Source organism: Hypanus sabinus, chromosome 4 (genome assembly GCF_030144855.1).
Source record: "Hypanus sabinus isolate sHypSab1 chromosome 4, sHypSab1.hap1, whole genome shotgun sequence".
NCBI lineage: Eukaryota > Metazoa > Chordata > Chondrichthyes > Myliobatiformes > Dasyatidae > Hypanus > Hypanus sabinus.
Window position 1 is genome coordinate 79,876,351 of NC_082709.1, and position 72,089 is coordinate 79,948,439.

The following is a 72,089-nucleotide window of genomic DNA, read 5'->3' on the forward strand; positions in this document are numbered from 1 at the left end:
ACTGTCTACCTACCGTCTACTGTCTAAGTGCATTTCCTCTGTGAATGTAGCACTTCATTCTGCTTTCTGTTATAGTTTTACCCTGAACTACCTCCCTGTACTGATATGATGAAATGGTGTTCTACTGTCACATGTAATGAAGTCAAGTAAAGTTTTTCATTATATTTCAGTACTTGTGACAATAATAAACCAATTTACCAATTTACATGGCACAAATGATTGTCATGCAAATAGGCCCTTTGGCATACCAAGTCTATTCTGACCATCAATCACTAAAACTAAAATATTCATTATCATTAGGGACCTTTGCCATCCAGGGTATGTATATCCTCTTCTCATTGCTACCCATCAGGGAGGAAATACAGGAGCCTGAAGATACACACTCAATGTTGTCAGGACCAACTTCTTCCCTTCTGACATCCCATCTCTAAATAGTCCAAGAACCCTATTTCAAAGTTCAAAATAAATTTATTAGTAAAATACTTATATGTCAGCATATGCTACCCTGAGTTTCATTTTCTTGCAGACATTCACATTAGAACAAAGAAACACAATAGAATTAATTAAACCAACACAAACACAAAACCTGACAACCAACTAATGAGCAAAAGAGAACAAACTATGCAAATATATAAGTGATAGTAAACCACGTTAATTAGAATATTATTAATAATAATAACCCGTGAACACCACCTCTGTTTCTATTTTTGTTCTCTTTTATTTTATATATATAATAGAAGACAACCACAACCTTGTCATAGGGTTTGGAGGCTTGCGCGCCTCAGTGACCCTGACAGCTATGCTGGCTGGAGATAGGGCTTTATGTTTTGGCTCTTGGTAGGGTCACCCTAATGCCAAACAGGTCAAAGGGTAGAGGCCAGACTAAGAGTGGTCCACCAGTCCTCCAGGTTCAGGGGTTCAGCTTGGGGCTAATGACCCTGACTGGTAAAACAAAATTGTTATGGAAACAGCACTGAAAATTCCTTCTGCATCTGAGTCCAATAGTATATACAATAAAAAGGAGAAACAAGATTAAAGCATATGTATGGGGGTGGGAGGTGGTGGAGGGGATGTACCCCTGAAAATACAACCATGACATCCAGGATATAGGTAATTCTCACCTATATGTTCTTTGGCTCATCCTGAGCAACGTGGATGTAGTTAAACCAGCCAGGGATTATAGAAGAACACGCTTGTTTAAAGCTATGTAATTACTACCAAAGACACTAGTAAGTTTCTAGAGATGGAGACTGGAACGTACTCTAACCGGTTACATCACTTCCTGGCATGGAGCAGCTGCTGCACAGGATCAGAAAAAGCAGCAGAGGGTTGCCAACTCAGCCAGCTCCAACACTCCCTTCTATTGGAAAGGGCTTCCAAAGGTGATGCCTCAAGAAGCTGGCATCTCTCATGAAGAACCCTGGCCAACCAGGACATGGTCTCTTCTCATTTATAAACCTGATACTGTTCCAAGATGTAATAAAAAGTACCACTGATAATATAACATAAAATAATACAAGAAAGTACACAGGAAGTGCTAAGTAAAATGCAACAATACTGTATACTTCACACTGTTACAGTGCAAGGTAACCAGAGGAAATTCACTTGCCTCATCATGCAGTGTTCCCACAACCTATGGGCTCACTTTCAGGGCTCTTCATCTCGTGTTCTCCATATTTATTGCGTGTTTATTTATTATTATTATTATTTTTCCTTTTTGTATTTGCACAGTTTGTTGTCTTTTGCACACTGGTCATCCACCCTGTTGATGAGGTCTTTCATTGATTCTATTCTGGTTATTGGATTCATTGAGTATGCCCGCAAGAAATGGATTTCAGATTTGTGTATGGTGACATTATGTGCTTAGGTAATAAATTTACTTTGAACTTTGAACGTTGTTATAGCCACTACACTTCAATGGTCGTACTCAGCGTTATTGATTACCACTGACGCTGATCGGAATTGGAAACCCCCTCTCTCCTGTACGGGTAATCAATTCTGCCCACAGTTGCTTTGCCCATAAACACCCCATAAAAATTGAGAAATTACTCACATACTGACACATTGATGCAAATGTTATCCTCTCGATGGCACCATCTGTGCCCAAGTAAACCCTTGCATATCTCTTGTTTTGCTGATTTCATTCTTCACTATTATCAGATTTCATGGAGAGAAGATTTCTGAGATTATCCGAATTTAAAAACTCCCAGTGCTAGTGAACACTAATCTATTGCTCTCAACATTCTGTACCCACTCCTTCCACAGAAATTCAGAGCAGAAAGGAAACAAGATAATTGTTCCATTTTTTTAAAAAAAAACACCAGAAGCACTGAGCAGGTCTGGTAGCAAATAGTTTGGAGTTGCAGGAGAGTCTCATTGAAGCCTACCAAATACTGAAAGGCCTAGATGAAGTGGATGTGGAGAGGCTGTTCCTTATAGTGAAGGAGTCTACAACCAGAGGGCACAGACTCAGAATAGAAAGGCGTCCTTTTAGAACAGAGATGAGGAGGACTTCTTTTAGCTAGTGGGTGGCAGATCTATGGAATTCATTGCCACAGATAGCGATGCATACCAAGTCATCGGGTATATTTAAAGCCAGGGTTGATAGGTTCTCAATTGTAGTAAGGGTGTCACAGGTTGTGGGGAGAAGGCTGAATCATAGGACTGAGAGGGAAAATATTGGAGAGGATTCTTAGAGACAGTATTTGGAAAAACATAACCTGATTAGGGATAGTCAGCATGGCCTGTGAGGAGCAGGTCAAACCTCACAAGCATTGAAATTTTTTTGAGGATGTGACAAAGCACTTTGATGAAGGTAGAGCAGTGGCTGTGGTACGTATGAATTTTACTAAGGCATTTGACAAGGTTCCCCATAGTAGGTTCATTCAGAAAGTCAGGGAAACTCGCCTGCATTGATTCAAAATTAGCTTGTCCATGCGAGGCAGAGGGTGATTGTAGATGGAATGTATTCTGCCGGGTGGTTGGTGACCAGTGGTGTTCCACAAGGATCTGTTCTGAGACTCCTGCTGTTTGAGACTTTTATAAACAACTTGAGTGAGGAAGTGGAAGGGTGGAGATGAAGAGTGTAGAAGATTGTAGGTTACAACAGGACACTGACAGGATGCAGAGCTGGGCTGAGAAGTGGCAGATGCAGTTCAACCAGAGAAGTGTGAAGTGATTCACTTTGGGAAGGTCAAACTGAAGGTAGAATACAACATTAACAACGTGATTCTTTCTCCCTGGAGGAACAAAGAGACATTGGGATCTACATTTATTTATCCTTCAAAGGTTAAGAAGGCTTATGGTGCATTGGCCTTCTTTAGTTGGGGGTGGGGGAGTCGTTGAGTTCAAGAGCCGCGAGGTAATGTTGTTGCTCATTAAGCTCTGATTAGACCACACTTGGAGTATCATGTTCCGTTCCTATCGCCTCATTATGGGAAGGATGTGGAAGCTTTAGAGAGGAGATCTACCAGGATGCTGTCTGGATTGGAGAACATCTCTTAGCAGGACAGGTTGAGCAAGCCAGGGTTTTCCTGATTCTGGTTCTGAGTCTCCCACAAAAATTGGCTGGCTTCTCTGAATACTCAGACATTGTCATAAGTTTTCTCATCTAATCCCATTTTCCATTCAACAACAACCACAACCCCATCAAATTGTTATAACTTATAACTTGTTTTTAACTGACATGTGGCTGTTGTGTTTTACTACTTATTGTTATGTTTATTATTTAGTGTTGCATTTGTTATGTTATGATTACACTGCTCCTGGGAAACGCTGTCTCATTCTGCCTGCAGAGCTGATGTACGGTTAGAATGACAATAAAGTTTTTGAATCTTGAATCTTGAAAAAAAATTTTACAGCATAGTACCCCCCCGCCCCACCATAAGCCCTGGGTCAAATGAAGCATGTGACTGACCTCCCATGAGGAGATCCTGCCAGTGTTTTCCTTCAACCTCATGAACATCAGTCACGGGATAGACTTTGCATCCTTGTAGATTAGACTTAATTGGTGGCACAGACATGAGGGGCTGACAGGCCTGGTGTATGGCGTGCCACTCTGTGGCTCTTTAAAACAATTAGAGTCGAAGAGGTGGAGGGCAAGAGATGTTCTGAATTCTTGGAACAACTTGGGTTCCCATCCACATTCACCATCCTGGATCAGTACCGAAGATCAAGAAGTCTGCAAATCTCTGTGAGTCCACTGGGGTAGTCAAAGGCTCAATGCCTGGGGATTACAAGTCCACTGGAGGATAGAGGCTGAAGAGGGCAGCCTGTCCTGGGGTTAGAAGACAACGCATGTGCTTGGGTGGGTGGGAGCGTAGGGGGATGAATGGGGCTAGCTTTGCTGTTGTTGTTTTGTTGCTTGTCCAGCATGGTGAGCATGCTATGTTGGCACTTGCAGGCTGCCCCCAGCACATATTTAGATTGTGATGGTTGTTACCGAAAATGACACAGTTCGTTAGTTTCAAAATAAATAAAGCTGAATCTGAATCTTAAATCTGGAATCATAGACACAGGAAAGTAAGTTGGTGTGTATTTCTGAGTGTGGATGAGCTCAAATGTGGAGCCTTGAGCTGTAGTATACACTCAGTGGCCACTTTATTAGGTACACCTGTGCACCTGCTGATTAATACAAATATCTAATCAGCCAATCACGTGGCAGCGACTAACTCAATGCAGAATAACATGCCAAAAATGGTCAAAGGGTGCAGATGTTGTTCAGACCAAGCATCAGAGTGGGGAAGAAATATGACTTATGTGACTTTGACTGTGGAATGAGTTTGGTGCCAGACAGGGTGGATTGAGTATCTTAGAAACTGCAGATCTCCTAGGGATTTCATGCACCATAGTTTCCAGAGGATGGTGCGAGAAACAAAATGCCATCAAAATGCCATATACCCAGCCGGTATATAAGGTGTTGTTCCTCCAATCTGACCAGCTGGGTAGCCTCCAACCTGATGGCATGAACATCGACTTCTCTAACTTCCGTTAATGCCCTTCCTCCCCTTCTTACCCCATCCCTGACATATTTAGTCGTTTGTTTTGTTTGTTTGCCCATCACTCTGCCTGTTCTCCATCTCCCTCTGGTGCTCCCCTCCCCCTTTCTTTCTCCTGAGGCCTCCCGTCCCATGATCCTCTCCCTTCTCCAGCTCTGTATCCCTTTTGCCAATCACCTTTCCAGCTCTTAGCTTCATCCCACCCCCTCCGGTCTTCTCCTATCATTTTGTATTTCCCCACTCCCACTTTCAAATCTCTTACTATCTTTCCTTTCAGTTAGTCCTGACGAAGGGTCTCGGCCTGAAACGTCGACAGTGCTTCTCTTTATAGATGCTGCCTGGCCTGCTGTGTTCCACCGGCATTTTGTGTGTGTTGAAGGTATTGACTATTCTGGATTAGGCGTTTTGTAATAAACCGTATTTGATTAGAGAGCTTAAGATAAAGGAAATTTAGGAAGTGTTACGCACCCCGTAACTGGGTCATTTACCAGCAAAGATAGTGAGGTCCGTTGAAGTCTGATGGTACTATTTTTAACAGTATTTATTGATAAAAATACACAAAAATAATATCAATGCAAACATACAGATAATATACGTCGTCAATACTCAATCTAAAAGCGCGGGTAATAGTAATAATCAATAAGAAATAGCTCTATCGTTGTCTAGGGGATAATGTATTGTCTGAAGGAAATATAAAAGTCACTTTAGTTCATTCAAGCTGCAGCTTTTGGTTGGAGAGAGAGACGGATGTTTAGAACTTGCCCGGTTTTCGTTTTATGATGTCGATCCTTCGAAATGGCGTCGGTGGCGATCTCTTCCTTAGCTAAGCCGCCTTCTGTGGTAGGGCCTCAATCCCGGGGCAACGGGAAAGGACACACGTGGGCCCTCCAGCGGCTATCGCTATTCACCGCTGTCACGGGACTTCTAGCGTTTCTCCTGGTGCGTGTCAAGGGCTGTTCCCCAGACCCTCTTTTATCCTGACTCACAGGGTCTCAGATGTCACTCAGAGTGGAATGATGCCATCCCCCAACCAGCCCACGTTGCCTGAGGGCTTCCATGAAGTACAGCACTCAATACACAATTCCGTCTCCAAGAGACAATGACCTGTTCTGTGGCTTTGTATCGCTGGGGCCAGGACATTCCAAATGTCTCTCTCTCATTTCCTGGGTCTCCTGACCTGAATTAATAGAGATCTTGCGATTCTCAAAAAGGAGGTGGGCGGGGCACAGGTGTAACAGAAGCATCATCCTAATATGATAGAATTCACCCTGCGGTTTGAAAGGGAGAAGCCAAAGGCTTATGTTTCAGTAATACTGTGGAGGAAAGGAATTACAGAGATATGAGAGAGGAGCTGGCCTAATTTGATTGAAAGGGGACACTAGCAGGGATGAGGACAGAGCAACAATGGCTGAAATATCTGGGAGCAATTTAGAAGGCGCAGGGTAGATACATACAGGATAAGAAGTACTCCAAAGGGAGGCTGAGGCTACCATGGCTGACAAGAGAAGTCAAAGACAGCATAAAACAAAAGAGTAAAGCAAAATTAATGGGAATTTATAACGATTGGGAAGCTTTTAAAAACCAACAGAAGACAACTAAAAAGCCATAAGGAAGGAAAAGATTAAATATGAAGGTAAGCTAGCTAATAATATCAAAGAGGATACCAAAGGTTGTTCACATATATAAGGAGTAAAAGAGAGGCGAGTGTAGGCATTGGATCACTGGAAAATCACTCCCCACTTATCCCCCTCCTGGCACTTATCCTTGTAAGCCGAACTAGTGCCACATTGGTCCCTACGTCTCCTCTCTCATTATCATTCAGGCCCCAAAATGATCCTCCCAGATGAGGCAACACTTCACCTGTGAGTTTGTTGAGGTCATCTACTATATCCGCTGTTCCCAGTGTAGCCTCCTGTATATCAGTGAGACCAGACATAGATTAAGAGACCATTTCACCGAGCACCTATGTTCCATCCACCAGAAAAAGCAAGATCTCCCAGTGGCCACCGTTTCAATTGCACCTCGCGTTCCCTTCTCAGTCCATGGCCTCCTCTACATTCGCGATGGGCCACACTGAGGAGCAACACCTTATATTCATTCTGGGTAGCAACCAACCTGATGGCATGAATACTGATTTCTCAAACTTCTGGTAATTCCCCAATCCTGTTTCCTACAATCATGTTATCCCCTTACCTGCCCGTCAGCACCCTCTGGTACTCCTTCCCTTCCTTTTCTTCCACGGTTTTCAACCCTCTCCTATCAGATTCCCCCTTCTCTGGGCCTTTATAGAACATAGAACATAGAACATAGAATAGTACAGCACAGTACAGGTCCTTCAGCCCACAATGTTGTGCCGTTCCTTAAACCCTGACTCCCATCTAACCCCCCCCACTTTAAATTCCTCCATATACCTGTCTAGTAGTCTCTTAAACTTCACTAGTGTATCTGCCTCCACCACTGACTCAGGCAGTGCATTCCACGCACCAACCACTCTCTGAGTGAAAAACCTTCCTCTAATATCCCCCTTGAGCTTCCCTCCCCTTACCTTAAAGCCATGTCCTCTTGTACTGAGCAGTGGTGCCCTGGGGAAGAGGCGCTGGCTATCCACTCTGGCTATTCCTCTTAATATCTTGTACACCTCTGTCATGTCTCCTCTCATCCTCCTTCTTTCCAAAGAGTAAAGCCCTAGCCCCCTTAATCTCTGATCATAATGCACAGTCTCTAAACCAGGCAGTGTCCTGGTAAATCTCCTCTGTACCCTTTCCAATGCTTCCACATCCTTCCTATAGTGAGGCGACCAGAACTGGACACAATACTCCAAGTGTGGCCTAACCAGAGTTTTATAGAGCTGCATCATTACCCCGCGACTCTTAAACTCTATCCCTCGACTTATGAAAGCTAACACCCCATAAGCTTTCTTAATTACCCTATCTACCTGTGAGGCAACTTTCAGGGATCTGTGGACATGTACTCCCAGATCACTCTGCTCCTCCACACTGCCAAGAATCCTGTCATTTACTTTGTACTCTGCCTTGGAGTTTGTCCTATGTTACGGATTCACCAACAATAAATATATGAGTGAGGCAGGGGTTTTTATAACAAATAACACGTTTATTAAACACTGAAAACAAACCCCCCAAAAGTAAACAAACCACTTACGTAACCGGAAATCAGCTGCTGTGCGGCAGCTTAAACAGTTCTTAAAGCAATGAAGCTTAAGCAGTTCTTAAAGCAACGTTGCAAAAACAGTTCTTCAAGTGATGTTGCAAAAGTTCAAAATGCTTACAGTCCATTTAAGGGAGAGACTTTTTAAGACGATTTAAATCCTCTTTCACGTCATCTTGCTGCGATTCCCAGTTGAACTATACTTTTCCAATGAAGAATTTACGAAGATGAAATGTAATGGCTTAAAGGCACTGACCTTTCCTTTACAAAGCTGTACTCAATCCTTTCTGCTATTCATAGGGATTAACACAAGCACAGTCAACGAATTCCTTCCGAATGAGGATCAAACAAGGTCGAACCTGTTTCACCGTCGAAATCAACTTTCCTCGATCTTTTAACTCCCGAACTCCGATCTTCACTCTCCACTGATTCTCAACTAGTAGTATTATAAAGGAACTGCTGGCAATGACCTTTTAAACTTTAGGCATTAAATAAAGCTCCATCTTTCAACCACACTGCATCATAATATTAAATCACGCAGTGGCATGAAGTCAACATAGCAAATCCAGCCACGAACTGCCCCTCCTCACAGGGAGGGGTCCTCCTTTTATACTCTGTAAAAAAAAACCTGTCACATGACCTCTACTGGCGGGAAAGTGACGTCACTCCACCATCACAAAACCATTACCTCAAGTCCAGTATAGCTTCAACACCTGTCATGTGACAAGGGTACCACTGTCACGTGTCACGGGTACATAACACCTTTCAAAGTGTATCACCTCACATTTCTCCGGGTTGAACTCCACCTGCCACTTCTCAGCCCACTATCTCTTCCACTTATCTCTTTCACGAATCAACTTCCCAGCTCTTTACTTCACCCATCCCCACTCCCAGTTTCACCTATCACCTACCACCTTGTACTTCTTCCTCCCCTCCACCACCTTTTTACTTTGACCTCATCTTTTTTACCATTCCTGCTGAAGGGTCTTAGCCCGAGATGTCAACTGTTTACCCTTTTCCACAGATGCTGCCTTGCCTGCTGAGTTCCTCCAGCATTTATGTGTGTTGCTTAGATTTCCAACATCTGCAGATTTTCTCATGTCTGGAGAGGTGGTAATGGGGGACAAGAAAATGGTGGATGAACTGAATAGGTATTTTGCACCAGTCTTCACTGTGGAAGACGCTAGTGGTATGACAGAATTTCAAGAGTGTCAGGGACAGAAGTCAATGCAATTACTATTGCAAGGGAGAAGGTGCTTTGGATGTTGAAAGCTCTGAAAGTATAGAAGCCACCTGGACCAGATGGACCACATCCAATGGTTCTGAAAGAGGCCACTGAAGAGATTGTGCAGGCATTAGTAATGATCTTTCAAGAATCACTAGATTCTGGTCATCTGGAAAATTGCAAATGTCACTCCACTCTTCAAGAAGAGAGAAAGGCAGAAGAAAGAAAACTATCAGCCAGTTAGTCTGACTGCAGTGGTTGGGAAGATGTTGGAGTCAATTGTTAAGGATGAGGTTTTCAGACACTTGGAGGCACATGGCAAAATAGGCCAAAGTCAGCATGGTTTCCTTAAGGGAAAATCTTGCCTGACTTATCTGTTGGAATTCTTTAAGGAAATAACAAACAGGATTGACAAAGAAGAATTGGTGTATGTTGTGTACTTGAATTTTCAGAAAGCCTTTGTCAAGGTGCCATAAATGAGACTGCTTAGTAAGATAAGAGGCCATGGTATTAAAGGAATAATGCTAGCATGGATGGAGCTTTTGCTGATTGGCAGGAGGCAAAGAGTGGGAATAAAGGGAGCCTTTTGTAATTAGCTGATGGTGATGGTGTTCCATGAGGATCGGTGTTGGGACCGCTTCCCTTTTCATTTTATGTCAACGTCTCACATGATAGAATTGATGCAGTTGTGGCCAGGTGTGCAGACAATATGAAGATAGGTGAAGAGGCAGATAGTGTTGATGAAGCAGGGAGGCTGCAGAAGGACATAGACAGATTGGGAGAATGGGCAAAGAGTGGCAGATGGAAAACAGTGCTGGGAAGTGAATGGGCATACACTTTGGTAGAAGGGATAGAAGTGTAGGCTATTTTCTAAATGAGCAGAAAATTCAAAACTCAGAGGTGCAAAGGGACTTGGGAATTCCTTGCGAAGGATTTCCTAAAGGTTAACACACAGGGTGAGTCAGTGGTGAGGAAGGCAAATGTAATATTAGCATTCATTTTGAGAAGACTAAAATATAAAAACAAGGATATAATGCTGAGTCTTTATAAGGCACTGGTGAGGCTTCATCTGAGTATTGTGAGCAGTTTAGGGTGGGCCTCTCATCTAAGAAAGGATGTGCTGATATTAGAGAGGCTTCAAAGGAAGTTCACAAAAATTATTCAAAGAATGAAAGGTTTATCATATGAGAAGCATTTTAAGACTCTAATGTCTGTACTCGTTGGATTTTAGAAGAATGAGGGGGGATCTCATTGAGTTCATGTGGCCAGCCTGCTTGATGCTGATAGGAGGACGTTTTCAACGTTCTATGATTAATGTGATTATTAGTGTGCACTGTGGGTTATATTTGTCTCCTTCAGATTTCTGTGCTTTCTTTCTTGTTGCTGATTGGTGGGTGGGTGGGTAACATTGTCTGCGAGGGAGGGGTTAAGGGTTTGGGGTCTGATGCTGTTGTTAGTGTTTTTCTGTGGGGGCAATCTGTTAGTTTTTGTGTGGGGGAGAGGTTGGGGGGGGGGGTTGGGGTTTGACGTTCCAGCTGCTGATTTCCATGTTCATGATCTAATAGTATTTTTGCGTGAAGGAGGAGCTGAGGGGTTTGGGGTATGTGAGTTTTGTTTCTTTTTCTTTTTCGTTTTTGTGCAGAGGAGTGGGGTTGATGTATTTTCTTTCAACAGCACCCATGGTTTTCCAGTATTTCAGGGAGCAGGCAGGGGAATAGGATTGAGAAGGAGATGGACCAGCCATAATCAAATGGCAGAGCAGACTCAATGTGCCAAATGGCCTAATTCTGCCTCTATGTCTTATGGTCTTATTCAAAGTTCCAAATAACCTGCCCCTCCTACATAGTCCTACATGTGCCTAGCTAGGAGTCTAACAGTTTCTCGGATGGCCTGAGTGTGTCTGCCTCCACCACAACTCCTGGCAGACTGTTCCATGCACCCACCACTCTCTATGTGGAAAACTTACCTCTGACATTCCAATCAGCCTAAAATTATGCCCTATCCTATTAGCCATTTGCCCACTGGGAAAAAGCCTCTGGCTATCCACTTGATCTGTGTTGTTTGTATGATGTGTGTCGTTCTTATTGACAATCAAGGTGTCGTCCATTCAGGAGTATGGCTGCACAAATGTGCTGGAAGTACTCAGTGGGAAGAGAAAAAGAGTTAATGTCCCAGGGGGCCTAATGTCCAACGGAAGCCTGAAGCCCTGGTCTGAGAGGGAGGAAAGGGGCTAGTTTTGCTATTTTCGTCTTGTTTGTTCTGAACTTGTTTGCTGCAGCTTGTGTTCTGACGAACATCGTGGGCATGCAGTGTTGGTGCCAGAATGTGGGCTGACACCCAGCACACCTTCAGGTTGTGTTGGTTGTATGTTTCCATGTACATTAAAATCTGAGATGGGAGATGTTAACTCTGTCACTGTCCCCATACCCACTGCCTGAGCTGCTGAGTGTTTCCAGCATTTTCTGGTTTTATTTTAGATTTCCAGGGTCTGCAGTCTTCTGACTTTCACTTCTGTGTATCTGCTTTCCTTCGAACTAAACGATACACAGCCCAGGGTGTAACTGTGGGATCACCCTCTGCTCTGCCCTGGATAATCCGATTTTGTGCTGTAAGGAAGACAGATGGAATACGCAGGAGAGGTGAGGCCGGGCATGAATCAAAGCTGTTTTATTGCACAGTCAGTGTACGTACAGAGTAGTTGTCAAAGCAAATTCCATTACCTACTCACACAAATTACACAATTTGCACAATTCTATTCATATCTCCAAACCAAAAGCAGAAATATAAACTACGCAGTCTTTGCTTTCTTGGTCAAATATACTTACTATTGGCATAAATGCACTTGCAGGAAATATCTTTCAGTGAGATATGTCCCCCTGTAGTTTTAGAATGGGATAATGGATGGGAGATGTTTAACTATTTGGCCATTTAGAATGTGGATCAGTTCCTGGGTCCAGATGGAATATATTCCTGGCTGTTAAAACGGCAAGGCAGAAAATGTATTTATTTTTAAATGTAGAGATACAGCACAGTATCAGCCACTTCCTGCCCAATGACCCTGCAGCACCTACTTGCACCCATGTGATCCATTAACCTACCAACTAACTAAAGCCAGCCCACAAGTGTAACCATAGCATGCACACAACTTACTAACCCTAACTTATGCATCTTTGGAATGTAGGAGGAAACGGGAGCACCCAGAGGAAACCCACACAGTCACGGGAAGAACGTACAAACTCCTTACAGGCAGTGCCGGGAATTGAACCCAGGTCACTGCTTCACTACTCTGCTGCTCCAGTGCAGTGGCACTAACTACAGTTGGGTACAGGAGTGCTTCCAGTAGAGGGAATGACTGCAAAAGATGTACCATTCTTTGGAAACGGAGAAAGGGGTAAACTAAGGACACCGAGTTTAACTTCCATTGTGGGAAAATTGGTGGAATTAACTCCATGAGAAAATATCCTCTTTGACTGAGAAGGACAGCATTAATCAGGAACAGTTGATGGTGAGGAGGAATGATTTTGGGTGCAAGAGATAATGATGGTCTAGTTACTTGAGCACTGAAATGGTGATCCAGAGGAGTGGAATTCTTTTAGCTAGTGGCTGGTGAATCTGTGGAATTCATTGCCACAGATGGCTGTGGTGGCCAAATCATTGGGTATATTTAAAGCGAAGATTGATAGATTAGTAAGGGCATCAGAGATTTGGGGTTAAGGCAGGAGATTGGAAATGCAAGGGACAATAAGTCAGCCATGATCGAATGATGGAGTAGACACGATAGGCCGAATAGCCTAATTTTGCTGTTATGTTTAAGGTCTGATGGCCTAATGGTTTGCATATGGACACCGTGAATGGAAGGACATTGAGTGAAACCACAGCACTTTTGAGAGAATGTCCACAGAAGCTTGAAGACAGGTCCATAAGGGGTTAAAAAGGAACAGCTGATGGTTTCCTTTCTGAACAGAGACTTGGAGCATTCAAATACGGAGGTTACGATGGAACAGGACACAACAGCGTTGAGACCACAGCGTGAAAAATGCCTATATTGCTGTCCACCAAATTAGAGGACTGGTGTAACTATACTGGAGGGGGTGCAGAGTTGATTTATGGGGTCAGAAACACTTTCAGATATTTTCACTTGTATATCAAAACATCCAGAGAAATGTGTTGTTTGTGTAAAGAACCAAGACAACCTAGGCAGCAAAAATGTACAAGGATGTTCAACCTTAGGAAAGGCCGAATAGGTTAGGACTTCATTCTTTAGAGTGTAGGAGAATGAAGGGAGATCTGATAGGGGCTGGGAGTTGCCACACATTCCAGTGCCCACAATGTTCAGCAGAAGGAGAGCAAGAGATCCAAGCAGAAAGCCAAGCCCTCCCTCCCATTCACACACAGGCAGACTGCCCACCTCAGGACCAGCTGGCTTCCAGCCTCCAGAGGACTCGCAGAATCCTAGGCATTGGCCTTCTAACTTCCCCTGTGGACTTGCAGACTCACAAACCCACGGCCATTGGGCCTCTAGACCTCTGATTGACCTTCAGACTTCGAACTTTTATATTAACCCTTGGACTCACCAATTACAGGACCCCAAACTCCAGGCCTCGAACCACAGATTCACAGATGACGGGACACAGAACTCTAGACTTGCAATCTTGACAACCTAGTGGGTCCCCCCCCCCACCATGCCTCCCAGCCCATAAGGATCACTTGGCTCACTGACCTGGGGTGGGAGCCATTATCGAAAATGGTCCTTGTCTAACATGCTTGCTGACCCAACATCTATCTGCATATGTCCTTCATTCACTTTGCTGCTGGTCTTTGAACGTGAAGCACAGACATCTAACTACCCCACATCCCTGTTCCTAACTCCCAACCTGACTCCAGCTTTCCTCTTTGTCCCCGAAACCATCCATAAGAATGGGGTGGCATGGGGATGTAGTGGTTCTCACAGCTCTCTACAGTACCACTGACCAGGGTTCAATTTCCATCGCTGACTGCAAGGAGTTTGTATGTTTTCCCCATGGCCACTGATGCTCCGGTCCCACAGTTCAAAGTGGTACCAGTTGGTAGGTTAATTGATCATTGTGAATTGCTCTGTGATTAGGCTATGGTTACTGGACAGCACAGTTTGAGGGGCCGAAGGGCCTATTCCATGCTGTCCCTCAATCAAATTTTTAAAAACTTATGAAAACAAGTAGGTCTGAGCTACGACCTGAATGGAGACAGTCTTTTCCAGGGTTGGAAATTTGTTGTTGTGGGGATGAGTTGAACAAGTTGTGGATGTTTTGCATAAAACAGAAGAGGAAGTGGGAATATTAACTAAGGTGTGTAAAAATATCTAGTACATAGACCATACCTGCACATCACAGGCTCTTTGGCTCATAATGTTGAGCCAAATTTTTAAACTACTCCAATATCAATCTACCCCTTCCCTCCTATGTAGCCCTCGATTTTTTTACCATCCATGTGCCTATTTAAGAGTCTCTTAAATGCCCCTAATCTATCTGCCTCTCCCACCCCCCCATGGCAGTGCCCACCAGTCTCTGTGTGAACGACATACCTCTGACATCTCCCTATGCTGCCCTCCAATCACTTTAAAATTATGCCCCCATGGTATTAGCCATTTCTTTCCTGGGAAAAAGTCTCTGGCTGTCCACTCAATTCATGCCTCTTACTATCTTGTACACCTCTATTTTATTTATTGATCTATTTAGACATATAGTGTGAAACAGGCCCTTCTGGCCGTTCAAGTTGTGCTGCCCAGCAATCCATTGACTTCACCCTAGCCGAATCACCGGACAATTTACAATGACAAATTAACCAGTACACCTCTGCTATGCGGGAGGAAACCGGAGCACCTGGAGGAAACACACATACACGTGGGAAGGAACATACAAGCTTGCTTACAGAAGATGCCAGAACTGAACTCTGAACTCTGACGTCCCAAGCTGTAATACGCTGGCTTCTACGCTACTGTGGTGCCCCTATCAAGTCATCTCTCATCATCCTTCTCTCCAGGAAAGGGTGCAGAGATCTACAGGGATGGTGAATCTTAGATACACAGAAGAGGAAGAGGCTAGGTATTTATTCTTTGGATTATGGAAGAATGAAGTGCGACCTTTTAGAAATGTTTAAAATTATGGTAAGTGGATGGCAACAGTCTTCCCCCCCCCCACCCCCCAAACTATGAGGAACAAATTTAGGATGAGAGGAGAAAAATTTAAAAGAGACCTGATGCTCAACTTTTTCACCCAGAGAGTGGTGAGCGTGCGGAACGAGTTGTCAGAAGAAGTGGCTGAGGCAGGTACAATAGTGTAATTGAAGAAGAACGTGGATAGGTACTGGAGGGGTGGAGCTTAGAGGAAAAACACAGGAAACTGGGAGTGGCTGGGTGGGCACCATGGCCAGGATGGGACGAAAGGCCTGTATCCCTACTGCATTGCCCTGTGACTCTATGCTAAACGCATTCTATTGTTTCTGATTATTGTGGTTGGATAGACTCCACATCCCTCAATCTTCAGCTAAAAGGCCCTTTTTTTGAAGCTGGTCTTAGAACGATTTTCATTGGTGAACAGTACATTTCCAATGTACTGAATGCTTGGACTGTACAACATGGAAGGAGTTCAGAACGATTCACTGTGGGAGTAACGGATTTTAATTTCACAATTCAGGTCAATGACTTTTTGTCGGTTTCCCTCTCCACAGATCCTACCTGGCCTCTCAAGAGTTCCAAGCAAGTTCTGGTTTTACTTCAGCTGCCGGGCATTTGCAGTTATGGTTGTTTGCATTTGCTCAAAAGTATGTTTCTCCATTATAATGAAGTTATCTGTAAGAAACTAGAAGTGACTTTCCACTGATGATTTTAACCAATTTTTTTTAACAGTTGGAACAGTCCTTTATCACGTTTCCAATTTCACACTGAAAGATGGCAGAATCTTACACACAGCATCTTTCTTTTTCAATCTTTTTTTAGTTTCCAATAAACAATATTAATACTAATACATAGAGATCAGGAGTACATTAATAATGGTTAACAAGTAGAAACACATATTCCAAGTAACAAATTGGGTCTAACCTGCCAATCTCTTAGTAACTAACCATGAAAAAGAAAATTATAATTATAAAAAAAAGAAAAAGAGGAAAAAAAAACAAACTAGAACAAACTAACCTAAAAAAAAACAAAGATTGGGCTGCCATAATTCATCAGTTAAAATTGTATTTTGTCATTTAACTCCACTCCTCTATCCAGAAAGAAAAAATTGCTGAATAAAGGATTCAGAAAAGGTCAACTTACATATATGAAAATATTGAATAAAAGACTTCCAAGTTTCTTCAAATCTAATCGAGGGGTCTATAGTACTGCTCCTAATCTTTTCTAAATTTAAACATGCAATCATTTGGGAAAACCATTGAAATGTGGTAGCTGGATTGGAATCTTTCCATTTAAATAAAATCGATCTTCTGGCTATTAATTACACACTGCATCTAAATGACGGTTGAAGTTGTTCCAGAGACTGATGGCCGGACAGATCTCTGAAAATGAGATTCCTCAGTGCGCTTCATGAGTCCTTTATCAGCCAGGAGTCTGAGCAGGTTCGCCCGGAATTTCACCCCAATGAAGGCGTATAGTATTGGGTTCACGCAGCTGTGCAGAAACCCCAAACTCTGGGTGGCAAACAGAGCTCGGTCGATGTGGTTGCGCCCAGCACAAGAGGCCATGATGAACCTCATCCTCACCAGAGTGTCGATAAACACAGTGATATTGTGGGGCACCCAACAGATGAGGAAAGCAAGCACCACGGCGATAATGACCTTCAAGGCTTTCTCTTTCTGGAATCCCTTCGTTTGACACAGTCTCTGGATGGTGACGCTGTAGCAGAAGACTATGACACCCAGTGGGATGAGAAACCCAATGATATGGTGACAGATTTTGGTGGCTAGTTTCCATTTCTCATCATATTCACCATCATGATCCTCATTACAGATGTATTTGTTGGAGCTGGCCCTTACTTGGCCCTTGTAGAGGATGGGTAAAGACAGGAGAATGGACAGCACCCACACAGCAGCACAGACCAGTTTGATCAGGAATGGCTGCTTCTGTCTGTGGGAGCGGGCAGAGTGGACGATGGCAAAGTAACGGTTAACACTGATGCAGGCCAGCAACAGGATGCCACTGTAAAAGTTCACCTCCTGGATCATGCTGACAACCTTACACATGGCATCGCCAAACACCCACCCAGAAATGGCATCCACTGCCCAGAAGGGCAGAGAGACGGCAAAGAGCAGGTCAGCCGTGGCCAGATGGAGCAGGTAGATGTCTGTGGACAATATAGAGCGCCGATTGTGAAGAATGACAATCATCACCACCAGGTTCCCTGTCACGGCAAGGAAACACACCAGGATGCAGATAAGAGCAATTGGCAGGGCTGGATATATCTCTGGTTCACAAACAAGTGTGACAGGATTAACTATAAATGGAGTTTCAGAAGCAGTGGGAACGCTTGTATACCCTTCCCAAATAGAGGAAGTTGTGCTAGCAGAAGACATTCTCTGAAACAAAAAGAAAGTATTCAATTAAGATTAAGGCGTTTTCCTAAACAGTACTACTATTACTACTGATAGTAATAATAATCAAATGACAAACATCATTCACCAAAATCTTGCTTTAAAATACAAACTCATCAAAGTAACCATACCTTACCATAAATGAAAGGATAATCCAGTTTTAGAGTCAGAATACCACAAATTATTTTACAACTGATCCATTATTACAGATAGGACAATCCATAATAACCGTCTGGGTATAATATTACAGAATAAACTACCAAGAACCACATATTTAATAGATGTAGCTAACACCAAGCACACATAAATACAGAAATCAATAACTGAAAAATGCCAGAAATATGCTGAATTAAGAGGAAATTTAAAGACTTTTGAACATGAACAGGGTATACTTTGTCCCAATAGTAATATCAACTGCTGGTATCACCCCAAAGGTGATACCACAATAGCATTAAAAAATTAGGGCTACACACCAATATCTATTAAATCTTCAGAAAGCCTCTAGAATATTCTGAAAGTTCCTAGCAATTGACAAATGAATGGTACTTGACTATGCTTGTGCCTCAGGTTTCACCAGCTTGAGCTGAGAATAAATGTTTTTATAATAATGATAATAAACTGACCCCACTAAAGCAGTGTAGAGAAGAAAAGCATGCATGAAATTATCATTCAAAGTAAACACATTGATAATTATCAAGTCATGGAAAATTGAGACTGACATGACAACATACAGGGCAAACTTCAACAGCTTAAAGCATAAAATTCAAAGTAAATTTATTATCAATGTACAGATATGTCACTATATACAACCCTGAGATTCATTTTCTTGCAGGCATACTCGATAAATCCGTGATAATCATAATAGAATCAATGAAAGAGCGCACCAACTTGGGTGCTTAGCCAGCGTGCAAAAGACACTAACTGCAAATACAAAAAGAAACATAATAATTAATAAATACGCAATAAATATTAAGAACATGTAATGAAGAGTCATTGAAAGTGAATCCATCAGTTGGGGAACATTTCAATGATAGGGCAAGTGAAGAGGAGTGAAGTTATCCCCTTTGGTTCGAGATCCTCATGGTTAAGGGGTAATTGATATTCCTGTATCTGGTAGTGTGAGTCCTGAGGCTCCTGTACCTTCTTTTTGATGGCAGCAGCAGAGAGCATGTCCTGGGTGGCGAGGACCCCTGATGATGGATGCTGCTTTCCTGTGACAAAGTTTCATGTAGATGTACCCAATGGTGGAGAGGGCTTTAGTCATGATGGGCCGGGCCACGTCCACTACATTTTGTAGGATTTTTTGTCCAAGGGCATTTGTGTTTCTATACTATTCCAAGAGGCAACCAGTCAATATACTCTCCACTACACATGTAGAGAAGTTTGTCAAAGTTTTAGATGTCATATTGAATCTTCACAAACTCCTAAAGAAGTACAGGCACTGCCGTGCTTTCTACATGATTGCCCTTAGGTGCTGGCCCAGGACAGGTCCTCCAAAATAATACATCGAGGAATATAAAGTTGCTGACCCTCTCCACCTCCATCCTCCAATGAAAACTGGCTCATGGACCTCTGCTTTCCTCCTCCTGAAGCTGATAATTAGCTTCTTAGTCTTACTGACATTGAGTAAGAGGGTGTTGTTATGGAGCCACAATATCCTTTCATGCAAGAAAATGCACAACAATTAGCAGATTCATGTAGAGTGATAATAAAAGACAACTTAATCTCTACAGGGATGTTAAACTAAACAAAACACAAAGTAGCACAAGAGCTTGAAAGAAACTAACCTATAGACCACGACAATGCTATAGAAGAAAATAATGAAAATGCCAACTCCGAAGCACTGTTGAAAATAGATTTACTTCAACATCTGCTCCACAACCTGAGTAACAACACAGATGTAGAGCCTACACAGAATTGTGATTATCAAGCTGAGCTTACAGACAAAGTTATCCCAACATTTATCCCAACAGACGACATGGGCACTGACCCAACAAAAAGACCCTACATATCAAAAGAAAACACATAATCAAAATTTCCAAAAATTCTTAATACCCTCAACAATATTATATTACCACAATATTTAGGAAAACTTGAAACATTTGAAGAACTACACACAATAACATACTGGGCATCATTAACAATGTAGTACAATGGCTCCAAAATAGAGGCACTCATTAATAGAAACCCAAAACTGAGCATTGAAATGAGAACAGTGAAATAGCAGAAGAGACTAAGACACAAAATTGAAAACTTAATAGCAGAAATAGACTGCCTAATGGAGTATAAGATGGATAACATGAATAAAAAAGTTAAGAGAAATGTTATGGAAACGCAAAGGAAAAGTAAGGTCCACACAAGATACAATTGATCTAATAGAAGCATTGTAGAATCTATAGATACACTAAAACAAAAGCCTGGTGCTTGTAAAGCCAAACAAAATAGATACATGAACTGTGCAGATGAAGAAATCAGAATTATCAGTTCATGAACAATTAAAAATGTTTATACAGAGCATTAAAACTAAATTTGATGCATCAAAATGTCACCAACCCTAACACAGAATTACCAACAAACACAAGATGATGAACTTTTGGCCTAATATCTTTTCAAATATCTCAGAGGATTTTTGACAGAAGTTAAAACATAGCTCTTACCTAAAGGAGAAATCACAAATGATCCATCAAAATATCATCCTATTATTTGTTTACAAGCTATATATAAAATAGTAAAACATTGTGCCTCTCACAACTAACCGCCACTTACTTACGTAAGCACAATGTACCTATAGAAGAGCAGAAAGATGCCATAAGTGTATGAAAGGATGTAAAGAATGACTAATGATAGATTCCATAATTCTAAATCAAGCCCAGAGGAAAAAGCAGAAATCTTTCATGTTATATTGACTACCAAAATATATTTGTTTCTGCCCCACGATCATGGCTAGTAGAAGTTCTTAATATATATATGGACTATATACAATACATGTAAAATTCTTACAACTTCTGGTGAAGCATTAGCATACTATAATCACCCTGTTAGTTAACAAACAAAAATGAGCAACCACCGTTATCAAAATAAACAGAGGCATTTTCCAAGGCAACTCTCTAAGCCTACTATTTTTTTGTCTAGCTTTAAACCCACAGTCTAATTTACTGAATTGAGCAAAAATTGGGTATCAAATCAGAAACAATGAAATGAGCTATACCTTAACACACCTTTTATACATGGACAATTTGAAATTATACCCTCTTTCATCAGTAAAGCTAAAGTAATTAATTCAAGTAGTAAAACTATTCCCTAGAGATATAAACATGAACTTTGGACCAGATAAATCCAGAACATTAAACATAAAGAAAAGTGCAATAGAGCTTATAGAAAACAATCCAGAGCAGCAGGAGACAATACAATTGATGGATGAATTTGAAACAGTCTCTGAGATATCAACAAGCAAAGAAAATAGACCATAGTACGATAAAGAGAAAACTTTTGACATAACTTACTTCAAGTCTTAAGAAAATCTGCCAAAATGAGCCCGGTATTAAAAATATAACCAAGGCAATAAGCATTTTCACTATACGTATATTAACAGGCAAACATGAGGAAATCTGCAGATTCTGCAAATTCAAGCAACACACAGAAAATGCTGGTGGAACACAGCAGGCCAGGTAGCATCTATAAGGAGAAGCACTGTCGACGTTTCGGGCCGAAATTTCCAGCATCTGCAGATTTCCTTTTAAATTCACTACTGTGAAGCCTCTGCCAGTGATGCCTACACTGAAGAAGTTTAAATCTTCTCTTCGATGGGAGTTCAGTGAAACCCTTTCTCGCTGCTCCCCATCTATAATTTCTTCGTGGTCCTAACGAAGGGTCTCGGGCCTGAAACGTCGATAGTGCTTCTCCCTATAGATGCTGCCTGGCCTGCTGCATTCCACCAGCATTTTGTGTGTGTTAACATATTCTTTTGACATAATATCTTGGTCCAAAACTGATCTAGTACAAAGAAAAATAAGAACTGAAATGACAAATTTTAGAAGGCACTAGGCACACTTGAATGCACTTAGATTAACACTACCTAGGACAGGAGGAGGAAGAGGAATAATAGAACCAGCGTGGATAAATCCTCTCAACACCACTCTGAATCAATTCTATGACCTACAGACTCATTTTCAAGTAATTTTACAACACAGTATTATTTATTATTTGCACAATTTGTCTTCGCTTTTCACATTGGTCGTTTGTTTAGAGAATTTTTTTCATAAATTCCACTGTATTTTTCTGTAGATGCCTGCATGAAAATGAATATCAGCGTAATATATTGCAATGTATATATATATATATATATATATATATATATATATATACTTTGGTAGTAAGTTTATTTTGAATATAAAGAATAGATATTCTACAGATGCTGGATATCCAGAGTAAAACATACAAAATGCTGGAGGAACTCAGCAGGTCAGGAAGTACCTATGCAAATGATCCACTGCAAAGTTTCCTTCAGGATGCCTATCCTGAAGAAGTTTTGATCTTTTCTTTGATATAAGTTCAATGTGACCCTCTCTCACTGCTCCCTCTCTGTGACCTCTACTGCTCTCTGACTCTGACCACCTGTTCCCTCAGACTCATTGCTCCCTACCCCTTCTCCAGTTTTCATTCTGGCTGCTTCTCCCTTCCCTTCCGGTCTTGACTTGAAATGCCGACTGTTTATTCGACAGCACAGGTGCTGTCTGACCTGTGTGTGTTACTGTGAACACTGAATTTTGATCGATATGAGCATTCCCAGATCACACACTGTTTCTGCCAGCGTCACTCTCAAACCCCATATGCTGGTCTCTCCACATTGGATTCCCCACGACACAGGGAACACAAAAGGAACATTGTCTCTGAGCTCCCCTATTAATCTGACATCCATCGTCAGCCACTGATTGCACAGATCTTTCATTATGGTGCACAGGTAGGGATAATAATGGTGGGGTCTTTAACTTAGTGACACAGCAAGAGAAGCAGAGAAAGCACTAGATGTTGGAAATATGAAACCCCAAGGACGCAGCCTACAAGACAAGCGTGCCTGAGCATCCACTGCTCTGTGTATGTACTGATTCTAAGCCGGTGCTGCTGACTGAAGCACTGCAGGAGAGAACAGACCATTGGGAACAGTGGATCAGCTACCGGAGGTTCTGTACCCGAAGAATCGCGCACTCTCTCTCTCTCCCCCCCCCTTTCTCTCTCTCATTGGAGGGTGGTAGATTTTTGCTGATTCTATGGGTGGAGAACTATGAACAAAAATCAGCATGACAGACTCTCTTAACAACATAAATCAGCCAGTTGTTTTGTCATGTCTCCCCTCCAAATTGTCAGGTGAGCAATTATTTTTTGTTGTACTGCAGATTACAATCTTTATTGGGGGCTTTGCTATTGCTTGCTTGGTGGGCAGAGGGTGCTGATGCTTTTTGCGGAGTTTGGTGGGGGTGGGATGGTGGGGCAGGGTCCTTGCTTTGCTGCTGCTTGTGTGTAGGAAGGGGGAGAGGGGAGGCTTTGAGGCTTTAACGTTATTACTGTCACTCATTCTTTAAGGCACTCTTCTGTTTTCGTGGATCTCTGCATAGAACAAGGATTTCAGGATGCATATTGCAAACAGTTCTCTAATATTAAATGGAACTATTGAAATAAATGCTGGTTCAGAGTCAGGTTTAATATCACCGACATAAGTCTGAAATTTGTTAACTTTACAGTAGCAGTACAATGGAATACATTATAAATAAATATAGAGAGAAGAAAATGGAATTACAATAAGCATGTATAAGTATATATGTCTATTAAATAGTAAAGTTAAAATAAGTAGTGCAAAAAAAATTAATGAAGTTCATGGGTTCAATGTCCATTCAGAAATCAGATGGCAGGTGTTCCAGAATTGCTGAGCGTGTGCCTTCAGACTCCTGTACCTCCTCTCCAATGATAAAAATGAGAAGAGGGCATGACCTGGGTGGTGGGGTCCTTAATGATGGACGCCGCTTTCCGAAGGCATCGCTCCTTGAAGATGTCTTGAATACTACAAAGGCTCGTACCCATGATGGAGCTGATTAATTTCACAAGCTTCTGCAACTTACTTCGATCCTGTGCAGTAACCTTCCCCCATACCAGACAGCAACGCAGCCAGTCAGAATGTTCTCCACGGTACATCTGTAGAAGTTTTCAAGTGATTTAGGTGACAAACCAAATCTCCTCAAACTCCTAATGAAATATGGCCAGCGCCTTGCCTTCTTTATAGCTGCATCAATGTGTCGCATCCAAGTTAGGTCCTCATTATAGGAAGGATGCGGAAGTGTTAGAGAGGGTGTAGAGGAGATTTACAAGGAGAGAATGTCTTATGAGGGCAGAGTGAACAAGCAAGGGCTTTTCTCTATGGAGCAAAGGGGGATGAAAGGTGACTTGATGGAGATGCTCAGGATGATAAGAGGTATAGATTGAGTGACAGATCAGAAACACAAGAGGTTCTGCAGATGCTGGAAATGACCCTCTTGAAGGGTCTTGACCTGAACCATCAACTGTTTATTCCACTCCATAGATGCTGCCGGACCTGCTGAGTTTCTCCAGCACTTTTATGTGTATTACTATAGATAGGGTGAACAGCCAGAGATTTTATCCCAGGGCGTAATTAGCATAATTTTTAAGAAGATTGGAAGAAAGCGTAGGGGAAATGTCAAAGGTAGGTTTTTTTCTACAGAGAGTGGTGGGTGTGTAGAAAACCCTGCCGGGGTAGTGAGAAAGGCAAATACTCTATCTTATGGACATTTTAAAAGATCTTAGATAGGCATGGGATTGAAAGAAAAATGAAGGGCTGTGCAGGAGGGATTAAATTGATTTTAGGGTAGATTAAAGGGTAGCACAACATTGTGGGCCAAATGGCTTGTACTGTGCTGTACTGTTCGATGCTCTATGCAGATTTTTATATCTTCCCACTGTATTGCTGCTGCAAAACAACATATTTCAAGTCATATAAGTCAATGATAATAATTCTAATGCAGATTTTGAAAGTAATCCTGAGATCACTACATCAGCACTTTCAAGGAGTCCTCCCATCCATCCCACAGTCTCTTTGACCTTCTACCATCAGGCATGAGGTACCACAGTACAAGAGCACAGCTTCTTCCCCAGGCTGTGAGACTTCTGACACTGCCAGTAGCTGTAATGCCATTGTTTATCTAACTACATGTCATATATGGACTTCATGTCAACTTCTACATCTACAGAATATTCTCTTTTATTATTTGCTTTTACTGCCTTAGTCCCAGTGGAATGATGTTTCATTTAGCTGTATACTTGCGTACAGTGGAATAACAATACCCTACGTAGTCTTGCTTTTTAACCTCTTCCTAGCTCCTCTGTGTGAATATGAGGTTTCACTCAGCTTTACTTTCTTTGTTCAGAGTGTTCACTTTTAAGTGTAAAATTCTGAGAGACAGAGGAAGAATGAACATTTTTTTCCAAGATAAAGGGAACCAAAATTTGGAGGAGTCCCGATGAAGGATCTCAGCCCAAAACATTGACTGTTTATTCCCCTCCATTGATGCTGCCTGTCCTGCTGAGTTCCCCCAGCATTTTGTGTGTGTTGCTTTGGATATTCAGCATCTACGGAATCGTTTATGTTTACAATCCCTATTTACTTATGTCACTTATATAAATAACACACAGCAGAAATGGGCTGTGGAGCTTTCTGGAGCAGCTGTGTATTATTGTGAAAACAAATCTTCTTCCCCTTCCGTATTCGATCTGGGCAGCCTCAAAACTGATGGCATGAATACTAATTTATCTTACTTACAGTAATTTCTAACCCTTTCCTCTTCTCTCTCTTTCATTCCCCACCTTGGCTTCCCTCTTGCCCCTTCCCTTCTCCTCACCTGCCCACCGCCTCCCTCTGGTGCCCCGCCACCCTCCCTTTCTCCCAACATCCACTCTCCATCCATAGATGCTGCCTGACCTGCTGAATATTCTCCAGCATTTCATGTACATTTTTAAAAAAAATTTAGAGGTGTTAAGTTTAAGAGGAGCAAGATTTAAATGGGACCTGTGCGGCAAATTCTTCACCCAGAGGGTGGTGACAATATTGAACAAATGTCATCATGCTTCAGATACTATTACATCATGGTCACACTTCACTAATTCTAACCAGCTTGTAGTTTTGGAATGTGGGAGGAAATTGGAGCACACAGTGCAAACTCAGACAACCTCGGGAAGAATGAAACTCCTTACAGGCAGCAGAGGGAATTGAACCCCAGTCTTAGGGCAGGTGCAGCGAAGCATTACACTAATTACCATGCTGCAAAGAAACTCCAACCAAGTTGATGCAACTAATCCTCCAGAGTCAATCTACAACCTATTCATCATTATATTTGTGAAAGCTTTCATAAGCCAGTGATTCCATCTACTCACACACCAACAACAGCAAGTAGCTAGAAGTCAATGAGTTAGTGAAGATTCGAGAAACTGTTATAGCATAAAATAATTCACATACCAGTTCTAAGATGCCCCTTCCTCACTGGGATTTCTGAGCCACACAGCAAACAACAGGGCCACGCCACACTCGTGTTCACTGTATCTGATGAGGAACAACTATCATTCAAGTGAAAGGAGCAAGAGGACGTTTTGCAATGCGTATGAAGATAAACAAAGTTCACACTTACATCATCAACTCTGCCAAGGCTTTGACAGGCTGAGGTATTGGGGAAGAGAGATAAATTCATGAGGAATTGTGACAGGGATACCCAGCATGGAACATGCAGCAGCTGAGAAGGGAACGTGGTGGGACCTGTGAGTGCAGACCAGGCTGATTGGATGCTCAGACAGGATCCTTTGAGCCTGAAACACAGATCCGGTATCAATGGGTGAGACGCCCTTTGTCAAGCCTCCACAGTTCAGTGAGCTGCCTGGTGAGCGGATTATTCAAACTACGGAGGAAACTAAAGCAAGGCTAGTTTCATTAGATGAGGAAATTTGGGGGCAATAACCTTCCAATTTCCACAATTTCTGGTGGAGACTGAAAGAATTATCCAAGTGTTCATTATAGGAAGAAAGATGAAGCTTTAGAGAGGATGTACAGAAGAGTTACATGGAATTTATAACGGATATTACATTCAATGTTGTGATGACCTTCAGTCCTACATAACCCCCCAATGTCTATCAACCATGTGCCTATCTAAGAGTCTCTTAAATTCCCCTTATGTATCTGCCGCGATTCTGCCTGGATCAGAGAGCATGTCTTAGGAAGATAGGGTCATGGCATTGGAGCTTCCCTCTTTGGAGGTGACTTGATAGAGGTGTACAAGATGATAGGAGGCATGGATCAAGTGGACAACCAGAGACTTTTCCAAGGGTGGAAATAGCAAACATCAAGGGGCGTAATTTTAAGGCCAGTGTAGGGGTGATGTTGAAAGATTCTATAAGCAGAGAGCGGTGGGTGTGTGAAATGCTCTGTCAGGGATGGTGGTAGAGGCAGATACATTCAGGGCATTTCAGAAACTCTTAGACAGGCACGTGGATGAAAGAATGGTGAAGGTCCGATATGGGGGGGAAGGATTAGAGTGATCTTGGAGTAGGTTAAAAGGTCTGTACAACATTGTGGGCTGAAGGCCCTGTGCTGTGACGTTGTATGATTTGTTATCCTGTGTTAGGCATTCACTTTACTCGTAAAGAAACATCTCCTTCTGTTGTGAAACAATTGCATTAAGTAAGGAGGACATAACTAACCACAAGCAACTGGCAAAGCTCTATCTCATACCTGATTACCCAAACAAACAGATAAAACTTCCCTGTGGTTTTGCAACATTCTGTGTTGCTAGTAATATACTTTCAAATCACCAGCTTATTGTTCAAGATCATTTGTCCAGCAGACAGAATTCAATACATTTACAAATTAAATATTGCAAGAAATGGAAACAAGAATAGTCCCTGGTAACCTACACACTTCATTACTATTCTACCGACAACCTGTGCTGGTCCAACCACATTGACGTCACGGCCAGGGAATCTCACCAGGGCCTCTACTTCCTCAGGAGGCTGAAGAAACTTGGCATAATAGAAAATGCTATGCCGAATAGAGGGTTTAGATTGATCTTAGAGTAGGTTAAACAGTCAGGACTACATTGCGGGCTGAAGGGTCTAGATTATGCCGTACTCTTTAATGTAATGTATTTTGATGTGACTAACCAATCCAATCAGGAGATGATCTAAACTATTCAATAAGATCATGGTTGATCTGATTGTAAATTCATGTCTACTCCCAGTAAACCTTCACCTCTTGATCTGACTATCTGTGTCTTAAAGATATCTAAAGAAAAGTTCCAAAGACACACAACCCTCTTAGATGAAACTTTTGTTTCTTCTCTGTATGAACCAGGTGGCCTCTCATCTTTAAGCAGTGATCCCTGGGTCCATATTCTCCCACAGGAGGAAACAATCTTTTCAGGAATCTTCAGTAGTTCCTATTGTCCATTCAAACCACAGCAGGTACAAGACTATTCTCCCCGACTTGTCCACAGGTCACAAACACCAGTCGGAGTGTTAAGCACCTGGCATTCACAGGCTGATTGAAACTGGATACGAGTAACGGGTCATGATGCTCAGCTGCTTTTCAGACTGAAAATAGTCAATAACAGAGTTGCCCAGTGATCGACTTTGGGGCTTTTGCTTCTTTGATCTATGTCAGTGACCTAGATTTAAGGGTGCAAGCCAAATTTCTACATTTTCAGCTGATCCATAGGTTGTTATAACTGCGAATTGTGGATGCTGACAGACGCATGCCAGGACCAGCAGGCTCAAAAGCAATTACTTCCCAGGCTGATCAAAACTTCTACCTGTTAACATACCCCAGACCCTGGTCCCATCCACACTGACCAAAGTCTATAAGACATAGGAGCAGAATCAGACCATTCAGCCCATCAAATCTGCTTTGACATTCCATCACGGCTGATTTATTTTCCCTCTCAACCTTACTTTATGCTGCTGTGAGGCACCATTGGGGCACAGCGGTTAGGGAAATGCTATCACAGCTTGGGATAATGGAGTTTGGAGCTTAATTCCGGTCGCATCTGTAGGCGGCTCCATCCATCCTCCCCTTGGACTGCACGGGCTCTCCAGTTTCCTTGCACCATCCAAAGGTTTAGCGGCTCATTGCATATTGTCCTATGATTAGGTTAGGGTCAGTCAGGGTCCCTGTGGATTGCTGGGACAGCATGGTTCGAGAACCAGAAGGGCCTACACTGTGACGTATTGTTAAATAAAAGTAAAATTCTCCCGCCTTCTCCCTGTAACCTTTGATACCTTTGCTAATCAAGAAACTGTCAACCTCCATTGTAAATATATCCAATGGCTTGGACCCCACAGCCGTCCGTGGAAATATAATTCAACAGACTGACCACACTCTGGCTAATGAAATTCCTCCTCAATTCCATTCTAAATGGACGTCCTTCTATTTTGAGTCCGTGCCCGCTGGTTTTAGATTCTCCCACTATAGGAAACATTCTCTCCACTTCCACTCTATCGAGGCCTTTCAAAATTTGATAGGTTTCATTACAATCTCCCTCATTCTTCTAAACTCCAGTGAATGCAGGCTCAGAGCCATCAAACTCTCCTCCTGCCACTTCTTTTAGCAGCCCCTCAGCACACTTCACCCCCCAATGCACTGTCACTTTTCTTGTGACATTGTGGTTTATAGGATTGATTTTATATTTAAATTTATGGTGCTTTTTATGAAATGCTTGAATGAACTTGGCCTTTTTTTCCTTGGAGTGACGGAGGATGAGAGGTGACCTGATAGAGGTGTATAAGATTTAGACAGGCATTGATCATGTGGATAGTCAGAGAGGGCACAGTTTTAAAGTAGGTACAGAGGAGATGTCAGTGATAAGTTTTTTATGCAGAGAGTGGTGACTGCATGGAATGGGCTGCCAGTGATGGTGGTGGTGGCGGATATGATAGGGTCTTTTAAGAGACTCCTGGACAAGAACACCGAGCTTAGAAAAATAGACGGCTATGGGTAACCATAGGTAATTTCCAAGGTAAGAACATGTTCAGCACAGCTTTGTGGCCTGAAGGACCTGTTTTTTGCTGTAGGTTTTCTATGTTTACATTTTCAAAGTTTCTTTTTTTTAAAGCTTGGTGTGTTTTTTCCTACTTAGAGCAACAATCGTTTTTTTTTTGCCTTTATACGCATGTATTGAAGAATGTAAATAAACAATCTTGAATGCCAGCAGGGTGTGGAGCGGACAGTAATATGGGCAGTTGCATGGCAGATGCAGTTTAATGTGGAGAAATGAGTTGGGAGGAATGAGGATAAAGGATGCTGTTCTGTAAAAGATTCAGGAACAGAGGGACCTGGGGTTCGAATGTATACATTGTTGGAACTGGAGGGTGAGTTGAGGAAGCATTTCATAAAGTGCACCCATCTCTAGGCTTTATCAGCAGGGGAAAACAGAGTGGTGCAGCCATAAAATTATGCTGAATCTCAGAAACTCAGCTGGATCCATCATCATGATCATGATCATGTGCTGTGTTGTATGATGTATATATTCCATGATCATTCTTGGCAAATTTTCTACAGAAGGGGTTTGTTATTGCCTTCTTCTAGGCGAAGTCTTTACAAGTCGGGTGACCTCAGCCATTATCAATACCCTTCAGAGATTATCTGCCTGGCATCAGTGAACATATAGCCAGGTCTTGTGATATACATCAGCTGCTCATAAGACCATACACCACCTGCTCCCATTGTTTCAAGTGACCTCGATCAGGGGTGGGGGGGGGGGCTAAGCAGATGCTGCACCTTCCCCAAGGGTGACTTGCAGGTTAGCGGAGGGAAAGAACACCTTACATCTTTTTTGATAAAGACATATCTCCATACCCCCCCCCCCCCCACCCAGCTGGAGTATTGTGCTTAATTCCCCATTGTAGGAAGGATGCAGAAGGGTTAGAGAGGATCTTAGAAGGATATTTGGGAAAGGTGTCAGGGTGAGCGGCAACGATTACAAGGATATATCGGAGGAAGAAGGGAATTTTCCTTTGGAGATGGGATGGCTGAGGGGAGATTTCATTGAGCTATTTCAGGGATGGACTCCGTCATGGACAATCCAAAGTTTGTCTGTGAAAACAGGAGAGTTGAGGATGGGGCTTGCAAAACCAATTCAGAAAAACCCAGTGCTGCAGAAATGCCAGCAGAACCTCCAAAGACTTCATCACTGGGAAAGGAAAGATCTTCAAAAATGGTTGCACTTGGAGATAACTGAAGGACAGAGGACTCAGGTGAGCTGCTGTTAGTGGCCTACGCCCCAGCAGGGGTGATGTGGTTAAAAAGGAGAAGAAGAGATAAGTGATAATATCAGAACAGAGCAAAGAGTTGAAGTTGTTCCATCAAGGCAGAGATTGAGACTGGAGGACACAGGTTCGAACTCAAGGGGAAAACATTTGAAAGTGACACAAGGATAAACTTTCCTTTACACAACATTTAAGAGGCATTGAGACAGGAACATGGACAGGCAGATAATATAAAGATGTACATTGGTAAATTAGTAAATTATTTTATTACTGTCACATGTACCGAGATACGGTAAAATTCTTGACTTGTGTACTATTCATACAGATCAATTCATCGCGTGGTATTTGAGATAGAGCAATGCAAAACAGCAACAGAATGCAGTCTAAGGTGTCACAGTTACTGAGAAAGTACAATGCAGACAGACAATAAAGGATAAGGTAGATTGTGAAGTCAAGAGTATACCTTATTGTATTGGGATATAGACTATGTGTAGACAGATGGGATGAGGGTAAATTAGCACTAGACCTACCCTGTGTTAGATCTACCCTAGTTGATCCTATCGAAGTGTAGCACTTTGCAACTGTCTGCATTAAATTCCATCTGTCATTTTCAGCCCATTTTTCCAGCTGATCCAGATCCCTCCACAATGCCATGATAGCCTTCTTCATTGTCCATTACACCCTCAATCTTGGTGTCATCTGCAAATATACTGATCTAGTTAACCATTCCATCGTCCAGATCATTGATATTGATGACAACAACAGACCTGCAGTACACCACTAGTCACCGGCCTCCAGTAAGAGAGGCAGCCATCTACTCCCACTCTTTGGCTTCTCCCACAAACCCAATGTCCAATCCAATTCACTACCTCATCCTGAATGCCGAGCGACTGAACCCCTTTGACCAACCTCCAATCCGGGACCTTGTCAAATGCCTTGCCAAAGTCCATGTAGACAACATCCATTGCCTTGCCTTCATCCATTTTTCTGGTAACTTCCTCGAAAAGCTGCATAAGAATAGTTAGACATGAACGACCACGTACAAAGCCATGCTGACTATTTCTAATCAGTCCCTATCCATCCAGATACTGATATATCAGGTTCCTTAGAATACACCCCAATGTCTTTCCCATTACAGGTGGCAGATTCACCAGCCTGTAATTTTTTTGGTTTATGCTTAAGGCCTTTCTTAAGCAGTTGAACAATGCTGGCTATCCTCCAATCCTCTTTCAGCTCACCTATCCTTAAAGTTGATTTGAATATCTCTGCTAGGACCCCAGCCATTTCTGCATGCCTTCTGTAGGGTCCAAGGGAACTGCTTATCAGGCCTTGGGGATCTATTCGCCCTGATTTGCCTAATGACAGCAAACACCTTCTCCTCTGTAATCTGTGTAGGGTCCATGAATTTGATGCCACTTTGCTTCACTTCTATCAACACTGTGTCCATCTCTTGAGTAAATACAGATGTAAAAAAAGTATTCATGATCTCTCCCCCCCCCCCCCCCCACACAGGGATTACCATTTGAATCTTCCAGAGGGCCAATTTTGTCCTTTGCAATCCTTTTGCTTTTAACATATCTGAAGAATCCTTTTGGATTCTCCATTGCCTTGTCTGGTAGGGCAACTTCTTGCCTTCTTTTAGCCCTCCTGATTTCTTCCCTAAGTGTTTTCTTGCATTTCTTATACTCCATAAGTACATCATTTGTTCCTATACTGGCTATGTAGTTCCTTTTATTCGTTAACCAGGGCCTCGATATCTCTCAAAAACCAAGGTTTCTTACACTTGTTATCCTTACCTTTTATTCTGACAGGCACAGACAAGCTTTGTACTCTGTAATTTTCACTTTTGATGGCCTCACACTTCACAAACTTCTTTCCCTTGCCCTATCTCATTCCTGAATAGCAGATCAAGAATCAAGTTCTCTCATTAGGACTCAATGTCCTGATTAAGGAAAATTTTCTGAACACATTTGACAAACTCTATCCCATCTAGTCCTTTTTACAGTATGGAAATCCCAGTCAATATGTGGAAAGTTAAAATCACTATGATAATAACCTTATGTTTCTTATAACAGTCTGCGATCTCTCCACAAATTTGTTCCTCTAAATCCCTCAAACTGTTGGGTGATCTGTAATATAGCCCAATTAACATCATCATAAGCTTCTTATTACTCATTTCCCCCCATAATGCCTCTCTAGACGAGTTCTCCAGTCAGTCCTCAGTGACATTTTCCCTGGCTACTAACACCACCCCTCCCCCTTTAATCCCTCCCGCTCTGTCACATCTAAATAAATGGAACTCCAGATTTCTAGTCCTGTTCCTCCTGCAACCAAGTCTCACTAATGGCTACAATATCAGAATTCCATCTGTTAATCCATGTTCTGAGCTCATCTACCTTTCCTACAATACTTCTTGCATTGAAATATACACAGCTCGGGACATTAGTCACACCGTGCTCAACCTTTTGATTCCTGACTTTGTCTCAGGTCTTACCAACATCTGCCTCCACAATCTCACTACAAACTGTTCTAACACTCTGGTCCCCTTTGCCCTGCAACTCTGGTTTAAACCCCACCATGCAGCACCAGCAAACCTTCCCACTGGGATATTAGTCTCCTTCCAGCTCAGGTACAGATTGTCTCTTCTGTACCAGTCTCATCTTCGCTGGAAGGGAACCCAATGATCCAAAAATCTTCTGCCGCCCTCCTACACCAACTCCTTAGCCAACTGTATAAACGTCCTATTTCTGGCCTCACTAGGACGAGGCCCGGGAAGGAAGCCTGAGCTCGCGACCTTGGATGTCCAGTCCTTTAACCTAGCACCTACTACCCTGAACTCCCTTTGCAGAATCTCATCACTCATTCTTCCCGTGTCCACATGGACCACGACCTCTGGCTTTTCACCCTCCCACTTAAGAATGCTAAGGACTCGATCTGAGATGTCCTGGTCCCTGGCATCCAGGAGACAAAATACCATCTGGGAATCTTGTTGTCAACCACAGAACCTCCTTTCTGTTCCCCTAACTAACCTAACTAACTAAATACCCTATCACCACAACTCACCTCTTCCCTCCCTTCTGAGTCACAGAGACTGACTCAGTACAGAGATCTAACCAGTGTGATTTTCCTGTGCTAGGTCATCCCACCCCACCTACCCCCACTCCCCCTCCAGAGCATCCAATGTGAAATACCTGTTGTTGAGGGGGTTGGCCACAGAGGTACGTGGACTGGCGGATGTACCCCTTTCCTCTTACTGCCTGTCACCCAGTTCCCTGTGTCCTGCGCCTTGAGTGTAACTACCTCTCTGCATGTCCTATCAATCAACCCCTCAGCCTCCCGAATGATCTGGAGTTCATCCAGTTTCAGCTCCAACTCCTTAATGCAGTTTCTTAGAAGCTGAAGCTGGATGGCGTGCTCGCAGGAGCAGTCGGGGACAACGGAGGCCTTCCTGCCCTCCCACATCCCTCAAGAGGATCCTGCCTGGCATTTCTACTATCCCTAACTGAGCAACAAAAAAGAAGGGGAAAAAAAAATAAGTTGTGAGGAGAAACTGAATTCTACCTACAGCTTTTGTTTTGCATTTTCTTGCTCAAGCTTTTTCACTTTTTCTTTCATCCGTGAGTCTGAGTTGCTTAGGTGCCCCAAATGTATCTGTCCCTACCACCACCCCTGGCAGAGAGCTCCATGCACCCACCACTGTCTGTGCAAAGAACACCTCCCTTAAACTTTCCTCTAATCATCTCCAAATTATGCCCCTTTGTATTAGCCTTCTTCACCCTGGGAAACTCTACTATGTCCACTCTATGCCTCAGATCATCTTATACATTTAAAATTCTCATCTCATAATGTTATGGTGAGGTTGTGTAAGGCATTGGTGAGGCCGAATTTGGAGTATTGTGTACAGTTTTGGTCACCGAATTATAGGAAGGATATTAATAAGGTTGAAAGAGTGCAGAGAAGGTTTAGAAGGATGTTGCCAGGACTCGAGAAACTGAGTTTCAGAGAAAGGGAAGACTTGATAGAGGTGTATAAAATTATGATGGGTACAGATAGAGTGAATGCAAGCAGGCTTTTTCCACAGAGGCCAGGGGAGAAAAAAACCAGAGGACATGGGTTAAGGGTGAAAGGGGAAAAGTTTAAAGGGAACATTGGGGGGGGGGCTTCTTCACACAGAGGGTGGTGGGAGTGTGGAATGAGCTGCCAGATGAAGTTGTAAATGCGGGCTCACTTTTAACATTTAAGTAAAACTTGGACAGTTACATGAATGAGAGGGGTATGGAGGGACATGGACCAGGTGCAATTCAGTGGGACTAGGCAGAGAAATGGTTCGGCACAGTCAAGAAGGGCCAAAAAGCCCGTTTATGTGCTGTAATATTCTATGGTTATATAGTTCTATAAATAAAAATTACACCCCTACCAAGTTGCTTCTCATCCTCCTTTGCTCCAACAAAAAAAGCCCTAGTTCACTCAACCTATCCTGATACAGCATGCTCGGCAATCCAGGCAGCATCCTGGCGAATCTCCTCCGCACCCTCTCTAATCCAGGCAGCATCCTGGCGAATCTCCTCCGCACCCTCTCTAATCCAGGCAGCATCCTGGTGAATCTCCTCTGCACCCTCTCTAATCCAGGCAGCATCCTGGTGAATCTCCTCCGCACCCTCTCTAATCCAGGCAGCATCCTGGCGAATCTCCTCCGCACCCTCTCTAATCCAGGCAGCATCCTGGTGAATCTCCTCCGCACCCTCTCTAATCCAGGCAGCATCCTGGTGAATCTCCTCCGCACCCTCTCTAATCCAGGCAGCATCCTGGTGAATCTCCCCTGCACCCTCTCTAATCCAGGCAGCATCCTGGCGAATCTCCTCCGCACCCTCTCTAATCCAGGCAGCATCCTGGTAAATCTTCTCTGCACCCTCTCCAATCCAGGCAGCATCCTGGTAAATCTTCTCTGCACCCTCTCCAATCCAGGCAGCATCCTGGTAAATCTTCTCTGCACCCTCTCCAATCCAGGCAGCATCCTGGTAAATCTTCTCTGCACCCTCTCCAATCCAGGCAGCATCCTGGTGAATCTCCTCCGCACCCTCTCCAATCCAGGCAGCATCCTGGTAAATCTTCTCTGCACCCTCTCCAATCCAGGCAGCATCCTGGCAAATCTTCTCTGCACCCTCTCCAATCCAGGCAGCATCCTGGTAAATCTTCTCTGCACCCTCTCTAAAGCTTCCACATCCTTCTTATAATGAGGTGACCAGAATTGAGCACGATATTCCAAGTGTGGTCTAACCGGAGTTTTGTAGATCTGCAGCATTAATCTGTGACTCTTAAGTTCTAATGAATGGCAATACATCATATGCCTTATTAAGCAACAGGAAAACACTGAGATTCGGATTCTAATTCATTTATACATCACAGATGGAGCGAAGCACACAGTGAAATGTGTCTGCCAACACACACAAGATGCTGGAGGAACTCAGCAGGTCAGCGGCATCTATAGAAATTAGTACATAGTCGATGTTTTGGGGTACGACCCATCATCAAGACTGGAAAGAAAAGGGGATGTTACTGGAACAAAAAGGTGAGGAAGGGGAAGGGGGACGAGCTAGAAGGTGATAGATGAAGCCAGGTGAGTGGGAAAGGTGAAAGGCTAGAGAATTTATCTGATCATGGGAGAAAGGGAAGAAGGAAATTCACCGGGGGAGGTGATAAGCAGGTGAAGAGAAGGGGTAAGAGGCGAGAGTGGGGAATCGAAGGGGAGGGAAGGAGGAGGAGAAATAACAAAAAAAATGCTGGAAGGGGAAGTCGAAGTTCATTCCATCATGTTGGAAGCTACCCAGAGGGAATACAAGGTATTGCTTCTCCAGACTGAGAGTGATCTCATCATGGCAGAAGAGGAGGACATGTCAGACGGAATGGGGATAGGAATTAAAACAGTTGGCTGCTCGGAAATTCTGTGTTTTACAGACGGAGTGGAAGTGCCCTCCAATTTACGTCCGGTCTTACGTATGTAGATGCACCTATGTGGTGCATTGGGGACACCGGATACAACGCGCGACCCTAACAGATTCACAGGTGCAGTGTTGGCTCAAATGGGGGGACTACTTGGCGCTCTGAGTGGAGGTGAACAAAGAGGGGAATGGGCAGATGTGGTATTCTGTCGCTTGCAAGGATATCTTCCAGGAGGGGGATTGGTGGGGAGGAATGATTAGACAAGGAGGGAGTGATTCCTGTGGAAACTGGAAGTCAAAAGGGAGGTGAAGATGTACGCACTAAAAGCTGGAGGAACTCAGCAGGTCGGGCAGCATCCGTGGAAACGAGCAGTCGACGTTTCGGGCCGAGACCCTTCGTCAGGACTGAAGAGGGAAGGGGCAGGGGCTCTATAAAGAAGGTGGGGGGAGGATGAGAAGGAGAAGGCTGGCAGGTGCCAGGTGAAAAACCAATTAGAGGAAAGACCAAGGGGTGGGGGAGAGGTGCTCAACAAAGCTGTCCTCCGATCTGCGTCGGGTCTCGCCGATGCAGAGGAGGTCGCACCAGGAACAGCAGATGCAATAGATGACCCCAACAGACTCACAAGTGAAGTGTTGCCTCACCTGGAAGGACTGTTTGAGGCCCTGAATGGTGGTAAGAGGGGAGGTGTAGGGACAGGTGTAGCACTTACGCTTGCAGGGATAAGTGCCGGGTGGGAGATCTGTGGGGAGGGACATGAGGACCAGGCAGTCACGGAGGGAATGATCCCTGCGGAAAGCAGAGAAGGGTAGAGATGGAAAGATGTCCTTAGTGGTGGGGTCCTGTTGAAGGTGGCGGAAGTTGCGGAGGATAATATGCTGGATCTGGAGGCTGGTGGGGTGGTAGGTGAGGACAAGGGGAACTTGGTTCCTGCTATGGTGATGGGAGGATGGGCTGAGGGCCAAAGTGCAGGAGATGGAGGGGATGCGGGTGAGGGCATCATTGATGACAGCAGAAGGGAAACCAAGATCCTTAAAGAAAGAGGACATTTGGGATGTCCTGGAACGGAAAGCCTCATCCTGGGAATGGATGCGGCAGAGGCGGAGGAACTGGGAATAGGGAATAGCATTTTTACATTTGGCAGGGTGGGAAGAGATATAATCAAGGTAGCTATGGGAGTCAGTGGGTTTATAGAAGATGTCAATGGACAGTCTGTCTCCAGAGATGGAGACCGAGAGATCGAAAAAGGGGAGAGAAGTGTCCGAGATGGAGTGCTGGGCGGACAAGATCTACACTGAGCTGCAACAGCCAGGAAGACAGTTCCGTGGAGAGTGAAGGGCATGACGTGGCACAGGAGAACTCAATGTCTGACACTCCAACTAAGGAAGACAGGAGTTGTGACATCTACTCTTACCACTGGACCCAGACCTCCGTGGCCATTGTCCCAGTGAAACGGCTTTTCCACTTTCAAATCTCTCCTGCACAGGTTTCCCATCATTTCCAGATATGATAGACAGCCACCATCGGGCAGGAGGGAGAGAACCCTGAAGTCTCACACCATCAGGTTCAGGAACAGTTGCTTCCCTTCAACCATACAGTTCTTGAACCAGCTGGCACAGCCCTAAGCACTACTGTTTAGCAACACTATGACCACTTTGCACTAAACTGGACTTCAGGTTTTTTTTGTTCCAATTCTTTCCTGTAAAAACCGTATTTGTTGATGTTTTCCTGGTGAACGTTACATGTATGATTCCAATGCGCCGGTGATGTTGCTGCCAGTAAGTTTTTCACTGCATCTGTGCACAGGTGATGTACGTCTGCCCATGACGATAAACTCAACTTTGACTTTAACAGTCAGAATCTTTTCCCTACGGTATGAGTGTCAAAAAGTAAAGGACTTGTACTTAAGGGGAGAAGGCGGGAAGTCTAAGCAAGATGTTCATGACTATTTTTCTTTACACAGAACAGTGGGTACCCAGAATATGCTGCCTGAAGTGGTGATGGAGGCAGATGCAATAGAAGCATTTAAAGGTTCTTACAGGTACATGAATGTGCAGAGAATGGAGGGATATGGACATTCTGTAGGCAGAAGGGATTAGTTTAGTTAGGTACGATTTTTACACAGAGAGTAGTGGTGCTTTGGATAGCTGCTGGGGGTAATGGAGAGGCAGATATGATAGAGGCTGTCAGACAGACTCATGAATCTGCAGGGAACAGGGAGAAATGAATCATGTGCAGGCAGGAAAGATTTAGTTTAACTTTGTTTTATGTTTGGCCCATGCTTGTGCTCTACTGTTCTATGACATATTGATTGTACTTCAAAAATCCAGAAAGAACGACCAGAGACCTGGTTAACTGTATAAATGCAAAGAGAATTTATTAAATTAACGATGAACCTGGATAAGACAACAGAGAATCAATGCAAAGGACAAATGTTGAAGCCCCACAATATTGGCAGAAGCCTGCACTGTTAACCTTGTTCCTCTCACCAGCTGCTCAGTCATTCCCAGAACAGGACTGCTGTTCATATCAGTCCCAGTCCATCTGCTAACGCTTACTTACTGGCCCGAGCACTTCCATCATATGTAATGTACACGCTGGTTGAAATAAGCCCAGAATCAGAGACAGATGAAACAGATCTCCTGTACCTCGATACAAGAGTTTGCTTAACAATACCCGCCTTAGCCAAGACTTTGACCAGGTTCCTCTGGAATTTCACCCCGATGAAGGCGTACAAGAGTGGGTTCACGCAGCAGTGCAGGAATCCCAGACACAGAGATGCAGACAGAGCCCGATTGATGTGATTGCGCCTGTCACAAGTCTCAGCGATGAGCTTGCTTCTCATCAGAGTGTCAACAAACACGGTGATATTGTAGGGCAGCCAGCAAATGAGAAATGCGAGCACCACGGCGATAATGACCTTCATGGCTTTCTGCTTCTGCAAACCTTTCATTTGATACAGTTTCAGGAGCGTGACACTGTAGCAGAAGATCATGATTCCCAGAGGGATGAGAAACCCAATAATAAGTCGCAAAATCCTGGTGGTCTTTTTCCATATTAGGGCCGATTCACCATCGAGTAACTCGTAACACAGGACTTTTCTGTCGTAGTTGAACTTGCCCTTGTAGAGGATGGGTAAAGACAGGAGAACAGCCAGCATCCACACAATAGCACAGACCAGTTTGATCAGGAATGGCTGCTTCTGTCTGTGGGAGCGGGCAGAGTGGACGATGGCAAAGTAACGGTCAACACTGATGCAGGCCAGCAACAGGATGCCACTGTAAAAGTTCACCTCCTGGAGCATGCTGACAACCTTACACATGGCATCGCCAAACACCCACCCAAACGTGGCATCCACTGCCCAGAAGGGCAGAGTGACAGCAAAGAGCAGGTCAGCCGTGGCCAGATGGAGCAGGTAGACGTCCATGGACGAGATCACATTTCGGTTGTAAAGAATGACGATCATCACCACCAGGTTCCCCATCACGGCGAGGAAACACACCAGGCTGTAGACAACAGTAAGTGCAATATTGACCGAAGCTTTCACCATGGGTATGCAGGGAGATACATCGGGACCTAAATCGTACTCATATGAATAATTTTCAAAATAATTGCTGAAGTCAATGTCATTAACTTGATAAGTCTGTCCAACCATTTTCCTGTAGGAAAACAGAGCATATAATGAGAATAGTCAGAATTTGCAGTATTCCAACTTATTACTATAATTCGAGATTCAAGATTATTTAATGTCATTTCCAGTACACAAGTGTAGAGAATGAAAAAAATTGTTACTTCAGATTCAAAGCTGCACAAAAAATGCAATTAAGATCAAGAACCCAATCATAAAAAACACAATAAATATAAATACTGTACATAAGATAGCTTGTATATTGATCGTACTGTCTGTCCATAAAGTGACACTAGGCCCAAGAGTGTCTGTAGATAAGGTGACTCTGACAGGAATTTATATAGTGGTCATTGGGAGTGTGGAGGGTGGGTTAGTGGGTGGTGGTGTTGATCGGCCTTACTGCTTGGAGATAGTAACTGTTTTTAATCTGGTGGTCCTGGCGTGGATGCTACATAGCTTCCTTTCTATAGGGAATGGGACAAACAGTCCCTGTGCAGGTGGGTGGGTTCCTTCATGATGTTACTGGCCCTTTTCTGGCATACTTTTAGTTCTTTTACATCTTCTATTTATTCCAGATCTGCTTCTGTTACAGTTGGAGCCTGTTATCTACATTCTGACGGTGCGTTTTTGAGCTGATCAGGCTTTACGGTCTCCAAGAAGGTTCTTCGAGGCCATAAAGAAAGTGTGTGCCAGGGAGGCCAGGAAGGTAGGAGATAGGAGATTGACTCCATCTCTCACCAATCTTGCTGATTAAAGTGCCAAGTAAGGTTGAAGTCAATGAGGTGGGTATGGAGGGTGTGAGTGTTCAGTGCCACCTATCAGCCTCTCACTTGCAGAGTGGGGAGTCCACAAGTGGCAGTCCTTCTCTCCCTCCCACTCGCTGCTCTTGACAGAGGGTCCTTGCATACACGTGATATCCCTCTCCCCCTCGATGCTGTTAGAGGGTAGTGCTGGAGCAAGGTTTAATCACTGTGGTTTGTAGTCTTGGACTCTGGTTTGGGTTTATGATGTATACTAGTCTGGTCACTCCTTTTTTTCCTGTTACTTTTGGGTGATTTTTGAAATTGGGGCAGATAATACAGATAATGATTACTGAGTTGAACTGTACTGAAATATGCCTTTTGATTTTGTGTTTTCACTCTTTTTTTAGCTGTTTTCACAATTGTTTTGCGTGTGGTAAGAGTTGCTGCTTTTCTTTGAGCAGGTTGGTTCCATGGTTCTCTGTTTCGTGGCTGTCTGTGGGGAAGATGAACCTCGGGGTTGAATGCTGCATACGTACTTTGAATCTTTGAATGTGCACTTGATGGCGGGTAGGCTGGTGCCAGCGATGCATTGGGCAGTATCGACTCCACGTTGTAGAGCCTTCCTGTCTGCACACGAAGACAGCTGCCCTGCGTTCTCCACATTAGCGTGTTTTGTGATAATTATCGGAGGTCTTGAGAACAATGGGTCTTACACAAGCCCCAGGTCATTCGAACCCCACTCTCCCAGAATCCACATGGGATCCAGGGACTCTTGGCTGCATGGACTCTAAATTGGCTTGTCCACAGATTGCAGAGGGTGGTAGCAGGTGGAGGTATTCTACATGGAGGTAAAACCAGAGATGTTCTCGAGGGATCCATTCTGGGAAAGTATTTATTTGGGGGTAGAGAATAATGATGCTATTAGGCAGGAACATAAATTGGGAACAGATATACTCAGGGAAATGCACAATGGAAATGTGTACATTGTTTAGGGAGAACTTGCATGGGTTTTGGATAAGATTATCCTATTAAGGCAGGGAAAGGATGGTAGGGTGAAGGAGCCACAGTTGACAAGAGAAGTGAAACATCTAGTCAAAAGGGAAAAAGAAGCTTACTTAAGGTTTAGGAAGACAGGGCTCTAGAGAGTTACAAGGTAGCTAGGAATATACTTAGGAGAGCAAGGAGGAGGCATGAAAATGCCTAGGTGAAAAGGATTAAGGGAAACCCCGAAGCATTCTACATATATATGACGAACATGAGGAATAACCCGAGTGAGAAGGACTTTGATGATTATGAGAACAGTGTAAAACAGGTTGATATGCTTGAACATGTTGAAATTAAGAAAGAAGATGTGCTAAAAAAACATTTGGATAGATCAGTCCGTGGTGCCAGATGGGCTATAACCCAGGTTACTATGGGAAGTGAGGGAAGAGATTGCTGCACCCTTGACAATAATCTGTGCATACACGCTGATCACGGGAGTAGTGCCAGATGACCAGAGAGTGGGAAATGTCATTCCTCATTCCCGGAATAACCCTGGGAATTATTGACCAGTGAGTCTTACTTCAGTGGCAGGCAAATTTTTGGAGAAGATTCTTAGAGGTGGGATTTATGAGTATTTGGAGAAACATGGTCTGATTAGGGACAGTCAGCATGGCCTTGTGAAAGCCTGGTCATAACTTGCGAGCCTGATTGAATTCTTTGAGGATGTGACTAAGTGCATTAATGAAGGTAGAACAGTGGACGTGTGTGTATACGGATTTTAGTAAGGTGTTTGATAAGGTTCCCCGTGGTCAGCTCACTCAGAAAGTCAGGAGACATGAGATCCAGGGAAACTTGGCTGTGTGGATACAGAACTGGCATGCCTACCGAAGGGAGAGAGTAGTTGTAAATGAAGCAAACTCTGCTTGGAGTTTGGTGGCCAGTCGTGTTTCACAAGGATTGGTTCTGGGACCCCTGCACTTTGTAATTTTTATACATGACGAGGGTGGGTTAGTAAGTCTACAGATTACACAAAGTTTGGTGGAGCTGCGGATAGTGAATAAGAGTGGTGTAAGTTTCAACAGGATGTTGACAGGATGAAGCGTCGGGCTGTGCTATGGCAGATCGAGTACAATCCAGAAAAGTGTGAAGTGATTCACTTTGGAAGGTTATACTTGAAGACAGAGTGCAGGGTTCTTAGCAGTGTGAAGGAACAGAAGGAACTTGAGGTCTACATCCATAAATCCTTCACATGCAAGTTTATAGAGTTATTAAGAAGGCATATGGTGTATTAGCCTTCACTAGTAGGGGGATTGAGTTCAGGAACCACAAAGCTCTTGTTGCAGCTCTACGAAGCCCTGGTTAGACCACACATAGGACGTTGTGTTCATGTCTGGCTGCTTTATTATAGGAACGATGTGGAAGCTTTAGAGATGGTGCAAAGGAGATTTACCAGGAAGATGCTTGGATGAGAGAGCAGGTTTTATGAGGATAAGTTGAGCGAGCTGGGGCTTTTCTCTTTAGAGCGGAGGATGAAAGGTGACTTAATAGAGGTGTATAAGATGATAAGAGTCATAGAAAGGGTGGACAGCCAGGCTGGAAATGGCTGATAGGAGGGTGTATTGTGATTGGAAGAAAGAATAAGATGTAAGTCAGAGATAAGGTCTTGATACAGAGAGCGGTGGGTGCATGGAACTCCCTTCCAGAGATGATGTTAAGGACATTTAAGACCTTTTCCTTAAAAGGACATATCCTTAAAAGACCTTTTGTAAGATCTTAAAAGACCTCACATTTTTTCCCCTCCACCACCGCCACCGGCAGCATGTTCCACACACTCACCACTCTTTGTGTAAAAAACTTACACCTGACATCTCCTCTGTACCTACTTCCAAACACCTTAAAACTGTGCACTCTCGTGCTAGCCATTTCAGCCCCGGGAAAAAGCCTCTGATTATCCACACGATCAATGCCTCTCATCATCTTGTATACCTCTATCAGGTTAACTTCTCATATTCCGTCGTTCCAAGGAGAAAAGGCCAAGTTCACTCAACCTAATCTTGTAAATCTCTTCTGCACCCTCTATAGTTTATACATCCTTCCTGTAGTGAGGTGACCAGAACTGAGCACAGTATTCCAAGTGGGGTCTGACCAAGGTCCTATATTGCAGTAACAGTATCTCACAGCTCTTGAACTCAGTCTCACGGTTGATGAAGGCCAACACACCACACGCCTTCTTAACAGCACTGTCAACCTGCGCAAAAGCTTTGAGTGTCCTATGGACTCGGATCCCAAGATCCCTCTGATCCTCCACACTGCCAAGAGTCTTACTATTAATATTATATTCTGCCATCATATTTGACCTCCCAGAATGAACCCCCTCAGTGGTTCAGTGACACTTGTCAATGATAATAAATCTAATTCTGATTCTGATTGTAATCACCTGAGGGTTTTGAGCATCTTCTCTGCTTATAGCAGTTTATAAAATTATGATAGAAAGGGGAGGTGATTATAATCCTTCTCCCACGTTGGGGTTGGGGGCGGGGATTTCCTGAAACTAGAGGGCCAAGGTTTAAAGTGAGAGGAGAAAGATTTAAAGCTTCCTGGAGGGCAAGTACCCCGTAACAAGAGTGATTTTAATATGGAATGAGCTGCTGGAGGAAGTGGTAGAGGTCAGTACAATTATAACATTTTAAAATTACATGGACCGGTTCATGGACTGGAAAGGGTTGGAAGGATATGGACCAAATTCATGCAAAAGAGATTAATTGGGAAAGACATCTTGATTAGCATGGAGAAGTTGGGCTGAAATGCCAGTTTTCCTGATGTATAACTCAGGTATTTCAATGAATCGGAATCAGGTTTAACATCACTGGCCTATGTCGTGAAATTTGTTGTCTTGCTGGTGGCAGTACATTGTAATACATGATAATAAATAACTACAAACTAAATAAGAATGGACATAGATAATAATTTAAAAGGAGAGAAAAGAGAACAAAAAGAAAAATTAATGAGGTAGTGTTCATGGCTTCATTGCCCATTCAGAAATCTGATGGTGGAAGAGAGGGAGCTGATCCTAAAATGTTGAGTGTGTGTCTTCAGGCTCCTGTACCTTTTCCCTGATGGTGACAATGAGAGGAGGGCATGCCCTGGGTGATGGGGTCCTTAATGATGGATGCCGCCCTTTGGAGAGATTGCCTCTTGTCTCCGAGGCAAGTGCCCATGATGGAGCGAGCTGAGTTTGCAATACTCCACAGCTTTTTTCCAATCCCGTGCAGATCTATTACAGATTACGCTTTCTGTATCAATTCAGGGTCAAGTATCAGCTTTAGTTTCTATTTATATTTATGTGCTGTAGTGTGGTTGGTGTGTTGGTCAGGATGTGATGAGCAACAAAAACCACATTCAATAACTATAAACAATAAAGAATTAAGTAAAAATAAAGTTAGAGGTTAAAGTACGGATATGGAATAAAGTGTGCGTAAATATCAGCATGTTCTTACAATGTACCCAGCTTTATCATAAGTGATTTAAAGTGTCTACACTGCAACTTTTAAGGTGGCATAAAGTTTTTCTGTTAATAGGCCTATTAAGCTTTCCAGAAGGGAGCTTTAGGAAGAGGCAGTTTGTTACGTGTATAGTGTCTGCGACAATATTTTCCCCGTCTGGTTCTATGTCCTTAACACATACAGCACATAATCTGCAGTCATGGTAATTAGTATAATATACAGAGGGGTGGGTTTTTAGCTGGAATGATTGATCAGATTAACTACATGGGAGAAGAAACTTCTGATAAGGTGTGTAGTTTCTGTTCTGTACTAACAATACCCACACAATGAGTAATAAAGGTTAAGATCAAATAATTAAATTGCTGTAAAGAACTACCAACATACCTCCACTAAAGCTGGTTCACCTTCTCCGTCTGTCTGTGTGAATTTGATTTCTTGGTTGGCCCGTGCTGCCCGCAGGGTTGAAAACCCAGTGACGGCAATGATAAACGTTCAAATGGCAGTGCTGGAGACTATGTGGGGTGTTGCGGAAAATGTCTGGAAATTTTGTAGAAGTGGGAAACATGTTGCAATACGTGAGGTAATTTGAACAGATGTTATGCACAACATTTGTCAGGGCTTCTCTCAAGAGCTCTGAGCTGTGACAACGTGCATCTCAATCTGAGAGTCACATCTGGCCAGGAGCGTCACAATTACAGCCACCATCTCATCCACTTTATGCAGGAAAACTTGGCCGGCAGGCTCTGAGTGTTCTCCCAGCAGGTCTTCTAAATCAACTGATTCACTTGTGAATCTTGTGAAATATTCTGCAAATCCATTTAAGCACAGTGCTCTCATTAAAGTGTCACAGCTGCTGGAGATGGTCCAGTGAGGCCATTTCAGGCCATGGTCAGATTCTTTTACAGCCTCAAACCTGGGCCTAGAAGTGACATGGACTGCTCGAGGATTCAGAGAGGTGCTTTAATACTCTAAGGAAAGATCTCTCTCTCTCTCTCTCTCTCACTCTCTCTGTGTCTCTGTCTCTCTCTCTCTCTGTCTCTCTTTTTTCTCTTTCTGTCTCTCTCTCTGTCTCTCTTTTTTCTCTCTCTGTCTCTCTTTCTCTCCCTCTCCCTCTCCCTCTCCCTCTCCCTCTCCCTCTCTCTCTCTCTCTCTGTATATATATGTATGTATGTATTGGAAGAGGGAGCATGCAGTCACTCAGTCACTATGGGTACAGTGGGGTATCTCCAGGAACAGTGGGCCCCCCAGGGAATTGAGGGTTTTAAAGACAGCAGTAACCATATTTTAAGTTGAAATTTTTAACAGTCTGGTAAATCAATGGTGCTTTGCATTCGGTGAAATCTTGAGAATAAGCTTTTGTGATTTTGTAAAAAAAAAGAGTGCATGTCCCTTTCTACCCCTTGACTGCCTATAACCCATCAGTAGGCATCTCCAAGGATTAGCAGAAATTCCCTCCAACCTTAAGCCAGGACCTTAGCCCCAAGTTCCTCACTGTCTTTGTGAACTGTTCGAATCTGAGCTTTGTAATCTCAGAGTCATAGAGAGGCTCAACGGCACATCATATCTCATTTGATCATCATAGATCTGATAGTTTATAAGATTAAAGCTCAAAATAAATTTAATGTCAAAGTACATATATGTCTCCATATACAACCATGAGATTAATTTTCTTGCGGGCATACTCATTAAATCCAACAAACACAATAGAATCAATTAAAGACCACACCAACAGGGTGAACAACCAGTGTCCCAAAGATAACTAACTGTTCAAATACAAAAAGAAAGGAGAAAAAGAAATAATATAAATAAATAAACAATAAATATTAAGAATATGAGATGAAAAGTATTTGAAAGAGAGTCCATAGGTTGTGGGAACATTTGAATGATGGGAAAAGTGTAGTTATCCCCTTTGGTTCAAGATCCTCATGGTTGAAGGGTAATAACTGTTGCTGAAACTGGTGGTGTGAGTCCTGAGTCTCCTGTGCCGCCTTCTTGATGGCAGAAGCGAGAGGAGAGCGTGTCCCGGGTGCTGGGAGTCCCTGATGATGGATGCTGCTTTCCCACGACAACACTCCATGTAGATGTGTTCAATGGTGCAGAGGGCTTTACTCGTAATGGACTGAGCTATATTCACTACCTTTTGTAGGATTTTCTGTGCAAGGGCTTTGGTGTTTCCATACCAGGCTGTGCTGCATCCACTCAATATACTCCCCACTATACACATCTATAGAAGTTTGTCAAAGTTTTAGATTTAATGCCAACCCTTTGCAAACTCCTATGGAAGTAGAGACTTGCTTTGTAACTGCACTTACATGCTGGGTCCAGGACAGATCCACCAAAATAATAACATCAAGGAATTTAAAGTTGCTGACTCTCTCCACATCTGACCCTCCAATGAGGACTGGCTCATGGACCTCCTCTTCCTCCACTCCTCGGTCTTGCTGACATTGGATAGGAAGCTGTTGTTGTGGCAACCACTCAGCCGGACTTTCAATCTTTCTCCGATATGCTGATTCATCACCACCTTTGATTTGGTCAAGAACAGTGGTAGCTTGAACAGAGCATACGAGCTGTGGTTTAGGAGCCACACAGTCATAAGTGTAAATTAAGTAGAGTGGAGGAGAGCGCACAGCTCTGTGGTGCACCTGTGCTGAAGGAGATTGTGGAGGAGGTGACTAACCAGGCTTATTCTACAAGGGAGCAAATCGAGGATCCAATTGCACAAGGAGATATTGAGGTCAAAGTCTTGAAGCCTATTGATCGGTTTTGTGAGGATGATGGTATTGAATGCAGAACTGTAGTCGATAAAGAGCATCCTTATGTTTGCATCTTTAGTGTCCAGATGTTCCAGGGTTGAGTGAAGAGCCAAGGAGATGGCATCTGCTGTGGACCTGTTGCTTCGGTAGGCAAATTGAAGCAGATTCAAGTTGCTTCTCAGGCAGGGTTTGATATGTTTCATCACCAAGCTCTCAAAGCACTTCGTCACGGTGGATTTAAGCACTACTGAGCAATAGTCATTGAGGCAAATTACCATGTTCTTCTTAGGCTCCGGTATAATTGAAGCCTGCTTAAAGCAGGGAGGTACCTCAGACTGCTGAAACAAGAGGGGAAAGATCTCAGCGAACGTTCCAGCCAGCAGATCGGCACAGGTCTTTGTTACTTGGCCTGGTACCCCGTCTGGGCCAGATGCCTTTCGGGGGCTCACCTTCCTGAAGGCTGCTCACACACTGGCCTCAGAGACTGAAATCACTGAAATAGGGGGCTGCGGGAGTTTGTGATGGTTCCCCACATTTTGATGGCCAGAGCAAGCACAAGAGGCATTGAGCTCATCTGGAAGCAAAGCCCTGTTGTCGTCCATGTCACTTGATTTTACTTTTTAAGAGCTGATGGTATTCAAGCCCTGTCACAACTGTGGAGCATCTTTCATTAGTTCAAGTTTAGACCAGAATTGCCAGCCCGCCTGCAAGATGACTTTCCCAGGAGCGTACCTGGACCTCCTGTAACTTTCTTAGTCACCAGACTTGACTGCTTCTGATCTGGCCCTCAGCAGATTGTGGATCTTCTGGTTGGGGAAGACTCGGAATGCTTTGTGGGACACACTCATCAATAACCATTTTAACAAAGTCCATGACAACCATGGTGCCTTCAGTCAGATCCACAACCCAGTCCACCATCTCAAAGCAGTCCCATAGCTTCTCCTCTGCCTACTCGACCACCTCTTTTTGTCCTGATCGCTGGTCCCTTGCTAGATAGTTTCATAGACAGATTAGACAGACAGTATCATACACCCAGAGTTGAAATATCTAAAACTTGAGGGCATGCATTTAAGGTGAGAGGGGTAAATGCAAAGGAGATGTGAGGGGCAAGTTTTTATGCAGAGAGTGGTGGGTACTGGGTGGCATTAAAGGCAGATATATCAGGAAATTTAAGAGACATTTAGATAGGCATACGAATATGAGGAAACGGAAGTTTATGGACGTTGTGTAGGTATTAGGGACTAAGTTGGTTGGCAATTTGATTACAAATTGATTTGGTTGAGCACAACATTGTGGTGTAGATTAAAGATTCAAGATTGTTTAATGTAACATCCAGTAAACAAGAGGAAAAGAGAATGAAATAATTGTTACTCCGGATCCATCAGCAAAAAAAAAAACCATGTCCTGTGTACAGAAAATGACAATAGACTGTACATAAGGTGACTGACAGGAAATAATAAAGTAGTGGTGGAGTTAGTGGTTGGAGGTGTTGATTAGTCTTACTGCTTGAGGAAAATAACTCACCTAGTTACACAGTGATGTGCTTAGACCGAAGTGTAGAAATTTGTTCACCGGGGTCTGTGGACAATGCTGTTGAATGCTGAAGTGAAATCTAGAAGCAGCATTCTAACATAAATGTCCTTGTTTTCTAGGTGTGTCCGGGCCATGTGAATGACAGATGGGATGGAGTATTTGATGTGTGCCATTATCGATGTTCAAAGTACTTCATGATGGCTGACATCAGTGCCACTGGGCAGCAGTCATTTAGTTCTGAAGGTATAAAGTTATTTAATACAGGGATGATTGTGGCTGACTTGAATCATGTGAGACAGCAGCCTGGATGAATGAAACATTGAAGATGTCAATGAGTCAGTGTGCACACTCGCTGAGTACACCTTTAACAGTTTTTCATTGGCTACAATTAATAATTCACGGAACTTGCAGTGGGCCTTTCTTAACTTCCTCTGTAAAATCAAGCTTGGCATGCAGCACTTGTGCTAGCAGCTCACTCCGCACTCTCAGCACTTTCTGAGTGAAGAAGTTTCCCTTCATCTTCCCCTTAAACTGTACACCTTTCACCCTTAACCCATGACCTCTTGTTGCAGTTCCACACAACATCAGTAGAAAAAGCCTGCTTTCACTTACCCAATCTATACCCCTCATAATTTTGTATACCACTATCAAGTCTTGTCTCAGTCTTCTATGTTCCATGGAAAAAAAGTCCTAACCAATTCAATCTTTCCTTATAACTTAGGTCTTCCAGTTCTGGCAAGATCCTTGTAAATTTTCTCTGTACTCATTCAACCTTATTTATGTCTTTCCTGTAGATAGGTGACCAAAACTGCGCACAATACTGCAAATTAGGCCTTATATACCTTCTCAGCTCCTATACTCTGTACTTTGATCTGTGAAGGCCAATGTGACAAAAGCTTTCTTAACAATCCTATCTACCTGTGACAGCACTTTCACCGAATTATGCACCTGTTTTCTCAGATCCCTAACATTCACTGTGTAAGTCCTACCCTGGTTGGTCCTACCAAAGTGTGAAAACCTCACACTTCTCTGCATTAAATTCCATCTGCCATTTTCAGCCCATTTTTCCAGCTGCTCCAGATCCTGCTGCAAGTTCTGATAACCTTCCTCATTGTCTACTATAGCCCCCAGTCTAGGTGCCACCTGCAAATTTGCTGATCCAGTGAGCCACATTATTATCCAGACCTTTAATATAGATGACAAACAACAACAGACCCCGCACTGATCTCTGTGGCACTGCACTAGTTACAGGCATCCAGTCAAAGAGGCAACCCTTGACTACCTCTCTCTGGCTTTTCCCACAAAACCAATGTCTAATCCAATTTACACCTCATCCTGAATGTCAAACAATTGAATCTTCTTGACCAACTTCCCTTTTGGGACCTTGTCAAATACCTTGCTAAAGTCCATGTTCACAACATCCACTGCCTTGCCTTCACATTTCATCCTTGAAAACCTCTAAAAGATTGGTTAGACACAACTTACCATGCAGAAAGCCATGCTGACTATTCCTAATCAGCCACCCAAATACACACACATCCAGTCCCTTAGAATGCCTTCCAGTTATTTTCCCATTACTGATGTCAGGCTCATTGGTCTATAATTTGTTGGCTCATTTTTAACATCTTTCTCAAACAGTGGAACAGCTATCTTCCAGTGCTCCAGTACCTCTCCTGTCACTAAGAGTAATTTAAATATCTCTGCTAGGGCTCCAGCAATTTATGCACTTGCCTCCCATAGGACCAATCTTGTCCCTTGCAATCCTTTTGCTCTTAATGTATCTGTACAATCCCTTAGGATTTTCCTTCACTTTGTCTGCTCGGGCAACTTCATTCCTTCTTATCGTCCTTAAATGTTCTCTTGCATTTCTTATACTCCATAAGCTCCTAATTTATTCCTACCTGCCTACACTTGCAATGCACCTCCTTCTTTTTCCTAACCATGGTCTCAATATCTCTTGAAAACTAAGGTTCCCTAAACCTGTTATCTTTCCCTTTTATTCTGAAAGGCACATACAAGCTTTGGACTCTCAGAATTTCACATTTGAAGGCCTCCCACTTAGCCAAGTGCACCTTCGTCAGAAAACGGTTTCTCCCACTTGTCAGATCCTATCTGATACCATCAAGATTGGCCTTTCTCCATTTTAGAATCTGAACCTGAGGACAAGACCTATAATTTTGCATATTTACTTTGAATCTAATGACATTGTGGTCATTGGATGTAAAGTGTTCCCCATGCACAAACCTCTGTCAGCTGCCCTGTCTCATTCCCCAACAGGAGATCAAGTTGGTTGGGACTCTATGTACTGAGTAAGGAAACTTTCCCGAACACATTTGACAAACTGTCTCCCATCCAGCCTTTTTACAGTATAGAAGGCCCAGTCAATATGTGGAAAGTTAAAACCACCTACTATAACAACCTTATGTTTCCTGCAACAGTCTGTGATCTCTCTACAAATTCATTCCTCTAAATCCCAGACTGTTGGGTGGTCTATAATATAGCCCCATTAATGTGGTTATACAATTCTTATTTCTCAGTTCCACCCGTAATGCAAGTTTGCCCTGGCTGGCCACTGATGTGACATTTTCCCTGACTAGTAATGCCACCTCTCCTCTTTAGATCTCACCTGCTCTGTTGCATCTAAAACAGTGGAACCCTAGAACAGTAAGCTGCCAGTCCTGCCCCTCACTAATGGCTACGTTACCATAATTCCATGTGCTCTGATGACTTGAGCTCTCCTGTCTTTCCACTACGCTATCTGCTCTAGCACTCTGGTTCCCATCCCCCTGCAACTCTAGTTTAAACCCCCTCCCTATGCAGCACTAGCAAACCTTCCCGCTAAGGTATTAGTTCACCCCCCACCCCAGCTGACGTGCAAACTATCCCTTCTGTACAGGTCCCACCTTCCCTGGAAAAGAAACCAATGATTCAAAAGTCTGATGCGCTCTGTCCTACACCAACTCCTCAGACACGTGTCCAACTGCATAATCTTCCTCTTTCTGGCCTCACTGGCACGTGGTGTGGACCACATTCCCTGAGATTACAACCCTGGAGGTCCTGCCTTTAACTTAGCACCTACCTCCAGGAACTCACTTTGCAGAACCTTGTCACTCACCCTTCCTATTCATTGGTACCTACATGGACCATGACCTCTGGCTGTCCACCCTCCAACTTAAGAATGCTGAGGACTAAATCAGCCGGGAGACAACTTACCATCCAGAAATCTTGTTCTCATCCACAGAACCTTCTTTCTGCTTCCCTGTCTAATGAAGCCCCTATCCCCACAGCTCACCCCTTCATCCCCCTTCCCTGTGAATCACCGAGCCAGACTCAGGGACTGGATTGCTTTGACTTTACTCTGCTGGCTCATTAAAAGAATATCCTTCAATACCCAGCTCCTTCAGACACCTGTCCAGCTGCCTCGTCCATGTTGTGACTGTTCCTGCCTCCACCACCTCCTCGAGCAGCTCATTCCAGAGACTGTGTGTGAAAAATAGACACCGCATCCGATCTTATTTAAACTTCTTCATGCTCACCTTAAACCTCTAGCCTCTTGTTTTAGACCCCCTTACACTGGGAAACAGGCTCTGGCTATCCACCCCATCATTGCCTATTGTTGTTTTATAAACCTCTATCATGTCACCTGTTGGGCAGCAAGGTAGCATATGGCACCAGTGATAGGTGATTGGGATTCAATTCCTGCCACTGTCTGTAAAGCATTTGCACATTCTCCTCATGACCATATGTGCTTCCTCCAGGTGCTCTGGTTTCCTCCCACATTTCAAAGGCATATGTATTAGGGTTAGTGATTCGTGGGCATACTATGTTGGTGCCAGAAGCGTGGTAACACTTGTGGGCTGCCCCCAGTACAAACCTCGGGCTGTGTTGGTTGTAGACTAAATGACTCATTTCACTGAATGTTTCAAAGCCAAATTGCACTAGTCTTTACTTTCTTTTACCTGTTGTCGAATCTGGAGATTTTGCAATCCAGATGTTCTTTGAAAGCCAATAATAGGCATAAAACATGGTGGTCACAGCTATTTATTAGAACATAAACTTATCCTCTTTCACTTTAAATGCATGTCCTCTGGTATTAGACATTTCAAAAGAGTCAAAGATTCAAAGTATATTTATTATCAAAGAAATGTATAAATTATACAACCTTGAGATTTGTCTGCTTACAGGCAGCCGCAAAGCATGAAACCCAAAAGAACCCAATTTAAAAAATAAAGACCCACTCCCCCCAATGAGCAGAGAAAGAGAAACAAAAGCACAAATCATGTAAACAATAACTACGAACAACAACAACAGCATTCAGAACCAAATTGAATCCTTCAATCCAACTCCCCAGAGCAGCCTGGGGTAGGCCCAAAGCCTCTGTACTCAGTTCATCATATTAGCGAGGAAAATCACCGTGAAGTTCACAGACACGAAGCACAGCAGCCAGGGCAGTTTCACGGACTCAGCGTCACAGAGAGAGGAGCCCCCAGTCTCTCTGGGCTGGCATTTAAATAGTCCAAACAGCAGATTGTACCTCGTATTAAGACCCGGCCTCCACAGTAGCAAATCACTCCAGGCATAGAACACACCACCCATCGATTTGCTTTGGGCCTAGATTTTGCTGCCGAATAAGTCATTCTCAACCTCTCCAAATCAGGTTGGCAACTAGAGCAATCCAACTGCACCCAACTCTCAACATCCTGCCTTTCCAGAAAATACATATCCTTGGGAATACATACTGACTGTCGACATAGACTCTAGACTAGTACAGCACAGAAACAGGCCCTTCAGACCACAATTAGTAATCAATAGTCAACTAAACTAATCCCTCTGCCTGCACAATGTCCATATAGTTCCCAGGCAGCACATTCCATCGCCCCACACCTCCTTTGAAATTATTCCTTCAATGCGTGCCCTCTGGTATTAGACATTCTGACCCTGAGGGAAAAAAAACACCATCTGTTTACTCTATCTATGCTTCTCATAATCTTATAAACCTTGATCAGATTACTCCACAGCCTCTGCCACGCCAGAGAAAAAAACTTGTTTTCCCAAGCTAGTATTATACTACATACCCTCTAACCTAAGCAGTAAACCTCTTCTGCACCCTCTCCAAAGCCTCAACATCCCTCTTATAATGGAGCAACCAGAATTCTATGCATTACTCCAGATGTGGCCTAACTAAAGTTTTATAAAACTGCAATATAACTTTGAACTCAGGTATACAAAATTATAAGAGGTATACCGTAAATGGGGTAAATGCAAGCAGGTTTTTTCCACTGAGATTGAGTGAGACTACAACTAGAGATCATGGGTTAATGGGTGAAAGGTGTAAGTTTTAAGAGGATCATGAAGGGAAACTTCTTCACTCAGAGGCTGGTGAGAGTGTGGAAGTTAAGCTCACTTAAGAGAAGTTTGCTTAAGTACATGGTTGGGAAGGGTGTGGAGGACTGTTGTCCAGGTGCAGGTTAACGGGACTAGGCAGAATAAGAGTTTGGCATGGACTAGATGGACCAAAGGGCCTGTTTCTGTGCTGTAGTGTTCTATGACACTACATGAAGAATAAACAAAGGAAAAAGATAAAGAACAAAAGAAGTCGTGGTCTCCCTATATTAAAAACCAGCTCAGACCAGATGAAAAAAAGACATTTCAGTGATAATAGTAGTAAAAATAATTTGTGAATTAACCAGATTCAAAGGCTGCAGAGAAGTTTCTGCAAAATACAGATTCAGAATCAACAATTACTGATAATTCACTGAAAATACAAGACCATAACACCATAAGATAAAGGATCAGATTTAGGCCATTCTGCTCTGCTATTCCATCATGGCTGACTTATTTTCCCTCTCAACCCCATTCTCACCATAACCTTTGATGCCCTGACATCAAGAACTGAACCGGTGTACCAATGGCGCCAAAGCCACATCCTCACTCACCTGGAGAAGAGGCATGTTTATGTGAGAATGCTGTTCCTGGACTACAGTTCAGCATTCAACACCATAATTCCCACCAGACTTGACAGGAAGCTCAGAGACCTCGGCCTGCACCCTGCCTTAAGCAGCTGGATCCTAGATTTCCTATCAGATTGCCAACAGGTAGCAAGGATGGGCTCCCTCATCTCTGCCCCTCTGGTCCTCAACATAATTGTCGCTCAGGGCTATGCCCTGAGTCCCCTCTTCTACTCCCTCTACACTCACAACTGCACTGCCACGCACAGCTCCGATCTGCTGATTAAATTTGCAGATGACGTGACCTTGATCAGCCTTTATTCTAGCGGTAATGAGACAGCCCACAGAGGAGAGGCTGCACCCTGACACAGTGGTGCCAGGATAACAACCTCTCCATCAATATCCAAAACAACAAAAGAGCTGATTGTGGATTACAGGAGGAACGGAGATGGGCTCGGCCCGATCAACATCAATGGGACAGCAGTTGAGAGGGTGAGTAGTTTCAAGTTCCTCAGTATACACATCACTGATGATCTCAGCTGGACTGTACACACCGGTGGTGTGGCAATATCAGCACAACAGCATCTCTTCCACCTCAGGCGACTGAAGAAGTTCAGCATGAGCCCCCAAATCCTCATTACCTTCTACAGGGGCACCATTGAGAGCATCCTGACTGGTTGTATCACCGCCTGGTGCGGGAACTGCACCAACCTTGATCACTGGACACTGCAGAGAGTGGTACGGACAGCTCAGCACATCTGTGGATGTGAACTTCCCTCCATTGAGGGCATTTACAGCAGCAGGTGGGTAAAGAAGGCCTAGAAGATCATCAGGGACACCAGTCACCCCAACCATAAACTGTTTCAGCTGCTTCCATATGCCAAACAGTTCCACAGCATTAAAGCTTCTTTCTACAAACCATTAGACTTATAAATTCACATGTCTGTACATTGTGATGGAGTCATAACACGGGGATTTTTACTTCCTCACATTGTGGGATGGATGTAAGATTTAAATAAATTCAATTTAATTCAATTTAACTTATCAACTTCCACTTCAAACATACCCAATGGTACCAGCTTAAATGGGAAATTCAAACGCATGGGAGCAAAAGTAGCTACAGAGAGTAGGGGAATCAGCCCAACGCATCACAGCACATCCTTCTCCACTATCGGTAGTATCTACAGGAGCTGCTGCCTCAAGAAGGCAACATCCTTCATGAAAGATCCCAGCATCCATTCCATCTTCTGATAGCTACTATTGGGCAGGAGCCTGAAGTCCCACATCACCAGGTCCAGGAATAGCTTCTTCCCCTCAGCCAGGATCTTGAGCCTACCAGTATAAGCCTACTCACTACTATTTCTCAATACTAAGACCACTTTGAATACTTTACATTAAAATGAACTTTCTTCTTTGTTCTAGGGGTGTTATTTCTTATAAAAACTGTGAATGTTTTGTATGTAATTTACATTTTTCTTGTGAATTTTTCTACCTGATGCTATGTGGTTGTGATGCTACTGCAAGTAAGTTTTTCATTGCACAAGTGCATACATGAACAGAAACTCAACGTTGACTTTGACATCTTGGTTGGCATGGACCAATTGAGCCGAAGGGCTTGGTTCTATGCGTCTATGACTCCATCACCCTGAGTGAGGTTTGACTAATTTTTGCCCTCGTCGAGATGATTGCCTCAGTGTCACATCTAAACCAGAGCCCTACATGGATGATGGTTTCAGTTCTAAATCCATCATCGATGTTGACGGTATCCTGAGGAATGACAGGACACTGACTGTTTATGACATTGAGTCAGAGGTTGATCAGAGATTGAATACCTTTTCCTTGATGTTGGTCCATGTTTGTAAATAACTGGCATTAATTCTGTGAGTCTTGACATTGGAATTGGTTTATTATTGTCTTATGTACCAAGGTACAGTGAAGAAATTACCTGGCAATCAGATAATACAGATCAATTCAGTACGCAGTGCATTGAGGCAGGACAAGGTAAAACAACATTGGTGGTTATTGAGTTGGAGGCAAAAGGTCTAGAAAATGGAGAGAAGTATCAGAAATGGTCCAGATGAATTTTGAGAGAAAGGTGGAGGTTGGTGGAAAAGGTAGCAAAATTGGCAAGTTCAGCAGGGGTGCAGGAAGCAGCACAGATTTGGTCATTCAAGGCTAAGAGTTCAAGGTAAACTTTTATTATCAAACTACATCTATGTCACCATATAGGTACTACCCTGAGATTCATTATTTTGCAGGTATTCATGGTAAACAAAGAAAGATATTGGAATCAATGAAAAGCCACACACAAAGATTGACAAAAAAACAATGTTCAAAAGAAGACAAACTGTGCAAATACAAAAAAATTAATTAATCAGTAGATACATAAATTATTAATACTGAGAACATGAGTTGTAGAGCCCTTGAAATTGAATCCACAGGTTACATTCAATGGTCAGTTGGATCAATGATACATACTGGCTCAGGAGCCTGGTGGTTGAAGAATAACACTGGACAACAAAAACTTTACTTCCTGAATATTTTTGGGTGTATTTTATGGATTTGGGTCTGCTAATCATGAAAATCGACATGACATTTCCTTATCACACACCTTTTTTTGTAATCGCCTATATTTGTTATTTCAATCATAATTCAAGTCAGAAGAACTGATGCCAAGATGCCAAGGATTTTTTGTTGGTCCACAAGTCAAACAGGTCATCAATGACAGGCAATTTGAAGAAGTTCTAGTGCGACCAGAGAAAATCACATGGAAGGCATTCAAGGATGTCGTCTGAACATTTTCTTGGCAACTGTAGAGCACCAAACTACATGCAGCTGGTTGACAACATGCTTCAAGCACACAAAGCCACGAATCTTTCACTAAAGATTCATTTTCTGCATTCCCATTTAGACTTTTTCCCTGCAAATCTTGGTGCTACTAGAGATGAGCACAGTGAGAGGTTTCATCAGGACATTGTGGTCATGGAGGAACTGTATCAGGGCAACTGGAATCCATCAATACTGGCTGATTATTGTTGGACACTTAAGCAAGAAGCCTCAGACACTGAGTACAAACAAAAATCATCAACAAAACATTTTTAGCTTAGTTGAACATTACAAAGCCTTGGTGCCATTATGCAGTTAAATGCATTATATTCAGTAAAAGTTAACTTCTTGCCAATCCAAGTTCCTATGTGATGCAAGTAATCTGAAGTGATAACAGCATAAGACCATAAAACATAGGAACATTATTAGGTCATTCAATCCATCAAATCTACTCCTCTATTCTATCATGGCTGATCCTGGTTCCCACTCAACCCCATACACCTGCCTCCTTTGATGGCCTGATCAATCGGGAAATGATCAATTTCCACCTTAAGCATACCCATAGACTTGGCCTCCACCGCAGTCTGTGGCAGAGCTTTCCACAGATTCACTACTGTCTGGATAAAAAAAAATCTTCCTTACATCTGTTCTAAAGGGTGGCCCCTCAATTTTGTATGGTGCCACCATAGGAAACATCCTCTCCACACCAACCTTATCTAGTCCTTTCAACATTCAATAGGTTTCAATGAGATGCCTCCACATTCTTCTAAATTCCAGTGAGTACAGGCCTAAATCCGCCAAACGCTCCTCATCTGTTAACCCCTTCATTCCCTGAATCATCTTCGTGAACCTCCCCTGGACTTTCTCCAATGACAACACATCCTTTCTGAGATGTGGGGCCCAAAACTGTTGACAATACTCCAAGCGCAGCCTGACTAGTGTTTTATAAAAGTATTGCATCTGCTTTCTTTACCACAGACTCAGCCTGTAAGTTAAACTTCTGGGAGTCTTACATGAGGACAGCACAGTCCCTCTGCACCTCCAATGTTTGAACCTTCTCCGCATTTAGATAATAGTCCACACTATTATTCCTTTTACCAAAACGCATCATCATACTTTTCCCAGCACTGTATTCCATCTGCCACTTTTTTGTCCATTCTTCCATCTTGTCTAAGACCTGGTGCAATCACATTGCTTCCTCAGCTGTACCTACCACTCCACCTATGTTCCTATTATCTGCAAACTTTGCCGCAAAGCCATCAATTTCATTATCCAAATCATTGACAAGCAATGTAAAAAGTAACGGTTCCAATACAGACCCCTGAGGAACACCACTTGTCACTGTCAGCCAAACAGAAAAGGCCCCTTTTTTATTCCCACTTGCTGCCTCCTGCCTGTCAGCCATTCCTCTATCCATGCCAGTATCCTTCCTGTAACGCCATAGGATTTTATCTTGTTCAGCAGCCTCGTGTGGCACCTTAACAAATGCCTTCTGAACATCCAAGTAAATGACATCCACCCTGCTTGTTACTTCTTCAGACAACTCTTAACAGATTTGTCTAGCAAGAAACTATGTTGACTTTCACTTATTTTATCATTAGTCTCCATGTACCCAGAAATCTCATCCTTAATAAGGCACTCCAACACTTTCCCAGCCACTGAGGTTAGGCTAACTGGTCTATAATTTCTTTTCTTTTGCCTTCTTCCCTTCTTAAAGAGTGGAGTGACATTTGCAATCTTCCAGTCCTCTGGGACCATGCCAGAATTAAGTGAGAGATCATGATCAAATCATCCGTTATCTCTGCAGCAACCTCTCTCAGGACTCTGGGATATAGTCCCTCTGGCCCAGATGACTTATCCACCTTCAGACCTTTCAGACTGCCTAGTACGTTTTTCGTTGTAATAGCAATGACACTCACGGACCTCTGGCACACTGCTAGTGTCTTCCACAGTGAAGACAGATGCAAAGCACACATTAAATTTCTCTGCCCTTTCTTTGTTCCTTATTACTACCTCATCAGTATTATTTTCCAATTGTCCAATGTCAACTCTCACTTCCCCCTCCCCCACTTTCAAATCTCTTACTATCTTTCCTTTCGGTTAGTCCTGACGAAGGGTCTCGGCCCGAAACGTCGACAGCGCTTCTCCTAATAGATGCTGCCTGGCCTGCTGTGTTCCACCAGCATTTTGTGTGTGTTGTTTGAATTTCCAGCATCTGCGGATTTCCTCGTGTTTGCTCTCACTTCCCTTTTACTTTTTATATAACTGAAAACAATTTCGGTATCCTGCTTTATATTATTGGCTACTCCACCCTCATATTTTATTTTTTCCCTTCTTATAGCTTTTTTTAGTTGCCTTTTGCTGGATATTAAAAGCTTCCCAATCATCCAACTTCCCACTCACTTTTGCTACATTATATGCACTTCCTTTGGTTTTTATGCGGTCTTTAACTTCCTTTGCCAGCCACAGTTGCCTTCCCCCTGCCATTTCAGAACTTCTTCCCCTGTGGGAAGTATCTATACTGCGCCTTGTGAATATTCCCAGAACCTTCAGCCACTTCTGTTCTGCCACCATCCCTGTCAACATCCTCCTCCAATCCACCTGGGAAAGCTCCTCTCTCGAGCCTCTGTAATTCCCTTTATTCCACTGTGACACTGATACATGTGACTTAGTTTCTCCCTCTCAAATTACAGTATGAATTCAATCATATTATGACCACTGTCTCCTAAGGGTGCTGGCACCTGGGAGGCAAACTACTCTCTGTGTTTCCCTTTAGTGTCCACAGAATCGCCTATCTGTTCCCCTGACTATAGGGTTCCCTATTACTGCTGACATCCTCTTCAGTTCCTTACCCTACCAAGCTACTCAGTGCCATAGGTGTGACCACTGTTGCTCCCCCCCAACCCCAACAGTACTCAAAATGGAGTACTTATTGTTGAGGGGGATGGCCACGGGGTGTCCTCCACTCTCTGATGTACCCCCTTCCTGACAGTTACCCATTTATCTGTCTGCTGTAGCTCCTGTCCATCACTGCTTCACCTTCCCTAACAAGCCGAAGATCATCGAGCTGTGGCTCCAGTTCCCCAACACAGTCCCTAAGGAGCTGCATCTCGATGCATTTGGTGCAGATGTGGCCATCGGGGAGGCTGGGAGTCTCCTGGAAATCCCATGTCTGACACCCAGAACAGAACACTGGCTCTGTAGACATACCCCCATTCCCTCAAGAGTTAAGTAAGAAATAAGGAATGAACTTACCTACTTACCTTGCCTCCGCCTGTTCTTGACAAAGCCTTACTACTCTACCTCAGACTACTCTGATGATGACCATTACCATGATGACCACTTCACTAGGCAGTGCCTGTCTTTTATATTTGTGTTTATCTTCAAGTAGTCAAGTGTCACAAACAAAAATATTTCTCAGGAAGTAACACTTTTGAGAAAAAATTGTTGTCCAGTGTAATACCTGGTGTTGCGGAGCATAAGACTCTTATATCTCCTGCCCAGCAATAGTACTGAGAAAAGAACATGGCCTGGATGGTTGGGGGAGAGGGATCCTTGATAATGAATACCTCTCCCCTCCACCCCCTTTCCTTTCCAGTCCTGATGAAGAGTCTCGGTCCAGAACTGTCTAACCTGCTCACTTCCTCCAGAAATATACATGTATTACTGCTAAAAGGCTGTCTGTCTGTTACATGGGGGCACAGGTGAGGCTTTGTCTGGAGGTAGTGGTTCAATGTGGAGGCCACTTGGCCCATTGTGTCCATGCTGGCACTCTGCCTATACAACTTCCTGCTTCTATCCTTCGCTCCAGGTTCTGTAGTCTTACAAGTGCTTCAACTATGTACTTCTTGCTGCCTCGGTAAAGCAGCTAGCATAATCAAATACTACCCCCCCATACTGACTAAATAGGCTCTCTTTGCCCCCCTCCCATCAGACAAAAGATACAGAAGCCTGAAAGCATGTATCACCAGGTCAGCATATGCCCCACTGTTAACAGACTACTAAATCATTCCCTAGTACAATAAGGACTCTTAAGCTCACAATCTATGCCGATGTCTACCTGCACTGCACTTCCTCCATATTCTACATTGTTATTGTTTTACCCTGTCTACCTCAGTGCACTGTGTAATGATCTGATCTGTAAAAGCAGCATGCAAGACAGACATTTCACCGTATCTTGGTACATTAACAAACCAATTCCACTTCCTCCTGCCTCAGGAAGCTTCCTAACTGGTTGCATCACATCCTGGTATGGAAATCCCAGTGCCCAGAATGGACATTTTACAGTAAATGGTGGATACAGCCCAGCAAAACTCTCTACACTATCATCAAGGATGACCACCAGCTAGCTCACTCTCTCCTCTTGCTACTACCACTGGACAGGAGGTATGGGAGCCTTCAGTATCACACCACCAGGTCCTTCAGCAGTTATTACCCTTCAACCATCAGTGTGGATAATTTCACTCGGCTCAACTCTGAACTAATCCCACAACCTACAGACTCACTTTCAAGAATTCTACAGCTCATTCTCTCAATATCATATTTATTTGTCTATCTATCAATCAATCCATCATAATTTGCCCTCTTGGTCTTCTTTTGCACATTGGTTGTTTGTCAATCTTTGCTTATATTTAAATTTTATTTTACCTGTACATACCTGCAAGAAAATGAGTCTCAGGGTACTGTACGGAACGTATCCCACCTATGCCATGTCTGCTGGAAGTGCTTTCCAGATTCTGGACACACATTGTATAAAATGTTTATCATTGTGTCACTCTTCATCCACCTCCCCTTGAGTTTACACCTGTGATCTCCAGCCTGATGGGTCATCTCCGACTCTCTGCTTTATTCTGATCTCATCACTTATATATATCAATGAAATCTCCACTTTGCCTTCCCTTCTCTGAAAGAAACACTCCCACCCTCCCCAATCTACCCTTATAATCGCCACCCCTCATCTTCATGTTGGATTCTGATGTTTTGGATCCAAGGTTCTTTCAGAAGTCAAGAAAGGGGCATAAAACTTGTTGCTTCATAATTATTTTACAAATCACGAAGATGATAAAAGAATCTGAAACATAGAGTGGTGAAAGTCTCATTGCTAAGAACAAAATCCAGGAAAAGATGAAGAGAAAAAGATGACGGGTCAACTGGTCGGCCATTATATATCTCAGATAAGAGACATTCCATTCAAATTTGTAGATAAGAGTTAACCAATCAGGTGTGCCTTATTTAAATAATGCAACACCAAAGTAGCTTCCTGAATCAAACAAAACCCTGTAACCACTAGGGGACACACTGAACAATTCCATATACATACTGTGACCATTAGGAAACATACAGTTGCATGCATATATGCAGTTAAATAAAGTACAAGCAAGCATAAAAATTAAGCTGCAAAGTAAATAATAATTATGCAGCCTGATCCAACAGTGATGACTACTCTCATAAATCTGCCCTGGATCTTCTCTAACACTTTCACATCCTTCTGACAATGGGGTGACCAGCATTAAATATAGTACTCCAGCTGAAATTGAAATTAAAAGTCAAGTCAAGTCAAGTCAAGTCACTTTTATTGTCATTTCAACCATAACTACTGGTATAGTACATAGTAAAAATGAGACAACATTTTTCAGGACCATGGTGTTACATGACACAGTACAAAAACTAGACTGAACTACGTAAAAAAAAACACAGAGAAAGCTACACTAGACTACAGACCTACACTGGACTGCATAAAGTGCACAAAACAGTGCAGGCATTACAATAAATAATAAACAAGACAATAGGGCAGTAAGGTGTCAGTCCAGGCTCTGGGTATTGAGGAGTCTGATAGCTTGGGGGAAGAAACTGTTACATAGTCTGGTCGTGAGATCCCGAATGCTTCGGTGCCTTTTCCCAGATGGCAGGAAGGAGAAGAGATTGTATGAAGAAGGCATGGGGTCCTTCATAATGCTGTTTGCTTTGCGGATGCAGCATGTAGTGTAAATGTCCATGATGGTGGGAAGAGAGACCCCGATGATCTTCTCAGCTGACCTCACTATCCACTGCAGGGTCTTGCGATCCGAGGTGGTGTAATTTCCGAACCAGGCTGTGATGCAGCTGCTCAGGATGCTCTCAATACAACCCCTGTTGAATGTGATGAGGATGGGGGGGGGGGGGGTGGTGGGAGATGTACTTTCCTCAGCCTTCGCAGAAAGTAGAGACACTTGCTGGGCTTTCTTTGCTATGGAGCTGGTGTTGAGGGACCAGGTGAGATTCTCCGACAGTTGAATACTGATGCAATAACTCACTCTGAGACGTAAGGCGAGATATCGGCTTTTATTGACTGAAGAAGGAACCAGCAGTGAGTGACCATCATATTACATCCTGGAGAATGAGGCAGAGGATCAGACCTGAATCGCCTTTATACAGGGGCCTGTGGGAGGAGCCACAGGAGCAGTCAGAAGGGGGCGTGTCCAGACAGGCACATAGTTCACCACATTCACCCCCCTTTGTTTGAAAGAGTCCCCATGTGGCGAGGTTTCTTACAAGTCAAGTCTATCAGGTGGTCAAATCTGTCGCTGCGATCTACGTAGCACCGGCTGTGATTGCACCGATGCTGGCAACATTGGTGATTGCACAGGAGACGGAGGTTGTGCTGGTTCCAGCTCATGCATGTGCGAGGCACCTGGTATATAAGTGTCATGAGGAGTCCATGTAGGGCCTGGTGAGCGCGGTGTCACCTCGGGTACAGGGTTCATAGTTACCGGAGAGTGTTCAGGGTAGTGGTCTGCTGCTCCTGCGGGCGCCAGGTCGCGGATGGAGACCGTGTCCACCCGCCCATCAGGTAAGACCATGTAAGCATACTGGGGGTTCGCATGCAGAAGGTGAACCCTCTCGACCAGTGGGGATTATTTATTGCTCCTCACATGTTTCCGGAGCTGCACTGGCCCCGGGGACATCAGCCAAACTGGTAGAGTGGTCCCAGTGACAGACTTCCTGGGAAAAGAGAATAGGAGTTCGTGATGGGGGGGGGGGGGGGCCGCCATCTGACCACCTGGGCCCTCCAAGGGCTTGTGCTTGGCTCAATGATCCCCTCCCTGAGCAGCCGCTGCACCTCTGACTGAATGAAGGCCCTGTCCCCCGCACTGTACCTCCTGTTTTTAGTTGCCACCAGTTTACAGTCGGGGTCAGGTTGACGAACAGCGGCGGGGGAGGGACCTCGAGAGTGGAGAGACTGCAAGTGGTGTCGGTAGCATAGCTGTCGTGTTGGATGGGATGTGTGTGTCGCTGTGTGTGTGTGGTCAGTAGGGATGAAGTCCCACAGAACTGAGGATTCCGGACAGTGAGTGGTGGGAGGGGCCCGTCATATACCATAGTCACACTTTCGAGATGGCTCTGGAAGTCCAGCCCCAATAGCACAGGTGCGCACAGATTAGGCATGACCAGTAGCGCAAAGTTCCGATATTCTGTGCCTTGAACCACCAATGTCGCTACACAACCCGCCCGGATGTCTGTGGAATGCGACCCAGAAACCATGGATCGTCTGACTAACTGGCCATGTTGCGAGTCCGCAGCGTTGCATTGTGTCCGGGTGAATAAAACTCTTAGTGCTGCCTGTGTCAAACAGGCATCTAGTCCTGTGCCCCTCCACCCGGATGTCCATCATGGACCTTGCAAGCTGGTGTGGGGCGCTTTGGTCGAGGGTTACAGTGGCCAGAGTTGAATCGCCGTCGGGGTACCAGGTAAGCATCGGAGGGTCGGGGGCGGGGCGTGCTGACGCCGACAAAGATGGCCACCCCCATCCGGGCATGCAAGATGGCGGCCCCCACCTCTCACCCGCAGCGCTGCATGCCGCTCACAGTTTGGACTTACAGACCTCGGCGAAATGGCCCCGCTTTCCGCAGCTGGAGCAGGTCATTTCTCGCGCTGGGCAGCATTTACGAGGGTACTTTTTGTGGCCACAGAAATAACAAAGCACAGGCTTCTGATGGGCCACCGCCTTGGTCGGGTTTGGGGAGCTCGTGGAATCGCGACTGGCAGCGGCGATTTTGCTCACAGGAGCCAGCGGTGGCGGGGTCTGAGGCGTCCATGGAACCGGCGGGGAATCTCGCGACTGGACAGCGTTGGCGTAGTGCAGCGCAGCTTCCAGAGCGTTGGCCGTCTCGATCGCCGAGCGTAAGGTAAGATCGGCGTTTTCCAGCAGCCACTGGTGCATGTACACTGACCTCAGTCCCATCACAAAGGCGTCTCGCACTAGCAGCTCCGCATGTTGTTCTGCCATGAGCGTCTTGCAGTCACAAGCTCGGACGAGTGTCTGTAGTGCTCGGAGAAACTCGGCGCTCGATTCGCCAGGCCGCTGTTGCCGGGTAGCTAAACGATGTCTTGCGTAGATGGTGTTCACCGGCCGCAGGTACTGTCTTTTGAGGGCGTCCAGTGCCCCTTCGTAGGTCGGCAGGTCCCAGATAATGGAATAAACTTTTGGGGTGACCCTCGAGAGGAGAATTCTGTGCATAACGGCAGGGTCAGTCGCACGAAGCTCCGCCAAGTACGATTGGAAGCAGGCAAGCCAGTGTTCAAAAGCGAGAGCTGCGTCAGGGTCTTGAGGGTCCAAACCCAACCTTTCCGGACATAAAATAGTTTCCATGTTTTAAAACTTCCAGTCAATAAAATTGATGCACCATCAATAACTCACTCTGAGACGTAAGGCGAGATATCGGCTTTTATTGACTGAAGAAGGAACCAGCAGTGAGTGACCATCATATTACATCCTGGAGACTGAGGCAGAGGATCAGACCTCGATCGCCTTTATACAGGGGTCTGTGGGAGGAGCCACAGGAGCAGTCAGCAGGGGGCGTGTCCAGACAGGCACATAGTTCACCACAAATACCAAGAAATTTGGTGCTCTTAACGATCTCTACCGAGGAATCGGCGATGTTCAGTGGGGAGTGGTTGCTCCGTGCCCTCCTGAAGTCAACAACCATCTCTTTTGTTTTGAAAGACTGTGTTATCAAGATTCAGTGTAACTTTTTGGCTGTAATGCTCTGTTTACTGTGCTGGTAGGGCCCAGAACTGTGTGTGCTTTATTAATTACTTCCCCAACCTGCCTCCACTTCCAACAATGCATGTCCCAGGTCCCTCTGCTCCTGAATTCCCTACCGAACAACCTCCTCTATCCTGTCTCACCTCTCCTCACTCCTCTGAATGAAATGTCCCTATCTTCACATTAATCTGCATCTGCCATCCCAATAGCTTCTCCACACCAGGTGATTTAAGTGCAATGCCCTGGTTACGATTTTATTGCTAATGCTGTAGGGTATTTCATTCAACAACACACACAAAATGCTGGTGTAACACAGCAGGCCAGGCAGCATCTATAGGGAGAAGTGCTGTCAACGTTTTGGGCCGAGACCCTTCGTCAGGACTAAACGAAAGGAAAGATAGTAAGAGATTTGAAAGTAATGGGGGGAGGGGGAAATGCGAAATGATAGGAGAAGACCGGAGGGGGTGGGATGAAGCTAAGAGCTGGAAAGGTGATTGGTGAAAGTGACACCGAGCTGGAGAAGGGAAAGGATCATGGGACGGGAGGCCTCAGAAGAAAGAAAGGAGGGGGGGAAGCACCAGAGGGAGATGGAGAACAGGCAAACAACTAAATATGTCAGGGATGGGGTAAGAAGGGGAGGAGGGGCATTAACGGAAGTTAGAGAAGTCAATGTTCATGCCATCAGGTTGGAGGCTACCCAGCCAGTTTATAAGGTGTGGTTCATCCAACCTGAGTGTGGCTTCATCTTGACAGTAGAGGAGGCCATGGATAGACATATCAGAATGGGAATGGGACGTGGAATTAAAATGTGTGGCCACTGGGAGATCCTGCTTTTTCTGGCGGACCGAGCGTACGTGTTCAGCGAAACGGTCTCCCAGTCTGCGTCGGGTCTCACCATATATAAAAGGCCACACTGGGAGCACCGGATGCAGTATACCACACCAGCCGACTCACAGGTGAAGTGTCGCCTCACCTGGAAGGACTGTCTGGGGCCCTGAATAGTGGTGAGGGAGGAAGTGTAAGGGCAGGTGTAGCACTTGTTCCGTTTACAAGGATAAGTGCCAGGAGGGAGATCTGTGGGAAGGGATGGGGGAGACAAGTGGACAAGGAAGTCGCATAGGGAGCGATCCCTGCGGAAAGCAGAAAGGGGGGGAGGGAAAAATGTGTTTGGTAGTGGGATCCCGTTGGAGGTGGCAGAATTTATGGAGAATTATATGTTGGACGTATTTGTTGGTATTGTTGGTAATGAAATACGTTGGTATTTCATTTAATGGTTTTCTGTAGAAGCAGAGTGTTCTGCTGGTAGTGTTTGGGTTACCATTAAGGAGAAGGGGTTGTGATGTTCAGCTTAGGAATGTCGCGTCAACCAATCAGAATGGTGGAATTGGGAGAAGGTTTTAAAGATGCTGGGCGGAGAATTTTTGTGACGGGCACTGGGGTGGGTCGAGGTCTTTTTTTTTGACAGGAGATGGAGAGAGAAGAAGCTTGAGAGAACTGGCTGTAGGGTTTGATCCAACTGGAATGCGGGATTCAATGGAGTCCAGAATGGGAAATTCTACCAGCGATCAGTGAATAGGAGTTGGCACTGTGAGTAGAAGAGATACATCCAGCTTTTAGAAGATTTGAGCTCTGACCTTGTGCACATTTTACTGTTTTAATTATAATAGCCCTTTTTTCCTTCTTTAATAACAGTTTGGTTAAGTTGGCATTCATAAATATACTTTCTTTATAATTGTTTGCAGTGCCAAAGGTTAATTGCGTGGGAGCAGTATTTATATAGTAGTCACACAAAGCAGGGTTTGGGTTGGCGAGACATCACACTTTCCCAGTTTTGGTGGGATCCAAGTCTTACATAGAGTCTGAGACAGGTGGTTTTCCCAGGACTGAATCCAGTGGTTGTTAGCGAGGGACCAATGAGCCACAGCTCTGAAGACACCTGGTAAAAAAGGGCTTCATATGTTTTAAAATCCAAAGTTGTTTATTCTCATTCTTCAGTGTGGGGAGGGGTGGCTGATGTGGATCAGTGGTGATGGGCTGGATTAATGTGTGTACGTGTTGAGCAACATGAATGCTTGGGGAAGTAACTGTTTTACTGTTTTTGAGTCTATTGGTCCTGGCGTGGATCTTTCACAATTGTCCTCCCATTTCACAATAATGACAACCTCGGGGTCATTTGCAAAATTAGAAATCTAGGTCATTGACAGAGATCAAAGAAGCAATGAGCAGAGCACCAGACTCTGGGTAACTCTGTTGTTCACCTTTCCCGGCGCTCGTTACTCAGCCAACTCTGTGTCCATACTTTCAGTCAGCCCATGAATGCCAGGTGCATAATACCTGTGTAGGTGGTTGTCCACTGTGGACAGGTTGGGAAGAGCAGTCTTGTACCTGCAGAGCAACACACGCAAAATGCTGCAGGAACTCAGCAGGCCAGGCAGCATCTATGAAAAAGAGTACAGTCAATGTTTCAGTCCGAGACCCGTCATCAGGACTGGAGAAACAGGATGAGAAGGAGGGTGGGACGGGAAGAAGAAGTGCAAAGTGGTAGGTGATAGGTGAAACTGGGGGGGGAGGAGGGGTGAAGTAAAGAGCTGGGAAGCAGATTGGTGAAGGAGATAAAAGACTGGAGAAGGGGGAATCTGACAGATGGAAGAAAGGGAAGGGGGAGGAGCACCAAAGGGAGGTCTTGGACACGTACCTGCTAACTGGAACTGGGATTTAAGTGGAAAATAGGAAGTACTAAGGATTCCTGACAAGATTGTTTCCTCCCGTGGGAGAATCTAGACCAAGGGGTCACTGCTTAAACATGAGGGGTCATCCATTTCACACAGAGAAGAGACAAGATATTTCAGCTCAGAGGGTTGAATGTCTTTGGAGCTCTTCTTTAGATATCTTTAAGTCACAGATAGTCAGATACAAGATTAACAAGAGCTGAAGGCGTACTGGGAGTAGACATGAGTTTAAAACCAGATCTTATTGAATAGCATAAATCCCCTCCTGATTGGATTGGTTGGTTACTGCAATGGTTACAGTGAACATGGAAAATATAACAGTACAGCACAGTTCGGCCCTTCGGTCCACAATGTTGTGCTGACACTATAACCTACTCTATGATCAATCTAACCCTTCCCTCCTACACTGCCAACCATTTATATTTCATCCATGTGCCTATCTAAGAGTGTTTTAAATGTCCCTAACATACCTGCCTCTAACACAGTCCCTGGCAGTGCATTCCAAGCACCCAGCACTCATATAAAAAACTTACCTCTGACATCCCCCCCCCCATACTTTACTTCAAACACCTTAAATTTTGCCCCATGGTATTAGCCATTTCCACTCAGGGTATATAGCTCTCCTCTCTATCAATGCCTCTTATCATCTTGTACACCTCTATCAAGTCACCTCTCATTCTCCTTTGCTCCAGGAAGAAGAACCCAAGCTCACTCATTGTAAGACATGCTCTCTCTAATGCAGGCAGCATCCTGATAAATCTCCTCCACACCTTCTTAAAAATTTCCAAATCCTTCCTATAATGAGGCGACTAGAAATGAACACAACATTCCAAGCATGGTCTAACCAGAGTTTTACAGAGCTGCAACATTACCTTCATGGCTCGTAATCCTTACTATAATGAACACTTGGTCAAATCTTTCAATCTGCAACAAGAATTGTGGAAAGTGAAGGATCATTATTCTTGAATTTCCTCAACTAATGAGTATTCCCTGCATTAGTTTTCTCCATAATTAAAATAATCCGCTCACTGGACAGCTCACTGATAGTCTGTACTGAGGAACTGTGGAGGCTTGACAAAGGGGATCTCACCTGTTGATACCGGATCTGTTTCAGCCCCAAAGGACTCTCTCTGAGTACCCAGCTGACCAGGTCTCCACACACAGATCCGAACACACTCCCTGCCCCGCTCCCTTCTCAGTTGATGCATGTTCTATGC

General features: G+C 43.9%; 2 protein-coding genes across 2 annotated transcripts; both read right to left on the reverse strand.

The window, feature by feature from the left end:
• Positions 1 to 15,545: 15,545 nt before the first annotated feature.
• LOC132392922 (C-X-C chemokine receptor type 2-like) lies at positions 15,546 to 26,550 on the reverse strand. The gene is made up of 2 exons (XM_059967511.1): positions 26,471 to 26,550; positions 15,546 to 17,937 (listed from the first exon to the last, which is right to left on the reverse strand). The coding sequence occupies exon 2, from the start codon at positions 17,932 to 17,934 to the stop codon at positions 16,873 to 16,875; it is 1,062 nt and encodes a 353-aa protein (XP_059823494.1). The 5' UTR covers positions 17,935 to 17,937; positions 26,471 to 26,550; the 3' UTR covers positions 15,546 to 16,872.
• Positions 26,551 to 39,599: 13,049 nt separating this feature from the next.
• Positions 39,600 to 46,557, reverse strand: LOC132392290 (C-X-C chemokine receptor type 2-like). Its single transcript, XM_059966112.1, has 2 exons — positions 46,440 to 46,557; positions 39,600 to 40,856 (listed from the first exon to the last, which is right to left on the reverse strand). The coding sequence occupies exon 2, from the start codon at positions 40,850 to 40,852 to the stop codon at positions 39,752 to 39,754; it is 1,101 nt and encodes a 366-aa protein (XP_059822095.1). The 5' UTR covers positions 40,853 to 40,856; positions 46,440 to 46,557; the 3' UTR covers positions 39,600 to 39,751.
• Between the last annotated feature and the right edge of the window lie 25,532 nt (positions 46,558 to 72,089).

Bases quoted from the DNA above. Each gene is read 5' to 3' on its own strand.
- LOC132392290 (XM_059966112.1), bottom strand. From the start codon at position 40,852: ATGGTTGGACAGACTTATCAAGTTAATGACATTGACTTCAGCAATTAT.
- LOC132392922 (XM_059967511.1), bottom strand. From the start codon at position 17,934: ATGTCTTCTGCTAGCACAACTTCCTCTATTTGGGAAGGGTATACAAGC.